The sequence below is a fragment of the Equus quagga genome, chromosome 7 (assembly GCF_021613505.1).
Source record: "Equus quagga isolate Etosha38 chromosome 7, UCLA_HA_Equagga_1.0, whole genome shotgun sequence".
NCBI classification, from domain to species: Eukaryota; Metazoa; Chordata; class Mammalia; order Perissodactyla; family Equidae; genus Equus; species Equus quagga.
In genome coordinates, this window is record NC_060273.1 from 130,764,364 (window position 1) to 130,836,452 (window position 72,089).

At 43.2% G+C, this 72,089-nt stretch overlaps 2 protein-coding genes across 3 annotated transcripts in view; one reads left to right on the forward strand and one right to left on the reverse strand.

Moving 5' to 3' along the window:
* Window positions 1-13,445: 13,445 nt before the first annotated feature.
* Window positions 13,446-46,605, forward strand: POC5 (POC5 centriolar protein). Of its 2 annotated transcripts, none has more exons than XM_046667143.1 (12): window positions 13,446-13,572; window positions 17,554-17,646; window positions 25,508-25,649; window positions 27,618-27,704; window positions 30,035-30,240; window positions 31,914-32,090; window positions 33,979-34,083; window positions 35,641-35,820; window positions 36,971-37,124; window positions 41,117-41,391; window positions 44,751-44,927; window positions 46,243-46,605. In XM_046667143.1, the coding sequence occupies exons 2-12, from the start codon at window positions 17,566-17,568 to the stop codon at window positions 46,384-46,386; spliced, it is 1,728 nt and encodes a 575-aa protein (XP_046523099.1). In that variant the 5' UTR covers window positions 13,446-13,572; window positions 17,554-17,565; the 3' UTR covers window positions 46,387-46,605. The 2 variants fall into 2 exon arrangements, with proteins under 2 accessions (XP_046523099.1, XP_046523100.1); XM_046667144.1 differs by having other exon boundaries at window positions 27,621-27,704.
* Window positions 46,606-48,302: 1,697 nt separating this feature from the next.
* ANKDD1B (ankyrin repeat and death domain containing 1B) overlaps window positions 48,303-72,089 on the reverse strand; it is a 55,033-nt gene continuing 31,246 nt past the window's right edge. Inside the window, 7 exon segments of the mRNA XM_046667818.1 lie at window positions 48,303-49,703; window positions 51,490-51,621; window positions 53,824-54,025; window positions 57,354-57,449; window positions 61,353-61,451; window positions 64,183-64,281; window positions 67,593-67,691. Of these exon segments, the coding sequence (XP_046523774.1) occupies window positions 49,642-49,703; window positions 51,490-51,621; window positions 53,824-54,025; window positions 57,354-57,449; window positions 61,353-61,451; window positions 64,183-64,281; window positions 67,593-67,691 (789 nt within the window). The 3' untranslated portion in view covers window positions 48,303-49,641.

A 72,089-nucleotide genomic window follows, 5' to 3' on the forward strand; every position in this document is an offset into this window, starting at 1 on the left:
AATACGTGAATTTTGTTATAAATTATACACTAAAAAGTTGATTTAAAGAAAGAATATTATTGAAAAGTGATGAATAAACAATATCTTTTTTACCAAATTTTTTTTAACTTCAATTTCAGTGATTCCATTCTCTGACCACCACCCCGTTCCTCCCCACTCACTTCATATATTACCAGTGCTACAATTCTTTGACCCAAGTGGGCCCTCCAACTTTTCACTCTCCTCACCGACTTCACTTTCTCCTTTTCTCCCCTAAGATTCCACGGTCCATCTTTAGAATCACTCCCTTAATCCCTCACCATTCTTGCCTTGCGGTTCAATTGGCAACACAGTATCCCAGACGAAATTGCTCTGCCTACTCCACACCCGCACCTAATCAGCTGAATGTGTTTGGAGAATATGACACAGCTAGGACCACTGGACTCATGTTAAATTCATGACCACAAACTCCAGGTGGCCCCTAGTGCTACCAACATTGCTCTAGTCAATCCTCTGCCCTACTCCTCTCAACAACTCCTTCTTATCTTCTCATGGATAGTCCCATGCCAAGGGTTCCCCATAATAAAGAGAGATTCTGTAACTAGAAGGGAAATGGGGTACTGGTCAGACAAAACAATAGTCTTCTCTTCTGCTTTTCTAAAAGATTAGTACTTTGCCAAATTTCTCTTTGATATCAAATTTAAGTGTTTCCTAGTAAAAACATTAAAATTCCTAGTTTTGAACATTAAAATTGTCTTCCTTATTTACAGAAAGCATGCTACTTATAGATGTAAATATTAAAATGACTTTACATTTACTCAGTTGTGGTTGCTTTATCTCATTTATTGGATTTTTAATCAGTTCCAGATTACAATTATTATATTGTATTCTTTCTTTCTTCCTTTCTTGTTTTCATATGAAAATTTACCCAGATTTATAACACAATAAAGTTTTTACAAGTTATCTCAAAATTGATGTCTAGAAAAAAGTGTATGTCCTCTTATTCCTTGTTTCTGTCAGGGTTTTACATAGCAAACAACAAAATCTACCTTTGCTGGCTTAAGTGGAAAAAGAATTAATTAAAAGTTAGCAGGTAGCTCACAGAAGCTCTGAGAGGGCTTGAGAACTAGGCTTGGATGCCAAGCAGTCAGGAACAATGTCCAATTACTCTGCAGGAGACGCGACAGCTCAAACAGTGCAGCTCACGCTGTTGATGCTCAGGAGTGAATGCCAGAAATTCTGGCACTGATGCCCCTGAACAGCCCAACACTACTGTTGTCATGCTTGCCAAATGACAAATTCTGCATGCCTCCTTTCTCCCATTGCGTGCTTCTGAATCAGTCACATGCAAGTGCATCTGATTGGTGGAAGCCAGGCCATACAGCTGCACCCTTGCTGCCAGGGAACCTGAGAAAGCCAGTTTTCTGTTTCAAGCTGGGGAAGTGGAACTCGTAAGACAGGACATTTTCCAAACATCAGACGAGTGTTCAAAGGGTGCTGGCAATCAGAAATGTCCACAATGACAAATGTCCACAATAAGCCCTAAAGAAAAGATTTCTGCTAGTGAGTGCCTCCTCTGTCTTACAGTTCCAGACAAATACTCAGAAAACCCACTAAACTGTGGCAGTGATGATATCCACCAAGTACTGCAGAGTGTGCAGCTTCAAGGGGGAATATGGTACTGATACCAGAAGAATGCAACTGTCCCTTATTTCACCATATCCCAAATTCAGAGGGACTTCAGCTACAATCCCCACTTTAAGACAATAATGGTATTTATATGCATGGAAAGCATTTTGCACAAATCATTCACCTGCACCAAAATTCAGTCATTTTATAACTCCAAAAATACTGTTTCTTGAGAATCAGATTAATGTCTTAATTTTTGATAGATAAGATAGTCTGACCATTTGAATTCCAAAGAATAATTGTGCCTTTTTCAGCTACTCTCATATTCTTCCTTTCAATATGGTCACTTCTATTCCCTTATATAAATGCAAAGATTTGCTCCTGTCTGCCAGAATACATATTTATTTCTCTCTGTGCATCTGTTGGCAGTGCAAATAAGAAAGCTTCTTTTTTTCACTTTTCCCTGTCAGCAGCAGGCATGTAAATCACATAAGTCTCTGAACCTCTTATTAAAATGCAGAAAATTGCGTTTATTTATCCCTTTTGTGTTAAATTATTTTCAAGCGTTTTCTTTGTAGAATCGCTACGTTGTTTTTCCTCAGACACCTGCCTTGGTGGCCATGCAGGCGTGGGTCACACTGCCACCTGGTGTGGCTGGGACAAACTCCTTCCATTCTGTGGAAGCTACAGGACCCTGCGTTGCTGAGTCAGGCCGCGGGCTGAACTCCGTCCTGGGGGACTCGCAGGCCCTCATAAAATGAGGCCTCCGTGAAACGAGGTTCCCATCAACAGCAAACACAAATCAGTTCATAGAGGATGGGGAAAGCTGGAAGTATTCAGCATGTTAAATTCAGCAAATGTTTATTTAGGGCCCAGTGCAGGGAAGGTCTGGGCTGGGTCCCACAAGTGACACACAAATAAGGATGGCACAACCCGTCCCCCAGAGGATCTAGCAAAATACAGCAGAAGACAATGTGAGCTAAGCACAGGAGGTGCACGAGGGGAAAGAGATCACAAGAAATAACATCAAAGCCAAACAAAACAGATTTCTTAGGGGAGTGGGGTTTGGGGTAGGCCTCAAAGGGGATTTGGGATTTTATGGGCAGAGATAGGGTACTGAGGAAGAAGAGGAAACATACATACCGAAAATAATAAAATAATAAACTAAAACCTCTAGCTTAAAAAAAGGACTCATTTTATTTTTACCTTATTATTTTATCACCAGCAAAGTGTACAAGAGAAAATTTAGAGTTTGCACAGTTACCTGTGATTAGAATTTTATTATTAGAAGGGTGAAAGATATTTAATTACCAATACCGACAATTAATTTTTGCTTTCCCTGAAAAGTAATTTTTAAATAATAGTGTTTGATAGCAATACTTCCATTAAGTTTTCTTCAAATTGCTTTTGCCCCCAAAAATCAGAGGACAAAAACCCTCCCATAAAACTTTTCCTTAATTTTATTGACAGGATTATTTATAGTTTAAAATAATTTAGATAAAATATTCATATTATCATATTCATACTATATTAATATATATTATATATTCACTGGCCATAAATGAATTAATAGCCATTCACTTTTAAAGCTTTTTTAAAAAAGATACTTGGATAATCTATGTGACTGTTGCTTCTTTGAAATTCAGCAAATCAACTTGATCTTCTCATTTATTCTCAAGGTAAAATTAATGCTTTCATACTGTATAGCTCCTGTCAACATCTTCAACTGTATTTTTAATTATTTGAATTATAGTCTAGACAGGGCTATCACGGTATTTTGCCATCTTGAATTTAAATTTTTATTTTACAGAAGAGCGTGTTCTTGGCATATGTTTTTCTTAAAATTCTGGGGTGTTTACATAAATTTTATAAATGTTCAGTGTCACAGAAATAAACCAGTGACTTGAATTTTCATTAGACTAGTCTTCAAATACTCACTCACTCATCTCACAAAAATAATGATTCATGTCAGTTAAATAATAACCAACACAAAATGCTCTTTAAATATAAAATTCTATCAACACATAACTTTTAAAAAGAACTTCTCATTTTTTTCATATTAACAGAAGCTATATATTTTTAAAAGATATGTGATAGAGTATGTAGTATTCACATTATGTATCTTATGTATCTTAATGGATAAAGATTACATTTGAAGAGCACTGGAAAATCTCATTTTTTAATATCATCTCTCTTCTGGTGTGTTTCTAGAATATACAAAGATATATAAATATACAAAGATATATAAATATACAAAGATATATATAAAGGTATACAAATATACCTTTAATTAATCTGGCTTTATGTGTTTGCTTTTTTCTTATTAATAAAAATTCTAGAGGGCAAATAACATTTTAAAAAATAATTCTTACACCTTAGAGATAACTATATAATACAGCATTATAATATGTAATAATGATTAATATTGTATCACAATTTCCCATATTTTATCAAACTAGGTTTTTATTGTGAATGTATTTCTGGTCCCACTGTTTAATTATACAGAATTTTGCAACAACTAATAGCAACATATATGTGAAATGGCCTAGCATATTATTCGATCCACAACAAGTAATCAGGTACTTTTGAGGTTGAGCCCCCCAGAATGTAAGGATCTGCCCTTTCTCTCTGAGGGGGAACTACATCTGTTATTAATATGGCATTTTACTATCTTGTCGGAAGAAGCTCAGCTCAAACTTAAATTGTTTACTCAAGATTCACACATGTGTGGGTGTGATTGGAGGTACATTATCAGTAGGAACCGAGTTACACTGACATAGCAGGGACGTGTACTCCAGCCAGGCGGGTGCTCTCTATGTCTTTTGACTCATGGAATCCTCACAAGAATGTGTGGAGGTAAAAAATATTATTGGCCCACTTTGCAGTTAAGACAAGTGAGACACACAGAGGTTAAGTCACTCGCGCAAGGTCACACAGCCTGTAAAGGGCAGAGTTAGGGTTCAAACCTGGGCAACCTGTCCCTGGGGCCTGTGAGCTTAACCACTACTCTATAATAACAAGGTCTGTTTCTAGAAAGGTCTTTCAAGGAGTGTTAAGGGAGTCCAGGCACAGAAAGACTTGCCAAGGACGAAGGGTCAATGTGAACAGAGAAGGGGAATTTTGAGTGCGCTCCTATTGCACTCTGGGTGTGACTTGTACCGAGGTTCTGGGAAATGGAGTCCTAAACGAGAACAAATTTAGGTAGCAGAGAATCCATTAGGGTAATGTAAGCTGTTGTACAAACAAATCTCAAATTTTCAGGAATTTATCACAGTAGAAATGTATTGTTTTAATTGTGGTAAACTACACATAACATACAATTTACCATTTTAACCCATCTTTAAATATACAGAACATGTCTTTTTTTGCCTGTAGAATCATCTAAGGTGGGTGTGCTGTTCCTTCCATCCTGTGTTCTGACATTGCCTGAGGTCTCAGAGCTGGCCGAAGGGGAAAGAGAGAAGAGAAAGGAGGCACACCCACTTCCTAAACTCCTTGGCCGGGAAATAAGACACGTCAGGTCGGCTCACATTGTGGTGAACTAGTTCTGTAGTTCCACTGGATGCAAAGGTGGAGTGGGGTCTTGGAAATTCTAAGATGCCCGGCCAGCTACTTCTACATAATACAATTCTGGTAGACAGCCAGCCATCTCTGCCGAAAGCTCCTTCACTAAATTCTCTCCAGTCACTGGCAACGCCAGGAAGAGCAACTTTGGAACCCGGGTAAAAAGCATAAGACAGAAGACGTAAAAGGACCCTCTGCACTTCAGTAGAGAACCTGTTGGTGCCACTGGGAAGTCTTTATCACCTCAGTGCCATCACCAGGGCAGGACCCCGGCAACTTTGCCAACAACACGGGCCAATACATTCAGCAGAGACATCAGCATCTTTCCCTTGGGCTGGTGCCCACAGTGGGGCCTCTAGCTGATGACTGAGAGAGCAGAGCCACATTTGGTGGGTGTGGGAGGTGAGGGCACCTTATAGGCACCAGCAGTGTCTCTGAGGGTATGTGAGGTCTCCGAGCAGGTCACCCGGGGATGGGGGATCCTGAGTGAGAAAGGAAGAAAATGGCAAGCACTTCATGGTACCTGGGGGGATGCTCTTTGGAATCATATGTGAGCTAGCCCCTCTGATTCACAGAAACCAGTCAAGGGTAAGGCTTTGTCATAAGGTTGGTGGGGACCAAACAAAAGAAATATTATAGTGACCTTGGCTTTACTCCAAGCCTGTGGTGGGCTTAAAAGTGCAATTCTGAAAAACCATTTCCCTGAGAGAAAGGGCAACATGAGTGACAAGAAAGTGCTTGGGAAGAATATGAACTTACGGCTCTGGGAGCGAAAGCTGCGGGCATGGGTCCCCGTAAGCCATGTCACAGCTTCAACTACAGCAGCTTTGAGGGGGAGAACAGACGTCTGTTAAAAGCTATTGGAAGAAAAAGATGCGACACAAGTTGGCTTTCAGGATCACACACCCTCCATGAGTAGGATGAATTAGGACCTGGTGAGACAGCAGAGGAGGTGAGAAGCTGAGCAACAGCAGGGCGGATGTGCTGGGGGCTGGCTATGCTGCAGGCAGCTGAAAAGAACAAGGACAGAGGGACCAGGATGAAGAGAGAATGAGACTTCCAAGGTGGATAGCTGTCAGGACAGGGCTCCACTGTCTTCAGTCTGGAAAAGTGTCTTTTGGGCTTAGCAGGGAAATGGACTTCAACCCCCAGAGAACCAGCTATGAAGATTCAAGTGTCAAGGGTAGAGTCACAGAGATGTCTGGTTGTGACAGGGTGGAGAAGGCTGAGCATAGAGCCAAAAAGAATGCTGCTCACAACTAGGATCAGGATCTGGATTGGCCTACGGCAAAGTGTGGACCCAGGACCAGAGCATTAGTACCATCTGGGAACTTGTCTGAAATGCAAATTTTTGGACCCCACCCCAAGCCTATTTAATCAGAAGCTGAGGGTGGAGCCCAGCAACCTGTGTTTTCATAAGCCATTCAGGTGATTTCAACACAGGCTAGGGTACTTAGGAGACCCAAGGGATGGGTGGGGGTGGGGATATATAGTGGAGATTAATATCAGATTTAAGATAGGCTCCAATTAGTAAACAATATGATGGAGCCCTGATCTGGGAATCTCAATCTCCTTTTATCTGTCCCCTCACAGATTCTGTGACACATGAAGACACATACAGAGGTTATATATAATGAGGCTGGTATTTCAACTCATGCAATGTCTTGTGTAAGACTGGCAAGAACAGATGCTCACAAGGGGTTGGGAGCATGGCAGCCCAAGATAGTATCTTAGAGCGGGGAACACAGATCTGTTTCACACTAATCTTGCCATGTTTACTCCTCTCCTGCCATCCCCCATCAATGCCCAAGGCATTCAACACGTTTTTCGAGCAGCCTTCTCTGAGTAAACATCCTATCCCCACTCCCACTATATCATCCTTTTTCTTTTTCATCAGCATTCAAGATAAATACACAATAAAATCTTTCTTATTCAGTGCTATTTCTCTTCTTTATTAAATATACTAGCATTGCAACACTATTGTTCTCTACTTTTTTTTTTATTGCTTGTGAACATTTCAGCCCTATTATAGACTTATAATTGAGTGGACACAGTTATAACATTTTCATTTTTCTGTAGAAAAATGCATTTCAACTTAGAGACAATAAATTTGCAATTGAACTTGGAATGTGTTCACAGATGGGAGGTAGGTTGATTGGCAGGACCTCTCACACACAAACTGAACAGAAAAAAATCTATTCAAATAGATGCGAGATCAAGAATCGAGGATACGAAACAAGGTCTACATTTCAAATCTGCTTTCAAATGCTGGATCTAGCTTCTCTTTCCTTCCCTCTATTAAAAAAAAAAAAAGAGGGAAGAAAAAAAGGAACGAGGGAGGGAGGGAGGGAGGGTAGAGCCATAATTTAGAATTGCATAGATTCTCCTCACAGAGCTGAATTACCCTGATCTGCAAACTCGACCTCAGAAGCCGTAAAGACCCGAGAATACAGCATCTGTGTGGTACTCAAAACATCAGTGGGACTCAGTGACATCATTCTCTGAAAAACTAATTAATCCTGCCTCTCACAGCTAGTCCTAGATGGTTTTATCAGAAGGAAATGCTAAGGGAAAGGAAGTTTTGATTTGGCTAGAGGACGCTAGCAGAGAGGTTCAGGGGAGAGTCTTTACAATTAGGAAGAATAGAAGGCTGACGATGAAGGCTAAGAAATGAACTCCCTTTCGCAGCAAAAGGGCCAGGGAGTGTGTGCAAAAAAATGCAACTGTGTGATCCAGGGATTCAAAACTTTCTGAACAAGCTCTCATGCCACTGCAGATGTCAGCCCCTGCATAGCACTGCAGCGCTGCCTCATCTGTAGACCGCGTGCCCATGACGCCTGCCACCACCCTGTGTCTCTGCTTATTGACAGTCTTTCTCCCTCTGCTCTGCCTCAGTTAAATGTGTCCAGAATCCCTCTTTTTGGCTCTCAGTGCATGGAGGGATTCTAAATAGACTGTGCAGTCCAGCTACAGAAGTTCCATTTGGGGCACGCATTGTGAGCCACTTGCCCAAAAATAATCTATCATGTTCTTTGCATACCTTCCTGCTGGAACTCAGATTTACCATCAAGTCATTTTTCTGACTTAGAAAAAACAGAGCATTGTTTCCAGGAGGCCAGTGTTCAGGGTTCACAGGGAGGGGAGACCCCGGAGCCTTGTGCCTCCTCGTCTGTGGAGATGAAATTACTACGTCAGCCACTTGTAACCTGGAGAAACAAAGTCCAGCCTTAGAGGATGTGACAAAGGCAGGGACATTGGAAGTGAGGAGTAGATGGGATGAAAAAGAAGGGAAGAAAATCTGTGAGTCTAGCAGTCTGGTGGAAAAATTGCCATGGGTCTGGTTGTAATGAATCAAGCCCTGAGGGAAAATCATGGTGGGCTCTGACCCTGAGATCTCTCCTCACCTCCACCCCTATACTTCTCCTCTGGACTTCAAGGAAAGCAAATACAGTTCTCTCTAGATCTAATTTTTTCCTTCATAAAATGAAAGTGATGGACTAAATTATGGTTGCTACCCCAGGACAAGAGTCATCAGTGTTAAAGATTCCTAGGGTGAGGAATGTCCTCCTATAGTCCTAGCTGAACAAATAATAAGGTAAGGAGATAGAAGGCCTTTGAGATGAGTCAAGGATGACCTTAAAGAGAAAGAGCTTTCAAGTCAGGCCCCTGACCCAGGTCTAGGAAAAATAACATGGGTTTCAACTCTTTCCACCAATAATAATAATCAAGAGATGCTCCCAACAGGTATCTAGAACCATCTTAGCTTCATGCCTGCATCTTGGAGAAGGTTTAACACCAGATCTTATGAATTCAAACTCTATGTTCACTCTGCCTCTTTTTTAAAAAGTTGCAAAATACATACATTGCTTCCCAACAACTTTATATATCCACCTATATAGACCTTGAAGTGATTATTAGAGTGATGGCTGAAACAGATTGACCCAAAAATACAGTGACTTAAAGGAAAAAAAGAAACAATTTGTTTCCATATATTACAGAACTGGCAAAGGAGTTCTATTCCATATGATCATTCAGCCCAACACAGTGGGAAGGAGAAGACTGAGAAAAACCATGCCTAAAGTCTTAAATCCCAGTTCAAGGAGCGCTACATTTCGCTACCACCAAAATCCCATTGCCTCACTGAACTGCAAGGTAGACTAGGAAATGTAATCCAACTAGGCAGCCACAGCTTCAAGAGGGAATCAGTTTTGATGACTGACAGATAGATGTCAATTGATAGATGGACAGGTAGATAGACTGACAGACTTAGGTTCAGGTTCAGATTTAGATTTGGGAGTTTCTATGATTTTCTCAACTTTAAAAAGATGAAGCTTAGGCTCATAAAGGATACAAAGCTTACCTAAGTTGTACACCTAGTACATGGTAAATTGGAAGACTCCAGCACAGATCTTCTGAGTTTAGGAAAGCTTTGAACGCCATGCAATACCATGGAAGGTTTCTGAGGGAGAAGTTATGCAATCCAATGCTATTTGAAGAAGATAATTTATCAGCAATGTGAAGAGTGAATTATAGAAAGAAATGAAGACATGCAACTAGAGAAACAGCCCAAATCAAATTCAACAACAGCTTAACCTAAAACAGTAGGATTTGAAGAAGAAGCTGGATATTGGAGCAGAGGTTCAGAATTTAGGGCGGGTGGAAAGGCCTCCTTATTGTCAAACTCCACACTGTAACCACTCTGCTAGCATTTCCTGGAGCCTCTCCTGGTTTTCCTCCCACTCCTCCAGCCCCTCCTTCTCAGTCTCCTTTGTTGGTTCCTCCATCGCTACTCAATCTCTAAACATTAGGGGACCCCAGGGTTCAGTTCTGAACTCTCTTCTCTAGTCAGTTTACTCTCTCTGCCCAGGTTGTCTCATCTAGTTCCTTAGCTTTAAATTGTATCTTCTCAGTTACCTCTTACCACGACAAATCTACATAACAAACCACCCCCAATCTACCCCAATTTATTTAGCTCATGACTCCGCAGGTTGGCTGGGTGTCTCTGCTGTTCTTGATTGGACTTACACACCTGTCTGGGTGTCACCTGGCTACAGACTGATCTAGGATGGCCTCAGCTGGGATGACCAGGCAACTCAAGTCTACTACATATGTCTTTCATCTTCCAACAGGCTAGTCCAGGCATGTTCCCATGGTGATAACAGAGGGCAAGAGCAAGTCAAGCCAATCACACAAGCACCTTTAAAGCCTCTGCCTCTGTCATGTTTGTTAACATCCCCTTGGCCACTAATGAGAGGGCATGGCAAAGCACACTGACACAGGGAGGGCTGAAGAATTGGAGCCATTTTTGGAATCCTCCACAATATTTATATACAAAGCCTCCCTGATTATGTATCTGGGCCCTGACCTCTTTTCTGAGCTCCACACATGTATGTCTAATGGCCCAATGGACCATCCACTTGGATGTCTCCAGCATTTCAAACAGCATATTTAAAATCGAACTTTTGATCTTTCCTTTCAAAACCTGCTCCTCTTCCAGTGTTTGCTCTCCTTCTCAGTAAATGATCTGCCGTCCACCCAGTTGCTCAAGCCACATGCCTGAAACCAGGAAGGCCTTCTTGACACTTCTCTCCTTCATCTCAAATATAATCCATGAGGTCCTATCAGCTCTCCCTCCAAAATACATCTCAAATCTGCCGTCTTCTCTCCTTCTCCCTTGTCACCTCCTTAGTTCAAGTTTGTTTTCATCTCTCTTCTGAACATCTAAAAACGTCCCACCGAACTTTAAATAAACTCTCAAGCACTTAACATAGTCAGGCTCCCACCTCCATCTGCACCCTCATTCTGTGCCCCTCTGCCCCTCACTGAGATTACTGGCTTTTATCCAGATTCAAGAGGCGCTTTCTTATCTCAAAGCCTTAGGCATTTTATTAGTTTCCTAGGGATGCTGTAACAAATTATCCCAAACTGCATGACTTAAAACAACAGAAATCTATTTATTCACAGTTCCGGAGGCCAGAAGGCCAAAATCAGGGCATCGGTAGGGCCATGCTCTCTTTGAAAGCTCTAGGGGAACATCTTTCCTGGCCTCCTCCAGCTTCCGGTGGTTGCCAGCAATCCTCAATGTCCCTTAGCTTAAAGATGCATCACTGCAATCTCCGTTTCTGTCTTCCCCCCGTATCTCTTTCTGTGTCTCAATTTCCCTCTCCTATAACACCAGTTATTGGATTAAAACACATCCTAATCCAGCATGACCTCATTTTAACCTGATTACGTTTGCAAGAACCCTATCTCCAAATAAGGTCACGTTCACAGGTACTGGGGGTTAGGACTTGAACACAGCTTTTTTGGAGGACACCATCCAACCAATAACAGCCATGCTGTTCCCAACAGAACATACTGAGTGATAAGAACATGGACTCTGGAGCCTAGACTGCCTCAGTTTGAATACTAGCTCTTATTAGCTGTATGATCCTAGGCAAGCCACATAACTCTCTGGGTTTCAGTTTTCATATCCATAAAACAAGGATGGAAATGTCATCTACATCAGAGGTAATCTCAGAATTGAATGAGTTAATGAGTACAGTGCCCATAACATAGTAAGCACTATATGTGGGTTCATTAGATAAAGTAAGTTCTTTACCCATTCATCCTTCAGGTCTCAGCTTAAATGTATTTTCTCAGAAAGTCATTTCTTGATTTCTGCTCACTTTAAACATAATTCATAATTATTTACTCATTTGTATTGGATTTTTGTTGTGTGATGTCTGTTTTTTCCCATTAGATTCTAAATTCCAGGAGGGCAGACTGTGTCTGTTTTGTTCACCACTCTATCCCCAGCAGCAACAAAAGGTTTTGTGTATGATGAATGTTAGATAAATATTTGTTGAATGAATGAATAATTATAAAGGGTTCAAGCTGGCAACTTAATCATTATGAGTTTGTGGAGGCTTCGTTCTCTTTCCTTCTCTCCGTCTCTCTCTCTCTCTCAGAAACTTGGGGAAAGAATCAGTTCTAAATTCCTAACAACCAGACCAGGTTTGGGCTCTTTCTCTCTGTAGCTTCACAGAAGAATGGAGATGGCTTACCCTATGGTTTTTACGAAAATCTGGCCCCCAAAAGGGAGAGGAGAAACATGGAGCCCAGTGGCAGGAGGGCACAGGGATAGTGCATCAGTAACAACTACAGTGTATGGGGTGACCACATGGCTATTCAATTAAAAAACAGATATTTGAACTAGCTATGAATTTGTATCTATGAGCAGGAATCTGTCCTTTATAATAAGCATGGGAACAAGCATAGCTTATGCCAAAGAAACTGTTGGCATTACTTCACTGTTTGTATAAGTCTGGCTCTGCCAATAGGTAAGTAGGTCAACCCAGGATATGCCATCGCTATCTACGGGAAAAGAAACGGGCATCTTCACCTCCAGGTAACACAGGGAGCCTGAAAACTCACCCAGATCTCACGACTTGTTTTCCAGATTGGGGGAATCCCTTTGCCACTTGGATCCTAATGTACCTCTAGCCTTTATCTGTTGCCAGTACAAGTTGAAAGACTAGTATCTTGGATATGTTTATGTGATAAGAATTTTAGATATAGCAAGTCATTTAATCTCCCTACAGCCCTTTTATGTGGGTAACATATTCCAAGGTGACAGCAAGTAGGTAGTAGAGCCGGGATATACTCATGATGATTCTAATTAGGTCGATACTCACTTCGCCAGAAGGGCCTGACTTTCAGCCCGACACATTTGACCTCAGTAGTAAAAACCCTCACTAGTAAAACATTAGTCCAGCAGTTTCTTAAAGCGTGGTCCGCAGATCGCTGCATCAGAATCACTGGCTGTGTTTGTTAAATATTCGGATTCCCCGGCCCTGCCAAAGACGGAAGGAATCAGCAGAGACAGATCAGGAACCCGCGCTTTTAAAAAGCACTCCTAGTGACTCTGTTGCAGGACACCTGCGGCCGCAGACGATTCCTACGCACGAGGACCACAGGCACAGACTCTGGGCACTACCGAAAGACAAGCGCACACAGCACAGGATCACTCCAGGCCTGCTCGGCGGCGTCTAAGCAAACCCGCGCCCACAGCCGGCTCTTACCCTGCAACCGCAGAGCCGCACGGAGCACGCGCTCCCGACGCTGGGCGGGGCTCCCTGAGGCCCCGCCCTCTCAGAGCCTGCCGGCGCCGGGGGCGGGGCTCTGTTTACGTCACCTAATTCCGGCTTCTCTGCGCCGGGTCCAAGACCCCGCCCCCTGCCTCGAACCAATCAAACGGCAGGTTGCTGAAGCTCGGGACCAATGCGCAGGGCCGTCCTTAGCTCCTCGCTGCGGTTTGAAACTGTCAGGTGGCTGCTAAGGTAGCCGCTGCCCTCCCTCTTGCGTGAGCGGCGGGCGACGAGGAGACGCCGGGGGACGTGTCCCGGCTTGGAGAGCGCGGTGGGTGGCGGCGCCCCGGTGGAGTGGGCTTTAAAGCGCCGCAGCTCCGGGGCTCGTAGGGCCGGGCCGGGGCGTCTTCCCGGGACGCGGGCCCCTGAGCTGTTGTGCGGGCGCGGGGCCGGGAGGTTCCCCCCGGGCGTCCGGGAGGAGGGAGAGGCGTGCCTGGAGTGTGTTGGGTGACTGTCGCCGTCGGTTCTGGCCTTTTAAAACGCAGGGGGGAAGTAACCATGGCTAGCGCTTTATTGTTTTCAAGTAAGACTTTGATTGAAACGGGTGGGTAGGACGGTGATCGGAGAGAACTTCCACGCCTTTGCTTACTCGCAGCTGCTTTCCCCTCTCTTTTGGTCCCGTCGTGGGGCGGGCTGGCGATCCCTCCTGGCCTGTCCCACCTAGCCTGTCCCCTCCTGGCCTGTGCCTCCCGTCCTGTCCCACTTGGCCTGTCCCCTCCTGTCCTGTCCCACCTGGCCTGCCCCTGCTGGCCTGCACCTCCTGGCCTGTCCCCTCCTGGGCATCCCTCCTGGCCTGTCCCCTCCTGGCCTGCCCCTGGGGCAGTGAAGGCGCAGGACGTCCCCGGCTCCCCTCGCCCGCTAGTTCATTCTGTCTCTCCCTCCTGCGTGCCCATTGATTTCGGGGACCTCTCTTTCCCTGCAGCCAGGTAGTTACCAAGACATGATTTGATTTCCCTGGCAACAGAGAAGCACTCAGAACTTTTATCTCGTGGTTTCTGGTCTCTTGGGTTAGAGAATACTGTACTGAAGAGTTCGTGAGCTGATGTACATCCACCACCCGTCAAAGCAGGCTTCATTTTTCTCCTTCGTTTCTGAACCCAGAAACAGGAGGGAAAATGCTGCTGTTGTACAATTTCACACAAACTGTCATACCTTGTTGGCATCAAAGCGGGTAGATGGAAGATGTATGGCATATTTTCCAAAAATGTACAATATTGTACAATTAGTACAAGTACAGACTGTTTGGTGTCTGCAGTATCTGTATTCAGAAACTCTTTTTGAGGTCTGACCATACTTTTCAGCTCATTTGTATTTTGAGTAATAAGCACCACCCCGCCCCCCTCCTACTGCCTACCCAGTCTGCAAACATCCTAAAGGAGTAGGTGAATGAAAATAGAAATGGACCAGTTACCACAGTGGTGCATTTGAAGTCCGTGAAGCAGCCATTCCTTGCTGCAGATGTATGTGCTTTTTTTATCCTCCCTAATTGGCTTAACTAAAGACAGTCATGCTGAGATTTGCTTATCGTGTGTACACGCAGCAGTACGCATTGAATAAAGTTGAAGTATCCTTTCCATAAGCTAGCCCCAACCTATGTTTCTGTTCTGATACTGCACTTTTCCCTGTGTCTGCCCTTTCTACTTCAATTTCCACATCTCTCGTTTATTTTTCAGCCCACTGTGATTGAGACCTGCTCCACTTTCCACTGAAATTGTTCAGGCAAATGTCATAGCAACTTCCCAATTGCCAAATTCAGGGGACTCTGTTTAGTTCTCATCTTCCATCGGCATGTGGCTCTGACTGCTCCCTTCTCCTAGCTTTCCTGATGCTGTTCTTTTCGCTAGTTCTGCCATCTGACTTCCTTTTCTGTATTCCTTGCTGGCTCTTTTCTTCCCCTTTATATATCATTGGTTCTGGTTCTAACCCTCTTCTCACTGTGGTAGTGGTCCTTAACTTTATTAGTGTTGTAGTCCCCTCTGAACACATATTGGAAGCTAAGGATCCTCTTCCTAGAAAAATACACGTGCATTTATTCTAAAAATGTTACACATAGTTTGGGTATATGGACCTCAGAATAAGAATCTTTCTTACACTCCTTTTGTAAGTGATCTTATCCGCTCCCTTTTTTCAGCATTTCCCATTATGCTGATTCCTCAAACTATGGTTCCACCCAAAAGCTCCAATACAGGGCTCTCTCACTGCTTAACCCAGGAGACACCATTCACATTGTAGCCATTGTGAATGGCAGTCCTTGGAGTGGTGCACAGCTTGATGTGTGTGTCCATGCACTACGTACCTGCAGCTTCACCTCCAGGCCTCACAGGCTCCTCACACCCAAATCGTCTGATGTTGAACCCATTGTCCTTCCTCCCAACCTGCTCATCTTCCTACATTCCTTGCCATGGTGAGTGGCACTATCGTCCATCTCATCACCCAGGGTGGAAATCTGGAAGCCATCAACAGTTCCTCCCTTTAACCTCTTAACTGATTATTGATCATAATCTCTTATTTCTGCTGCCAGAACACAACTGTCTCAGTCATACCATCAATCCACTTCGCAGTGCTGCCCCCTGCATTCAGGTCCTCACTTCTCTCCTGCATTACTGCCAGAGGGAACGTTCATCTCTCAGGCTGCTGCAGTTGGCTCTCAATTGATAGCTCTTGGGGATCCCACTTCTCTAATCCATCCTGAAAGCTTCCAGAGTGATCTTTCTAAAAGGCAAACCTGATCATGTTGTCACTTGGTTAAGACATTTTAATAACTTCTCTAGAATAAGACCAAACTTTTTTTTTTTAACACTTAGAGGCATATAGTTTTATTTATAACAGCATTATTGAGAATAGCCAAAACTGAAAACAGTTCAAATATGCATGAAAAAATAGGCTGGATGAATAAATTACAGTATGTTAATGCAGTGGAATACCTAACAGCAAAACAAAAACAAGCAAGCCTGCAGCTACACACAGCAACAACATAGACGAGCTTTGCAAACATACTGTTGGGCAAAGGAAGTTAGGCATAAAGTAATGCACGATTTCTAAAGGTAAAAACAGGCAAAACATTTTCTAGTGTTAGATGTCAAGGTAATGGTGATCTTAGCCATGGAGGATGGAGGCAGCGTTTGGGACGCGGCATGAGAAGGCCTTCTGGGGCTGGTAATGTTATATTTTTTGACCTGGGTGGTTATGTGGATGTCACACTGTCACACTGTTTACATGACATGACCATGATCTTCCATGATCTGGCTGCTCCTGATTCGCCTGTTTCATCCTTAGCCAGGCCTTGCTTTGCGCCTTTTGCTTCAACCTGACACACTACTTATGTTCCTGACGTACGTGTCTGTGCTTCTGTCTCTGCTTGTGCTGCTCTGCTCTCTGGCATAGCCTCAGATCCTTTATCTGCCTTCCAGGTCTCAGCACCCAGGTCATCTTCTCTACTAAAGCTTTCTCCAGCTCCATTCCCACTTCTTCACACCCTTGTGATCCCAACCCATGAAAATGGCTACTCCTACCTCCCTGCTTTGTACCTCTGTTGTTTTAGGGTCTAACAGTACTTTTTCACCGGTCATTTATATTATATACGTGTCTGGCCCTCTCTACAGACTGTAGGGTCCTAGAGGACAAGGACTTCTTCATCTTACAGTTCTCCCCAATGTCTTACGTGTAACTGGTGTTCAGATGGTTTGAATAGTCATGACTTGTCTTTTAAATAATTTATTTACTTGTTACTAAAAGTGCTTTTAATTTTTTTTTTTTTGGCTAAAACTTTCAACAATTTTTCTATGCACGTATTAGAATCTCTTGTTCTCTATAGGCTTGCTTTTCTTAGAATAATACTCCCCAAAGGTAAGTTTCCCAAGCTGGGAATTTGCACAGATTGTTCCTTCCCTCTTGGTTCAGTATCTACAGGAAAGTGCCCAGCACCCAGCTTGGCACACACTGTTGAAGAACAAAGATCACAATCTGTTATTCTGAACAAGCCCCATTGCAGATTTTCCTGAGGAGCCTCCACTTTTCTTTAACCTTCTGTGTTTTTTTCTCATCTCCTTCACTACCTTACAAACTCACTGATGGTGCGGATTGAGTCTTAACTCTTCTTGCCCAGTGATTTCATCTGTGGATGCTCAGTGTGTTGAGTGATTGTTGTTTCCAGGTTAGGATGTGGTTACACTTATGTATATATCTAGAAAACATTTTATTTTCCTATAAATATCAAGGAAAAAAACCTAAAGTTGCTTCTACTCTTTTATAGTGTTTGTGCAGAATGTCATCAGATGAGAAAGGCTCACTTCCAGTTGTGCCAAATGACCCCGACCCAGGCAGTTCTGTTTCTTCAGATCTTCAGGTAGGAAGACATGTCTAAGTTTGTTGTGACTTGTGTGTTTTAAACAAGTGATAATATGAGAGAAAATGAAGAGTACATTTTTCATTCACTCAAGCCATTTACATTAATATTTATAATGTGTATGTAATATATATCAACTTATCGTAATATCAAACTTTAGGAATCATTTTAAAAACCTTGGGAAATACCTTACATTGTTTTAACCTTTCAGAAAATAATCGTGAACTCTTCAAACACTCTTGTACAAAGGCTTCAAGCAACACAATGAAAGGAGAAGCTGAAAATCTCAGGAAACTCTTTTTCTTGAAAAGAGTTGTAGCTATCTCTTCGTAGCCATCTCTTATGAATGTTGCTTTCACTTTAATGCAAATTAGTACAATATCAAAACCTCCAAAGTTCTGGGGCCCCAGATGCCCTAGTGTTCTGCTCAAGGTTCTAGTGCCTGTTGCCACAACATTCGGCACATTCTGCTGCCCAGGACCTGGACAGTGACAGATAAATTGACTATAGAAGGTGTAGTTTTTACATGAACTGTTTTAAATCTGTTTTATTTATAAGTTTTTGTCATCACAAATATGGATTCAGATTTCTAGAGTAGATTTTAATTGAGAAGATACTGACGTGGTATATCTTGAGTTTTATAGTTATATCACTTAAGAGGGAAAAAGTTGGACGTGATGTTTATGCCTAAGTAGAGTAACTTGTTATTGGCACTGTATATGAGAAAAGCTTTAGGAAAATATTTTATGAAACGGATGTGTTCCTTTAATTGAAATTACAGATTTAGAAATTGGGAAGCTATTGGAAAAATATCTGTGAAGATTTGCTAGGATAAAAGTACAGTCATGCGTTGCTTAGCGACGGGGATACATTCTGAGAAATGCGTTTGTAGGCGATTTTGTCGTTGTGTGACCATGATAGAATGTACTCTCACAAACCTAAATGGTACAGCCTACTACACACCTAGGCTGTATGGTACTAATCTTATGGGACCACTGGCATGTATACAGCCTGTCGTTGACTGAAACCTGTTGTACAGCACATGACTGTAGTCTGGAATTGTGGCAGAGATGTTTCATCCTGGTCTTCCCTTTGGATGGTACCTCTCCCGCTTAGAGCTCTTTTTAGGTGACAGTGCTTTCCTACACACTTCATCTCTGCCTTGTCCAATCTTCCTCATGAGAGAACTGATCAACTCATTTATACTTATGATACTGTGATTTATAGGAAGAAATACATATTTGGTCTTCATCCCTGTTTCTGGCACATAGCTCCTAAAACTATTGGAATTGTCCAAGTGATAAGAGTGATAAAAGGTCTTGTTAAGTTAATAAGGTGACTTTTGGACCTAAGGATGGGGGCTGGCTGTCAGAGGAGCCAACCCCGTGAATGGAGGGTTGGAACTTTCAGTCTCACCCCTGACCTCTGAGGAGGGGAGGGGCTGGAGATTGAGTTCAATCACCAGTGGCCAATGACTTATCAATTGTGTCTATGTAATTGGGCCTCCATAAAAACCCAAAGTGAGAGTTCAAAGAACTTCTAGGTTAGTGACCGTGTGGAGGTGCTGGGCGAGTGGTGTGCTAGGAGAGGGCGTGGAAGCTCCATGCCCCTTCCCCATGCCTTGCCCTGTGCATCTCTTCCAGCTGGCTGTTCCTGAGTTAGATCCTTTTGTAATTAAGTGATGATCTAGTAAACACAATGTTTCTCTTAGTTCTGTGTCCTGCTCTAGCAAATAATCAGCCCAAGGAGAGGGGGTCGTGGGAACCTCCGATTTATAGCCAGTCAGTCAGAAGCACAGGTGACAACTTGGACTTGCACTTGGCATCTGGAGTTGGAAGCGGGGTCAGTCCTGTGGGACTGAGCCCTTGACCTGTGGGATCTGATGCTGTCTCCGGTGAATAGTGTCAGAATTGAGTTGGACTGTAGGACGCCCAGCCAGTGTCTGAGAATTGCTTGTTGATTGTGGGGGGAAAAAACCCACACAGTGTAATTTTGGGGTCTAGAACCCTTTAATACTAGATTGTAAACATCCTATAAGACCTCAAGTTTTCATTTTGTCAGGAGACAAAGCTTTACATCAGAAGAATAAATCTTTCAAGTAGAATTTAAGAGGGAGGGGTAAGAATCTTCTAGACATGCCAGAAATCATTTTGTCTTATTGGTTCCTTGTTTAGAGTGTCAGTCCAACAGAGATTCTGTTTATTAGTGACCCTCAATTTACCACCCTACTGTTTCTTGACTACAGTTGAAAACCTGCCCATATTACATTACTGGAAACGTTTCATAATATAAATACCGCAAATAATATATACTTTTACATATACAGTAAATATGTAAAACTAAACATTTGATACAAAAGCCCCTCATAAATCAATGTTCCTCTTAAGGGAGTTTTCATTACTGTCTCAGTTATGTGAATGCTCCATAAAACTGTCAATTATAAATGCTGAAGGATGGGCAGCATCCATGGTGCCTTTCACTGATAACTTCCTCTCAGCACAACTCCAAACTGTCGGCCAGTTGCCCTGGCCTCCCTTGCTATGTATGGGTTCAGCTATGTTTTACGATCACATCAGCCCAGCTATTGGGGGTGAGGGTGCAAAATTGCAAGTTTTTGTTTCTATTCTAGGATCTTGTTTGCCTTAAGACAGGCTGTCTTTGACAGTTAAATAAGACAATATTACTTATTTTGATCATTAACTAAAAATCACCCATTTGAGGGCCGGCCTGGTGGTATAGTGGTTAAGTTTCCACACTCCACTTTGGTGGCCAGGGGTTCACGGGTTCGGATCCTGGGCGCAGAACTAGCACTGCTCGTCAAGCCACGCTATGGCAGCATCCCACATAAAATAGAGGAAGATTGGCAACAGATGTTAGCTCAGGGCCAATCTTCCTCACTCCCCCCCCCGCAAAAAAACGCCCTTTTGGCCTATATCTACATATATGAAACTAAAATCATTGTTTAAATAACTGATTTTTAAAATCTTTCCTTAAAATGTATATATATATACATTGTATACTAGTATTATATACCTAGTTATCACCCCTTTAACTCATAGTAATTGTTGTGGGAACTTTGAAATATATATTCGCATCTTTTTTCCTTTTCAGAAGTCAGACTAGGGAAGCTACAGTAAAACCGCTGACCTCTACTTCCCCTCCATTCCTACAGGGACACTTTATTTCTGTGGTACTAACTGAGCCAAGCTGACTTGGCTAACTATAGTTGTAATTGCCACCAGAGGAGAAGCGAAGGAGGATAAAGTTGCTAAAGAGTTGATTGACCTCAAAATACAAATAAAAGATAGCCACTATATTAGTCTTCTGCTGTCATAACAAAATACCATAGACGGGGTGGCTTAATCAACAGAAATTTATTTTCTTTCAGTTCTGGATGTGAGAAGTACCAGATCAAGGTCTGACAGGGTTGGTGTCTGGTGAGCACTCTCTTCCTGCCTTGCAGATGGCCACCTTCTCGTGGCCTTTCCTCAGTGCACGTGCGCAGGGCGAGAGCGAGCGCACTCTCCGTTGTCTCTTCTTATAAGGATACTAATCCTGTTGGATCATGGCCCTAATCTTATGACCTCATTTAACCTTTTCATTTAATCACTTCCTTAGAGGCCCAATCTCCAAATACAGCCACACTGGGGGTTAGGGCTTCAACATAGGAATTTTGGGGGAACACAAACATTCAGTCCATAACAGCCACACTCTTACATGTTCTGTGCCAAAATCAAGTTTGCTTTGGCTCTTTGGGAAGTATAAGAGGGTGATGTTTTGACTGCTTTAGCAGGAACCAAATAAGAGTGGTTTAAGTGAGTGACAAAGTTTTTTTTCTGTCTCATAAAAATCTGAGTTGGTACATAGTCTTGTGGCCATCTGAGGACCCAGTCTCTTCTCTGTTGCTCTGCCATGCCCTAGGGTGCTGACCATGATTGCATTGTCAGGTTTTGGCTTACTGCCACCTCTAGCCCATGGGAGGAGCTGACTAGGAAACAAGCAGCTTCCTTTTTAAGGACTTGTACACATCATTTCCATTCAGATCCCATAGACCAGGTCTCTTGGCTGCACCTGCTGCAAGGGAGGCTGAGAAATGTCGCTGGGTGGCCATTTGCCCCGGTCAAACCCTGGAGTTTTATTAACTTAAAGAAATAAAGGAAATAGATGCTGCTGGACTCTTAGCCGTCTCTACCATAGGTAGTTATTGTACTTGAAATTGTATACATTTTGCTAGTTAGCTTATTAGGACTGACTCATACATTCAGGTTTATAGGAACCAGTGAAATATCTTGTGTATGGCCTCAATTTATCAGACTATTTGGGAATTTCCTTTTATTGTAAAAACTGGAAAACTGATATGGTTCAGGAAGTGTATTTTTAAAATTAAAACATATTTAAATCTCTTTAAAGAATTACAGTCATTTTTGTCAACATAAAAATTAAATGTATCTCTGATATTCTAAATGATTTTTTTCTAATAAGAGCCTTCTACCTCAGTGGTAACCATTATGTGAAATACTAACTTTTATTTTCTATCAGGAAATGTAAGTTTAAAACCCAGACATGTTTATTGTTGTGAAGGGTACATCACTGACAAAGGAGTTGCCTGTAGCAACATGAAAGGGAGTCTGATGATTGAGCTGTCTAAAGGTTCTCTCTGTGGAATATCTCTCTGTGTTTCTCTTCTGTCATTAGCCTTAATATGTGTAAAAGTCTGTATTTGCTATAACTAACATTTACAGTATATAAGTAATCTATGTTAAACATATGAAGGTTGAAACTGAAACCAAGTCACTCTTTTACATTTAATTATGCTAAAGACAAGCAGTTTTCAAAGATCTACAAGCATAAACCCTTTTTTCAAACAATTTTACTTCAAATTCCAGTATAAAAAGATTAAAGCAGTACTATGTTGTGTAAATTTATTTCATAAATTCAAATTTGTGACATTTACTTCTCACAAAGGCAGTTAGCAAAAAGGATGAAGCCGCCTTGATAAACGTGCATGTGCAGTTGGGGGGTGATGGAAGAGCAGTGCAGGTATTTATAAGGCTAGATGTCCAATTTGCTTCTGTATTTGGCTTGGATTACATAATATCAGGAAAATTCTGATTCTCAACATAAGTAGTTGAAAATGGTAGCTTTTTAATAGCATATCTTATCTTCAGTTTAAGTGGCCCAAAGCATAAAAAAGAATAGATAGAAAATTTTTGATTCACTGTTGAATCACCAACAAAATCAATCGCATTTTCAAACTCTTTATCGTAGATGTAAAATTCACACAAGATGCTCTCAAAAGACTCAAACGTGGAATAAGTGCTAAAGCTCTGTACTGTGATAAGCATGTGACATAGCACAAAGTCGTTTGCTATTGCACAGCTCATCACTCTTGTGTCCTAAGGAGGTACTGGCCCCAGCAGATGTGCATGAGTTTGAGTGGTTTGTAGTTTATGTGGCCCACATGTGTTATAGTTGTCTGCTCACTTGTACAGTTTATATGAGCAGATGTGTACAGGTGTGAACTTAAAACAAAAAATAAACTTGTGCAGAGCTACATCCCTCCAATCTATGACATGGTTATAAAAATTTGACATATGTACATCGATAGCAGGAACAGTTTTATTCCAACCAACACAAAATTTAAGAGAATGACATCAGCATCATGGCAGAGTGAGCTTATCACTTAGACTTTCCCCACTAAGATGCAATGGAAAGGACATTCATAAACCAACAGAGGACATTCACATAACACAATAGACATCTGAGAGACCCACACAGCCATACATCTGAAGGTGCAGGAGCTGGACCCTTGGGAGGAAGTAGAAGGAGGTAAGGGGATCTCATCTCCCTCCCCAACAGCAATCTAGGGCACAGAACTGCACGTGGCTCTGTGAGATGAGTGGGGACAGGCAGCTCTCTTCAGGAACACCTTCACTCTCCAAGCTGCCTCCCAGCCATGGGAAAGCCCCACACAGAGGAGGCCAAGGAATTGCAGGGGTGTCTTCATCAAGCCAGCTCCCCAGGAGATCAGCTAGCAAGAGCATAGCGGGAACGCCCCCAGGATTGCACACATGAAACAACGCGCCCCTCCACACACCCCGCACGCCAGCTCGGCCAGAGCAAGGGATCCCCACCAGAGCTCATGCACATACATTTGTAAAGCAGCAGCAGGGAGTGGGCAATAGCAGATGTGCTGTGTCACCATAGATTCCAAAGGACAGGCACAGACACCAGGGATCATGGTGGGCTCAAATACATAGTTCATTCCCCCCTGCCCCCACCATGGTGGCAGGTGGAATCTGTGACCAGATACTTCCACCATGTGAAGGCATAAATCCATGCCACGAAATAGTATGAAAATGTGTTTTAATACTCCAGACCAGAAGGAAAAATGACAAGCACCTAGAAATCAATCCTGAAGGCACAGCAATTTACAATCTAAATGACAGAGAATTCAAAATAGCCATCATAAAAAAACTCAATGAGTTACAAGAAAATTCAGGAATGCAGTTCAATGAAATTAGGAACAAAATTAATGAATGGAGGGAATTCTTTACAAAAGAGATTGAAACTAAAGAAAAACCCATCAGAAATGTTGGAGATGAAAAACACAATGAATGAGATAAAGAAAAATCTGGAGTCCCTAAATAACAGAGCTGATATTATGGAGGACAGAATTAGCAGCTTTGAGGACAGAAATATAGAAATGCTTCAGATGGAAGAGGAGAGACAACTAAGACCAAAAAGAAATGAAGAAATTCTCTGAGAAATATCCAACTCAGTAGGAAATGCAACATAAGGATCATGGGTATTCCAGAGGGAGAAGAGAAGGAGAAAGGAACAGAGAGCTTGTTCAAAGAAATAATAGCTGAGAACTTCCCAAACCTTAGAAAAGAGCTAGATTTACAAGTAAAAGAAGCTAACAGAACTGCCAATTATATCAATGTAAAAAGGCCTTCTCCAAGGCATATTTAGTAAAACTGGCAAAAAATGACAGGGAAAAAATATTAAGGGCAGCAATGCAGAAGAAAATAACATACAAAGGAACCCCTATCAGGCTTTCAACGGATTTCTCAGCAGAAACCTTGCAGGCTAGAGGAGAGTGGAACGATATGTTCAAAATTCTGAAAGACAAAACTTTCAGCCAAGAATACTCTATCCAGTGAAACTATCCGTCAGATATTATGGAGAAATAAAAACTTCCCCAGATAAACAAAAGCTGAGGGAGTTCATTACCACAAGATCCCCCCCCCCCACCCCCGCTACAAGAAATGACCAAGAAGGCCCTCGTATCTGAAAAAAGAAAAGGGTTTACAAAGCCTTGAGCTTTATCTTTAATGTTATAATTGTTTGCTAACCTGTCCTGATAGAGAGCTGCAATTTTCTCATTTTGTCTGCCTGTTTATCTACCTTTCACCCCTAGGCCTGCCTGTTGTGCAGTCTTTGAACCACAGTACAGAAGCTCAGAGCAGGGGCTGGTGTCTCTGCCCGCCTGCAGGCAGCTGCCCATGGAGGGAGGGCTCTTCTGTGCCGCAGGTGCTGGTTGGCTTTAGGGAACGACTCTGGGTGATCTTTGTGTTACCTTTGTTAAGTCCACATGCTGAAGGAATCTGGATACCAAGGCACCATCCCTAGAAGAGATTGGGGTTGGATTTTTTTTTAAGAATTTTACTTACCACAACAGAGTAAGTAAATGATGATGAATGAAAAACATAAATCACAAGTCCGCATCCCCACTACCTGGGAACACTGCTGTGAGAACTGAAGTGGAGGACATCTTTGGCTCTGCCTCTGTGGTTCTTTTGCCTGAGTGCTCATTGTGACAGTGATGTAATACATGTTTATTATTGGCTTCTCGTAGGAGGAGTATGAAGAACTGCTTCGCTATGCTATAGTGACTCCAAATATTGAATCAAGTGTTTCACAGCCGTCTCATTCTAAGGGAGAAGTGGTGCCAGATGGTAGAATTCCTCCTGTAATTGATGGTATTCTCGATAATCAAGGTTATGTATATTTTTCAAGATATCTCTTAATTTAAGATGTTATTGAGCTTATCAATTCTGTTGACTTATGATTGTGGAAATCTTCTCCAGTGATTCTTTCCAGTCAATGGTGTGTATTGCTATCATCTGGGGGGAGTTTTTACATTTTATTTTGTTTATTCTTGGCTCTTATATGACAGCTGAATTTTTATTTGAACTTAGTTTGACTATTACTTTTATGAAAAGTGATAAAGCAATCTTGTAGCAACAGCATGTCTCTTAGTGGAGTTGTACCTCTGTACTTGTTCCAGTGGTTATCTGCCAGGATTATCTTGGAAATGAAATGCCAAAGCCCCCAGATGAAAGATGGCCCATGGGTAGTCCTTAGAACCCCGTAACTTTATGAACCATGTGCTCGGCCTTTGGCAGTGGTATTTATATGGGCGTGGAGGACCATTGGGATGATCACCACAAAGGTGAATCCATCTTTGGACCATTTCAGTGACAGAATTGAGAACTAATACAAACCGAGATGTATGTTGATAGATGAGTGAAAAGTGGAGAAAGGAGGATAAAGCTCCTTTTACCTGTTTGTTCCTTATTCAGTAAAGTATAAGATCTCAAACAGCTCACTCTAAATAAGTATTCTTTCAAAGGACACAGAAAGCCCTCCTAAAATAGGCAATTATTAATGATAGGCATAACTCCAAGGATTCCTCCTTGAAGGCCCATGACAAAGCCTACTCAGAGTGAGCAAGCTCCTGGGTTTCTGGTAAGCCATAGTCCTAGTGTCTGTGGTCCCTCTCCCTCTGTAGACATGGAGTTTTCATTGCTCCTCAATGTTCAGCCTGCTGCACTGGATCGACAAATAGGACCAGAACCTTAAAATATGTATATTTATTCTACCACTGAAATATTCCCTCACTGAGTATTTTCTACCCAAATTTTATTGATCTTCAAGAGATATGACCCTTGGATTTGTTTGTTCTACATCAGTGATCTTGACCATGTTTTGATTACACCAGTACATCAACATGCAGTTCCTGCTGAGCAAACCCAGAGTGCTGCCTGCCCTCTTACAAGTGTAGTCAGGCCGTGAGTGTGTTAGCCCTCCACCCCTGCCCTGAAGGTGGTCCCTGACAGCTTGCTTCCTTTTCCCTTGGCTACAGTACTGCTGTACTGTTGTTCCCACTGACTCCGCACCAGAATTCCTTCCTGGCCCCACCTTTCCAGCCTTCAAGGTAACCACTTGGGATCTAAGACCCCTGCTCTTTTCTAACATGTAAGGTATTTATTTGTTTATGTTCTGCCTTTTCCAAAAAGGATTTGAGATCTAAGCCTACAATATGCAGTGAATTTAGATATCTTGATTCACATGTAGGCTTGGTTAGAATGGACCATGTAAATTTATCATCACATTCTCTTTATTCTTGGGGTTGCCATTGCTTAGGATGAGTAGGGTGTGTCGAAGTTGGCAAAGTAAGTATAAGCCTCTGACACACCATTCTTGTGAGGTCTTTCCTAGTTTCCTTTTCACCACCATATATTGACTAAAGTTCCTGAGGTGAAAGTAGGGAAGTCCCTGTTTTGGGGGAACCAGTGTCACTTTAGTTTGACTGCAGCTAATGAAAGGCATCAGACCCCTGGAAATATCCAAAGGTGTGAGATAGCATAGTGTTGTCTAAGTTCTGATGTCGTTCGTCCACTTCTTCTGTTAGTGTGAACTGAACGCTGTAGTGGACTGAATTCTCTTTCATCCGTATTTGTTGAGTGAAATTGAGCTTGCTAATGAGACGATAAGCCCTTTTCTAGTCTCAGATTTTTTTCTTGCTTCTCGTTCTTCATCTTAGTTTTCCTGTGTCCCCAGCATGTTGTTTTTGCTTGCTCTAAACTCTTACTTGTGTACTGCTACTTCTTTGAATTAGGAATGTATGATTAGGCATTTAAGAGGAGTTTGGTTTAATTCATAAAAAATTTCTTTCTTTTCAGCAGGAAATAGCTCTGTAGTAAGAGAAACGAGGATGGAAGTTGGAAAAGGATGTGACTTCAATATATCAAATCATTCAAAAACAGATGGTATGACTTTACCTTAGCTTGTTTTTATTCAAAGTCTAAGATGTTACTGAGCTTATTCAGGCTGTTGGCTTCTGATGGCGAGCATCTCCTCCAGGGGTTCTTCTCGGTCAGTGGCGTGGATCACTGTCACCTGGGGACTTTTCACACCTTCTTGTTATTCTTGGCTCTTATAGGACAGCTGGAGTTTTATTTGAACTTTCTTTGACTATTATAAAAAGTCAAAGTTAAAACAACACTGTAGCAAATGCATGTCTCTTAGTGGAGTCGCGCCTCTGTACCTGTTCCAGTGGTTGTATGCCAAGATGACCTTCAAAACGAGATGCCCAAGCCTAGCATTTTGCAGTCTGATGAACATTGTCTATGTAGTAAGAGGAATAATTTCAGCATATTACTTATTGGCAATATTTAAAATGCTATTGTTTCTAATTTATTAAGAATATTTAAAATAGTACAATTAAGACTAATACAAATTAATGTATTGTAGTGTGTAGCATCCTTAAAACTGCTAGGTTAGAGAGCAAATATTTTAAAAGATTTAATGGGATGTCAGATAATTTGGCCAATTTAAATTTTTTCATAAAACAATGCCTTGTTTCCCAACTTTCAGGCATTTGTGTACCAACTTAATGGTTTTTGTCCTATCTTTAATACTACCTGTTCTATCAAGGAAAATTTCTACCTGTCATTACTGATTATAGCATAAAATTAATATACACTTATTACAAATAGAAAGCAATGGTAAAAGTAAATGCAGTTATTTTTGTATTTTATATGTAAAATATAAAGTTATATATATATATAAAGTGTATTTATATATAATTTAAATGAAGTTATTAAATTTTGGTTAAATGCTGTTGGTGGTGGTGTGTTCTGCTTTCCTTGTTGAAAGGAGAGATTACCAAGGGTTACAGTTCTTGAAAGCACGCTAGCCCCAGACTGGAACTTCTTTGACGTGGAACGCCTTTCTTACTGTGTGATTCTCTGTCATTTAGTGTGCGGGCCATTTCAGCCACCACGTAAGACATGCCACTCTCCTTTAGCTTCCTCCCTTGTAAATGAAAATCTTGGGCAGTGTAGTTTCTGAAGGGCCTTCCAAGTTTTCAGTGATATGATTCTATTTTTTTAAGGTGAATGTATATTTTTAAAAAATATAGAGCCTATTGCTTTTCCATGAGTGTAGGTCTAGTTGGTAAAATCTATAAAAGAGAATAATATTCGTGTACTTTGTCATTCTGCCTTATTCTTTGGGTTCTTTGACCATCTTCAGAACGTGGAGATAGTGTTTCATAGTGTGAGCAGCCTGAGCAGTTTGTTGATAGATTTGTTATGCAAAATACATATATTTGAGAATGATTTTCCCTTTTGCAAAGAATTCTTAAAAGATCTACTTTCAAGTAACAAGTCCTATAGTAGATTTATCTTTGATTCATTCAGTGAGGAAGAGAGGAAAGCCCTTCAATCTTGGTTATCAGGACACTTGTAACAAAAGTGAGACACATGACAAATGATGATTTATAGTCTCTATTCCAACATACATGTCATAAAATAGTAACTCTTCCTATTTTGTACTTTTTAAAGATAGATCCCAGTTCTCTTTCTGGCCGTGGGTCTCCCCCATCCCCTTTCCCACCCATCTTCGCGTCCCCAGGCACAGGGGCAGGGCTGGGAGTTAGGTATATGTGTACACACATAGAGAGAGAGGTATATATTTCTCACCGAGGTGTTCAAGGCTAACAGGGTGCCTTACAACTGAGTATCTGAGAAACTAAATTGCTGATCTCTTCCTACTTATAGTATTGCTTTTTAGCAGTGTTAAAACTCCTCCCCGTGTTTTACATAAGGTAATAGTGACCTATATACAACCATCTGACCTTGGTCAATTACTTAACTGTTTATGAACCTCAGTTTCCTTAACAGTAAAATGGAGAGGATAATAGCTGTTTCTTAGGGTAGCATGGATTATAAGAGCTAATCTGTATGAAGTTTTTATTACAGGAACATAGAAAGCACCTAGTAAATGTTGATATGATGAAGTGGGTGTTAATACTTTCAGCTCAGGCTGGACCTGGCTGCACAGAGCATTGTTATTTGGGATAGAGGTCATTTGTGGGAGGAGAGAGGTGTGGGAGTCATCTCATGCTGGTCAGTCCTACATCAGTGACAATATTGAAATGAAAAATAGCCAGATTAAGTACACTGAAAGGTCATTTCTCTGCATTTTTCTCAGCCTCCATAGGTAGCTGATATCTTCTAGCCTTCTAATATGACTCCTTACTGATTTGGGTTCTTTTCAATTTGGTTTGACCGCTGCTGCTTTTCTTTTATTGTAGGATTGTCACCAGTGTCATCACCAAGGAAGCCTTCTCACCCGGTCATGGATTTTTTCAGTTCTAATCTTTTAGGCGATTCTTCCTCACCACGGTCTATTTCTAGTCCTGCAGATGTCCATGAAATAGTTGTGAGCGATTTTCTTATTTCAGATGAAAATCTCGAGAAGATGGAAAATGTACTTGATCTTTGGAGTTCAGGTCTTAAGGTATTACGGTTGTTCAGTTACACTTGTTTAATATGTAGTGTAACAGTTTTGCTCTCGATTCCACCATTTATTCTTCTTTTCTTTTAATTAAAAGGTTAAAAAACACAAAAATCTTTGGTTTCCCAAGATCAGTCCAGCATCTTAAATCTGTGCTTCTCCTTCTTTAATGTCCGTACGAATCGCCTGGGGGTCCTGTTAACTTGCGGCTCCTTAGTCAGTTGTTTGGGCCAGGGTCCGAGGTGCTGCACTTGCAACAAGCTCCCAGGTGATGCTACTGGTTCAGAGACACACTTTGAATAGCAAGACTTTAAATAGTTGCTGGAACAGCTCTGCGTCTTCCACTGAATTTCTCAGGTGTTTTGAAAGGCTCGGCGTGTGTGAGTGAGACACCTGTTGACCCTTTACAATGTCACAGCTGTGACAAATGGAAATGTCTCCTTTTATATGAAACTTAAGAGCCAATTTTTTTTTTTTTTTTTAAAGATTTTATTTTTTTCCTTTTTCTCCCCAAAGCCCCCCAGTACATAGTTGTACGTTCTTTGTTGTGGGTCTTTCTAGTTGTGGCATGTGGGACGCTGCCTCAGCGTGGTTTAATGAGCAGTGCCATGTCCGCACCCAGGATTCGAACCAACGAAACACTGGGCCGCCTGCAGCGGAGCGCGCGAACTTAACCACTCGGCCACGGGGCCAGCCCCTTAAGAGCCAATTTTAATAACGTGTATTCATTTTATAGGCACTCTAACAGCAACCACAATATATACCTGATAAATTTATAAAAATTGATTTTTAGTTTGGTGATATTAGTGGCCTCTAAGTAAAACAAAGAATTATGGATATGGCAAGTTTTTTGCTATTTAAAGAAATAATGGAGAAAATGAAAGTTTTTCTCAAACATAGTTTGAGAAGACTAAGCTCAATATTCACATACATGGAGAAATTATGGTCATGAGATTTCTGTGACATTTATATTTCTCTGTTATTTGGAATCTTAAATTCTAGAAGTAATCTTTTAGTATAATTTCTGTCATTTTCTCCCCATGACCAGGCTTCATATTCTAATCATGGCATGAGTTCGTTGGAGTGGTGTCCCACCAGCCATTTAAATTCTAACTGTATTGTTGTCCGATTTTTTTTTATACCATGATTATTTGGTCCTTTTATTTATACCAGGCAGTAGGGTAAAGCGGGATCAGACATGGCAGTTGGTTGTCAGGTGACGGCTATGAGAGGGGTTTGGGGGAAGAAAGCGTCGGCTCCCATGTGTCCCAGTGTCCCCTCTGTCTGTATGGCTCCCAGTCCTGTGGTGCAGCCGAGGCCTTAGCCCTGCATTTCTTTTTTCCCTGATCCATCTTAAGATGGCCATTTATGTCCTTGAATAAACAAAGGACCTGTTTATTGGTAGATGAGACCTGAATTTTTTTTTAATGACAACAAGATTACATACAAAGTAACTTAAAATAGGAAACAATCCATGTCCTTAGTACCGTCAGTGAGCCCGAAGAGCCATGACTGTCCAACTGCAGACGTTTTCATTAGTGTGTTCTGAGTTTTTGAATAGCTGTTATGTTGATTGCTTCTTCTGTTTTTTTCTGTAATGTTTCTTAATTTAGTGTAATTTTTGGAAGCAGTATTAAGGAACAAATTACTTAATTGTCAGTATACTTATCTTTCAGACAAACATCCTATCTGAACTAAGTAAATGGAGACTTAATTTCATTGACTGGCACCGAATGGAAATGAAAAAAGAGAAAGAAAAACATGCAGCACATTTGAAACAACTGTGCAGCCAGATCAACAGCTTGAGGGAGCTGCAGAAGGCTTATGAAGTCTCCATTGGGAGAAAAGACGAGGTCTTCTTCATTCGCTTTCCTTTTAACTGAGAGTCAGTAAATGTCTTGCTAGGTGATAAATGCCGGGAACTAATGATTATTTAGGTCATAACAAGATGTAAAGGAAAAATCTCTTCAGAAACTGGTAGAAAAACAGATGCATAGAAATAAGATTTATTCTTCCTATAAAGCATGCCAGGTTCATGTCATTTTATCTTTGCCGTCAGCTTTGGTGTTCTTGAAGTTTTAACAGTGCATGCTAAGTATGGAACTCTAGTTTTTTCTTCCTAATTTTTTCTTTTCTTCCTAACTGCCCTTAAGAGAGTCAGGAGACCAGCCCCATGGCGTAGTGGCTGAGTTCACACGCTCTGCTTCAGCAGTCTGGGGTTCACAGGTTCAGATCCCGGGCGCAAACCTGCACACCACTCATCAAGCCATGCTATGGCGGTGTTCCACATACAAAATAGAGGAAGATTGGCACAGATGTTAGCTCAGTGACAATCTTCCTCAAACAAAAAGAAGAAGATTGTCAACAGATGTTACCTAAGGGCCAATCTTCCTCATCAAAAAAAGAAAGAGAGAGAGAGAACATCAGGGAGCCAGCATTACCCACATTTTAAACTATCCTTTTAGGGGTTATTTACGTATCTCACATTCTGTTTGTGATATGTCTTTCTTCACTTTAATGATAAACACAGAGAGCACCTTTTATTTCACTTTCTGTTAGCCTCTTAAGAACTTGGGAGTAACGTTCAAGTCTGTGCTAATTTGTGCCTCCCGACAGCACCCTGAACAAAGCAGATGGGCAGCCAGGAGGATAGTGGCTTTCAGAGCAGAGGGACTCAGAGCAGACACCTCAGCTCCTCGTCTGCAGACACTGTGCTCACCGCTTTCATGAACTAGATAAAGATGATGTTTTTAAGAGTATACACTTCTTTTGGTGTTGCAGTGTGGAATATAAAATTGAACATTTTACATGGTTTACTTTTTTGAAACAATAGATATTAATGTTAGCCATTTTCTCTATTACCCTCAAAACAGTCCTAAGGTTTTTAAATACTTTAAATTTAATTTTTTTATTTCAAAGTGTCACACAGAAAAAGAGTGTACACCTCTGTCCAGTTTTTGAACACGAATAAACTGTACAGCAATGTGCCACCCTGCAGCTTAAGAAATAGAATGTACCAGTCTCTGAGAATGGGTGCCCTTTTCCACTTTTGAATTTATTTAACGAAGGACCAGAATAAATGTCTCAGTAAATGTGCCCAATTTACTAAGTCTCTTTTTGATGTGGCCGTTTTAGATAGATATTTCAGTTAGTCACTTCTTTCTAAGAGAGAATATTATCTTAGGATTTAAAAGCTTTCGTAGATTCTTTTTTAAAAAAGAGCAAGAATAATATCACTGAGGAAGTACACCAAAGTATAACCATTGTTTTCTTTTACGAGTTTGTTGAATCCAGAAAATCATTAAACAGTTGTTGAGAAACTTCTAATCAAGGTGCTAGAAGTATTGAGGGACTAGAAAGACATTTAACACCTGGTCCCTGCCCTCAAGTCTAGTAAATAAAGACTTTCTGTATGTGTGGGAAAACTTTCAAATGTGTAGTTGTTTGTCTTGAATTAAATGTCAATGACCGTATTAATTTTCATACACATAAACTTTTTTTGGTGATTACCAAGACACAACGAGAATTGTTTCCTCTCTTGTTCCCCTTCGTTCATTGATGTGTAGTGCATCCGAGTTGAGGAGAGTTTGGTCTTTTTAAAGATAAGACTGAGATGAGGCTGGATGAATATAGTAGCAATCCACTGGTATTCTCTCCAGCATTTTTTGATATGTGAGGAAATACCTTTACCAATTGCTGTTCTTGTAACATCACAATAATTGGGTTAATTGCTGTTTACAGGTGATTTCTAGCTTGTCTCATGCCTTAGGCAGGCAAAAGGAAAGGATAGAATTGATGAGAACGTTCTTCCACTGGCGAATTGGCCACGTCAAATCTCGACAGGACGTAAGTGCAAAATGAAAAGACTGACAAGATATGAGACCTCCGCACTAAGAGGATTTAGGATCGCGGATTAGAACCCTTGTTAAAGTCAAAGAAAGATTTGTTTTCTAATAAGTCAAAATAAATTTACAATTTAACGTTGCTTTTATTTCAAAGGATTTTGGTATAATTTGGGAAAAAAATACCTCTTATATTTTATAGACCTATTGGTATATCATTCCTACTTCATAGTAGGTTAATAAGGATTGTACCTAAATTACAAATGTCCTGGTAATGGAACCACTTGAACAGATTTGACCCCAGACGTGATTATGTGGAGAAAGAATTTATAATCTTTAATATATCATGTACTTCCTATATTGTTTCTACTTCTAAAATGCCTGAAACATCCTCTTTGTAAAGAGACAGTACTGTATTTATACACTATAAAATTGTGTAAAGGTTTGTTGCATAGACTTACCTTGGAATGAAAATCAAAGAAAGCTGTGTATAGCTTTTTAAAAATTATCCTCAGTTTGCATATAATTTAAACTTGAACATCTTTTATTTTGATTAAATAAGAGCTGAATCAGTATATCAGAGTAAATAGAAACTGAGAGAGAATAATAAATTACTGTCTGCAAAGTGGAACAGTATGATAGTATGCACACGTCTCACACGAAGACAGAGTATAGGGACTTGAATGCAGGGCATGGATGTGCACTTGTTTTCACGCGATGCTCGTGTGAGCCGTGGAGTGATCTCTGTGCGTTTAGTTCCAAGAGATTAATATTTTAGGAAAAGGCTGTTAGTATCGTGGAATAGGATTTCTCCTCTAAGAATACTTCCATTTCTTTATTAATCCCAGTAGATTAAATCTACATTGATCATATTGAAAAGAGCTATTTAAAATGAGTATTAGCATGTTTTGATACCATATGATATGATGAGAATATATTATGTTTAAATGGTAGCTGACACTTTTTTGAATAGCTTTTCAAAATTGAAAATTGGAATGACTTCTTCTAAAGAATTTAAATTTCTTGATAAAAGAGTAGTATATGTTCCTATTTGGATCTGTTTGGCACTAGATATGATGGCAAAGTATGTAAGTTAAATTAATCTTACTTGTGATGGTGGCCACCTAGCCAAAGAGAAAGCCGTGGCCACCACTGTTTCCGCCTTCCAGCCGCTCTCCGCTGCTCTCCTGGTCCTGCTTTCAGCTAAAAGATCATGCAAATTCATAACTAAGATGGCAAGTGGCAGGTTACTCATTTCCTTTCATTTGGTTTTTTGTTTTTCCCCTAACTTGATTAGTTGCATAAAGCAATGATGTAATGGATAAGAGCTTAGGCTCCGGAGGGAGGCAAGGCTGGCTTTTCCCTTCCTACTCATGTCACCTGGGCAGGTTCCTTCCCTCTCTAGGCTTCTTCTCCTGTCTGCAGATGACAATAATATGATTACGTAGGATTAAATGATAATGTATGTACACTGTTTACCACAGTGATATGTTTATTATAATTACAACCAGTATATTTACCAGTTCACTGTGTTTCTGAGGTTGTATGTTACCTTCACTAGGTTTATGAAGGTAAACTAGCTGACCAGTACTTCCAGAGAACTCTCCTGAAGAAAGTCTGGAGAGGCTGGCACTCCACAGTGCAGAAGCAGTGGAAGGATGTGGTGGAACGAGCTTGCCAGGCGAGAGCTGAAGAAGTTTGTGTCCAGATTTCCAATGATTATGAAACCAAAGTTGCCGTGGTAAGCTTTTTTTTTTATTTTCACTGTTTTAATAAAAATTAAAAAGATGGGTAGCATGGTTCAGTATTAGTTTATGGTTAGAAAGAGTAACCCATTTCTCTAATTCCATGTACTGCAATGTAGCCTCGAATGACACTGCTGGGAAAGAATAAGGGTCATAAGCCAGGTTCGCAGACTGTTTATTCCTTTAAACAGCTGTACCTCTAGACTCCAGACTCATGTTGGTTCTCGTGTCTGCGTTCTCTTGGAAATATAAAGCACACACAGATCCTTCCACCTCTAAGAAAGCATTCCTTCTTATGCTTCTGCTTTTGATCTTTAGCCAGAAATAAAGACCAAAAACACAAATGTTTATCCTCATGTTACTTTGAATAAACTATGTTCTTATAAGATTGATATAAAGCAGTTGTATATAAACTAAAATTATTCTCCCATTGACTGTTAATCATATAATCAACATTGTTTCCATGGGAAAACATTGAAGACCCCAAATGAAATGAAAACCGTATTGAAGAAGGCAGTAGGCCTCTTGAAATCAAATATTAAAAGTAAAAAATAGATATATTTCATCATTATAACACTAAGTTCTTAATGTTACAGATAAGTTTCATTATACAAATAAGTGTCTGCAATTCAAAATGACATGCAGAAAATGGAGTCCCTTTAGATTTGGTCTCTGGGAAAGCGTGTTGCACCTAATGTCACTTTGCATTTTAAATTCTATAGATAACGTTTAGTTAAAAAGAAATCTGTTAATATTGCAGGCAATTAGTTATTTTTTTCTGAAGGGGTGAGGGCTATCTGTGGCTCTTAATGTATTTTATTTAATACTCTACATTAAAGTTTTATGGTAAGAAATGACATATCTTTTTGTATAATTAAAACATCAGCAGCCTTCAGTGGGACTGTATAAAATTCCCCTTATTTGAACCTTGACTTTATGATTAGGAAAATGATTTGTTGATGGAGACCATGCAGGTAAGATGCACCTTTTAAAATTGAGACCCATAGCAGAAGAGACATATGGTAAAGTATTTTTAGTATTTCACATAAAAATAGCTTCACAGTATAAGTCTATTTTTTACAATAAATGATATTCTTCCTTGTGTCTTAAATCTTTTCCTTTTGTAAAAAATTCTCCTTATTTTAGTTATCTGGTGCTTTGGAAAATGCAAAAGCTGAGATCCAAAGAATGCAGCAAGAAAAAGAGCAGTTTGAAGATTCCATGAAGAAAGCTTTCATGAGGGGTGTGTGTGCATTAAATCTGGAAGCCATGACTATATTTCAAAACAGAAGTGATCCAGGTTCGTCTTTTGCTGAAGATTCTCTGCCTGCTTTCAGAAAGGATTTGCGATTTCAGTGATTGGCATGTTCTGCAGGGCTAATTTGCTGCAGTGGCTATGTCTTATCCAGGCACTGTATTTTTGATTTCATGGTGTCTTATCCAATTTTAAATCTGCCATGAAAATTCACTCAGTCATGCTTACTTATGGTATCTTAGATCTGATTAAGTAAACTGTCAACTCTGAAGTATTTAGGCTCAATGTTAAAATAATGCTTTGAATGCATAACATTATTTTAAGGCTCTTTTAGCTAATAATTTTAATGTCTTTAAGGACAAAATTTCTATTTTTGTTTTTTCCTAAGTAGCCAAATTCCTTGCACTATTTTGTTGGTTAAATATTTCTTACCTAGTCATGCTTTCCCATTTTTAAAAATTGCATGTCTTCCAGTTTAAGAGAAGCCGCAACTAAAACTCACTTTCAACAGATACAGCTATAGGCCTATAGGAGGCAAGTAAAATAATGTTATTTCAAGAAAAGCCCCAGTTTTGGCGGGAGTCTGAGTGTTTTGTGCTGGAGTGTCGTTGGCCTGGCTTAGAAGAGCACATGACTAGAATCCTTTGCCACCAATTTACAACGAGGCCTATTTTCCTCATTGGGTTTTTAGTTTTCTTTCTCTGAACAAAGTAGATAATATAAACCTTCCTTACTGCTTCATAGGCAGTTCTTGTGGGAATGCCGTGAAAGCACTTTAAAATTTTAAAATTTAGAATTGAAAGCACTTTAAAAGACAAAAGGTACTTTAACACGTAAGTTGATAGTCTTGATGGAATTATTGCAGTCTTAATAGAAGTCAGCCTCCCAACATGAGCATTTTTGCCATATTCCCCTGTACCAATCCTCTTTGAGACTCACAGTTTATTTATGGATGAGACAATTTCATTTTGTAATGTAATTAACATGATTTCAATCCAGTAGAGTAACCTCTCTGTGCTTGTGCCTTCGTTTTAAAGCATCAATAGACATTTATTATGCGTGTTGTGGATGATAGTGAGTTTAAAGCAAATGGTTTTCTCTCTGAAGCAGCCATAGTATGTGGCCCACATGCAAATTAGAAGTTTAGAGTCACAGAATCTCAAGGGGAATAGTTTATCTTGCTAATACCCAAAGGAGTACTTGATTTCTCCAATAAATGGTCTTTTAATTGAGTATCAATGCTGAAAACAAGTTCACCACCTCCAATGATAGGGTAATCTGCTTTTGGTTCTAATTATTAGCAAATTGTAAGTATTAAATTAAAGAATTTAATTATCTACTTATAAGAGATACTGGGTTTCGGGCCAGCCCAGTGGCACAGCAGTTAAATTCGCACGTTCCGCTTCATGGCCCAGGGGTCACCAGTTTGGATCCTGGTGTGGACCTACACACCTCTTGTCAAGCCATGCTGTGGAGGCATCCCACATATAGAGTAGGGGAAGACAGGCATGGATCGTAGCTCAGGGCCAGTCTTCCTCAGCAAAGAAGGCAGGAGGATTGGCAGCAGATGTTAGCTCAGGGCTAATCTTCCTCAAAAAAAAAAAAACGTAAAAAAGCAAGTTATAAAAAAGAGATACTGGGTTTCACAAGTAAAGTGACAAATTATTAGCATTAGAACTTCCTGCACTCAACTACAAGAAACGTTTTTCTCATAATCTATCTAAAGAAGGTTATGAACTGACTTAGGACAGAGTGTTTTACCATCATCAATTTACCATCTTAAATTTTAAATTCAAATATAGCTATATCTCCTACAGGCAAATATCCATAACAGGATTTGGAGAAAATGGATTCTGATAATTACATAACATGATTTGTTTTGTCCTGTTGCTTTTTAAGTCTGTTGTCATCTGCAGCTAATGCCAGGTTCTGGGGCCCCAGCTGTGTCCGGTGGCCTTGTGCTTTGTTTATCATAACAAGAGAGGATGAAGATGACAGGAATAGTCAGACACACACCAGCAGAGGTATTGGTGGAGCTACCCAAGGCAGAAGTTCAGTGTCGACTAATGCTGGATTTGCTCTGTGATATTTAGGTTTTGTGGCATTTTAGTAACAGCTATTTAAAAAATTTTTTTAGGGGCCAGCCCGGTGGTGCTAGCGGTTAAGTGCACACGTGCTGCTTTGGCAGCCCAGGATTCGCTGGTTCTGATCCCGGGTGCAGACATGGTGCTGCTTGGCAAGCCATGCTGTGGTAGGCATCCCACAAAGTAGAGGAGGATGGGCACGGAGGTTAGCTCAGGGCCAGTCTTCCTCAGCAAAAAGAGGAGGACTGGCAGCGGATGTTAGCTCAGGGCTAATCTTCCTCAAAAACACACACGCACAAAAAATTTTTAATTCTCACAAGAAAAAAGCCACTTCTGACCACCTTTCTTCCCTTAAAACAATTGTTTTTTTATGAATTTTTTAATAATGCAATGTTCCTAACGTACCTGTCTTATTAGAGCAGAGTAAATATTTGATTTTCTTATTTGTCCTGATTCTTTATAGTGCATCTCATATTGTACAGTATCCTAAACCTTACAGACTATAAATTAGAAGTTTCTATGAAGAAGGCAAAATGTGATGATAGAAATGGCCTCTAAAATGATACCTGCCAATTTTTAAAGCAATTTTAGAAACAGTAGAAAATGCTTTACAACTGAAAAAATATATCCCGGGTGAAGCTAGAATAATTATTAAACTTAGAGTTATCTGACAAACAGGAACTGCATACTTCAGCCCGCATTGGTCAGAGTGGGTCCCGTTTCTCTGCCAGGGAACCCTGTGGCCAGACCTGACCTTTATGCTGCTTCCACATCAGATAAGTCTGCCACCCACCTAAAAGAATCAGTCAGACTCACTTTCTATCAAGAACATGTTAAAGCTCAGTGTATGTGTGTTGCTTTGTTTTCAAAGCAAATTTGTTGCAAATTTTAGTTTTCAAAGGAGTATTTAATATTAAATCCCTTTCATCAAAGGATTTCAAAAGACCAATGCGTTATAATCCTCATTAAACTTGTTAATGAGGTGACTTTTACTCTATTTTATATGAAGATAGTCTAAGAAAAGGTCTTAGCCACAAGCCCAGATTTCTGGGTAGAAAGAGGACACATGGAAAACCATGTGAACACAGGGCTGCACCGTGCCCTCTTCAGATGTCGGGAGCGTCCATCTCAGTGACCGATTTCAAACCCTTCCCCCACTGTTTGGTACCACAGGGATACAATCTTAAGTGGAAATATTAACCAAATTCTCATACTAGGGGGAAAATAGCTAAAATTTGAAGAAACCCTTTGTCCAACTTCTGAAAGCTGCCGTTATTCTCCCCTTTGATCTAAGGTTAAGGTTCAGTTTTAAGAAAAGGTTACTATGTGGAGTGTCACTAAAATCAGTTAAGTGTGTGAGTATGTTCTTAAGTCATGACTTATCTAATCTACCTGCAAGAACTCATTTCTTTTACAATGTCTAAAGTAAAGATCTTAGAGTTAACTTGTTGATCTATTACTATTTGCTGAAAAATCACAATTAAAATACATTTTTTTTGTTAGGATAGGAGCAATAGATGGAAATGAGAGGATATAGTGATATCAGAAAATCATTCTAAAGCTTTAGATACCAGGCCGTTTATCAGGAGAGTTATGTGAAATACTGCAAAAGGACATAAATGCTTAGGCTGTTGTGACCATGTTATTGTGATGGCAACACGCTTGACTCAGCTGAGGTCCCAGCTGCGTCCACAATTTATCTTTTACGTTAAGAGCAAATTATTCATTAGCTTGCACATGTTGGAGGAAGTGGTCTGAAGTCTTTAGTGGTTACTGCTGACATTAACCAGTTCATACTGACAAACTGTGGTAACTGAACATTGTATCCAATGTGTGACAGATTTCTACATTTTTGTTAGGACTAAGTTTTACTATCATGTCTTCTCATTATTTGGAGGATAAAAGTAATCTTAACTTGGAAGACTTTTAATGGAATTAATTTGTGATTTCTAGGGATGGACTTCGCAAATAATAGAAAGGAGGAGTATGGCCCTGGTGTTCAAGAAACGGAATCTTCTGCTCATTTGGATGCTTCGGCTCCCCGCGTGCCCTCAGCAGTTGCCCTGCCACAGCAGCCACCCCCAGCGGCCGGGGCAGCAGCCAGCGCGGCGGCCTTTCCCTCTGCCTCTTCCCTGACGTCTGCCCGGGCTGCCGCCTCCTCCATTCACCTTCCTGTTTCTGCTCCTCTGGGCGCTGGATCTGCAGCTCCTGCTGCACCGGAAGAAATGGTTAGTGCAGTGAAAGCAGGAGCCGTGTTGGGAAGAGGGGTCCCAACTTGCTTATATGTTGGATATTTTGAACTCAGAACGTATTTTCTCATGGCGAAAAAAGTATATATGGTATTTAGGCCAAGCCACAGAAAATATTTAATACACCAAGTGGCTAAAACATTAATTTGTAATGAAAATAATGCCTGAAAGTTCTATTACAGTAGTAATAATTAAAACAAAAATAAGGAAGTTTTCCATTTTACATTTTTAAAAAACTATTCAGGAAAAATAGATTTAATTTGAGAAAGAGTTGATGACAGCCTTTTTTGTTTTAATTTTGAAGGAAGCTCGTGGGTGTTTTCAAAGGCTTAGGAGTTGAGTGGCTCTGTGTATTTTCTATTCCACTATGCCTTTCCCTTTGCCTGGCTGCAGATGTGTCAGTAACGTGACACTGTAGTGGCTGCGTCTTGACTGGGTTGGTTCTCGGCTTCAGTTCCTAAGTGGAATCCGGGTAGGAGTAGTTTCTCCTGAGTCACCATTAGAGAAGAGCGTGGTGGGAGAGGACTGAACGGGGTGGAGCGTGTTTGTGTGAGAACTTGCTCGGTGGCATAATCGAGCTGTTCCTGTGGTCAGAGTTACAGACAAGGCGCATCGCGGTTCTGAGTCCTCAGCGCCCGCAGTGGAACCTGTGTTCTTCCACCCGTGTTTCTCCAGGGAGAAGGGCGATTACCGGACTCAGCCCCGTGGGGCTTTTTTTTTAAACGCTACCCTTCCTCCCTCTTCTGGCTTGGCTCTGGCACAGTGGCACATGTAGTTCTGGAAAGGGCCTGAGAGGATTCTGATTTGCTTGTTGCCCTCTCCTCCCCACCCAAGCCACATACATGAGAGGAAAGCAGATGGCAGAGCAGGTTTTCCATCTTAGGATTCCCCTGGCAGGCCATCAGAAGGTGCCGTTACTCTAGACAGCTCGCCAGCTAAGGGAGGCGCTGTGTCAGCCAGACAATGGGTCATCCGTGGTAGTCCAGCTGACATGAATTTCTGCCTTTTGGGAACTACTCAGTTTGGGGAAAAATAGGTTGAGATCTGCTATTTATCATGTTTGCTCTTGATTCAAAGAGGTTAAAAACAAATATGGCTGTTAAGAAAATTTGAGTGCATGAGGGAGTTTTGACTTAGAAATAAGACACTAAAATTCAACCCTGACATGTTCAGCTGTGTTTATTTTTCATGATTATACATTTTGAAATGTAATTCTATACCAATGAGCAAACACTGTTTATTTAAATTTCTGGTTTGTCATTCAAGTTACATATTCACACAACACACATAGAGGCAGATTTTTCAACATTCCCTTCTTAAAATATGCCTACACCATTTGTACGTCTACATTGATACGTAAATCTGAAAATGCACAGGGAGAGATAAAGGAATGGGTGTGCTCGCCACCCTTTTGTTACTAACTTTTGGAAACAGTTTGATCACCTGAGATAATTTGAAGTCTTTGAAACCTGAAAAACCAACATTGTGTAGACAACCCTTCTTCCCCCGACCCCTCCAGCCACATCCTGCTTCTTCAGAAACAGAAGCACGTTCAGCCGCACTCACACGCTACGGCCTTCAGGGCTGCGAGAGCCGAGCCCACCAGGGCATCAGTCTGTGCATGTAATGCTGGCCTCTTCCTTGCTTACATAATTACAGGGCTCACATTCACCTCAAATACGTCTTCCTGTTTTTAAGAAGAACCATAATAGCAGAAGTAGGAACCAAGACTTTAGTTGGGTAACTCACCTAAGGTGAAACCATCATTGTTGGGAACAAGAAAAGAAGAGAGATTTGTGATCGGGCCTGCTTGTCTTTCTCTTCATTTTAATCACAGAGGCTGCCTGTGAACATTCAAACCTTGTCCAGTCGTCTCGGTATTTCCCGTACCTAAAGGAGGCGTGTGTAGAAAGTCAACTGCAGAGAACTGGGGAACGAATAACTAGAGGAGGATTACCGTTCTAGTGAAATTCTTTCCTTTCCGCAGACATCCTCAGTGTGTTAAACAAAACAGCAGAATCTCATGGTGGAAAACATTTTCCAAAAAATGCATTAGGCAGTTATACAAGCAAATATACTACAGTTCACAAGGTTACACAATAGATGGCACTTTACTCCTTTTTTAACTCCAGTTGGAATGACTGAGGGTTTCAGTTGGATTTTTAAGCTGTTTAGTGAAGTTTCTTTTCTGACGTCCCTCTTCATCTGAATGCCGAGTGAAGGATCCCCTTTAGAAATGAGGAAACTGAGGCTTAGAGAGAGTGAGCTCCTGGCCTGTGGCCCCAGTTAGTCACAGAAGTGGCCCTCCGGCCTCAGAGCCCTGCACACCTAACCAGTAATCCGCATCATCTTCACGCCAAATGTTAAGATACAGATACTGGGGTGTTTAAATAATGTCGGCTCCCTTTTTTTCCTTCTTCCTTTTGGTTTTTGCCCAGCTAATGTAATTAATTGACAGTGAAATAAAATGAGTACACATCTGCATTACTTCTGATGTAAATAGAATCCTTCTGGAGTACATCCAGCAGTCAGCAACAAAAGCTGTAAAAGCTAAACTTACCTTCTGCTAGGATCAGCCCATTTTTTGCAATATATTCTATAGAAATAACTCTAAGAAAAGGGGAATCCTTTTTTACAAAACTTGCTATATATAATAAGAAAAGAACTGAGACAGATAAACTGTAGTTTGTTGGTATAAAAGCTTCTGATTAAAAATTATAGCAGGACTGTATTCATGAAAAAGTGATAAGAAAAAAGGCAGAACACAAAAACATATGTAATGATAATATTAATTATGCATCAGGATCCAGAGAGTTCATAAAACAGACTAATGGTTGCTAAGGTGAGGGCTGCTGGAGGTAGGGAGATGGGGTGACCGATGGGTCTCCTGAGGGAGGCCTTTGTGGTGCTGGAACAGTGCAGTGACAGTCCCAGGAATCCTCACGTGTGATCCGGTGACAGGTCCACACCCAGGCCCTACACCAGTGTCAGCCTCCTGGTTTTCATGTCCTAATTACACCGTGATTATGTAACGGGGTGAGGAACGCCTGGACCCCTCTGTGCTCTCTCTGCAACTTCCTGTGAGTCTGTACTTCAGAAGAAAAAGTCTTTTAAAAGTTCATAAAATCCTATAAAATTTACATGCCAAGATTAAAGGGGTGTTTGAGGGTGCTTGGTTTTGCTTTTTGTCCTATTGTTTTAAATTTATTTTTTCCATGTTAAAGTTGGTTGACTATACAGTTCTCTTAAGTGCCTGTGCGTTTTCTTCGTAAGTTGCAGAACCAAAGTGCTGTAAATGTTGCCGAGAATTTCCTGCCACGGGTCTCTCTGTTTTTCAGCCCGTGCCCAGGGTGGTGACCTCCGCGCAGCAGAAAGCTGGAAGGACCATTACAGCCCGCATCACGGGGAGATGTGGTTTCGCTGCAAAAAGTCGAGTTAGTAGCAACTTAGCCATAATGGGAGTTTCTCCTCCTGTGAGCTCAGTTGTTGTGGAAAAACATCATCCCGTCACAGTGGTGAGTCCACATTTGATGACCTTTTGTGAAAAAATCTTTTTCCCGAGTGTGTGTAGACTAATAAACACTTACCCGACGTGTTGAGAGGATCCAAATCGGTGGCACCCGTACCGGTACGGCTCTCTCACACGCGGCCCCCGCGTGCTCTCAGTCCGCCCTTCCTCTGCTGGGAAATTAACTTCAGAAGCGTTTGTTTCTTCTCAAGAGGGTAAAAATTATCAAATCTGAAAAGTACTCTACCATGTTGGTGGTCAAAAGGGTAAAATATATCAATGATTTCTCATTAATTTAAAAAAGACACAAAAACTGTTTGCTCATTAATTAGCATGCATGTTCATGTAGCAGAGTTTCGATTACAAGAAAGACTTCCCTACTTTTATAGTTTTTAAATTTTGCTCCTTTTTTCGATGCACTTGTCAGCATATTTCTAGTTTGGGAAAAATTCAGATTGCAATAAATTTATGTGATATAAAGGAAAGTGCATGAAATTTAAGCAAAAATTAAAAAGCCCGAGTTAGTACCTCAGTTTTGCTACTTTTTGCTTTGTGATCATACACAAATCAAGTAAAATATTTGAGCCTCTGTTTTCTCTTGTGTAAAACGGGAGTGATAAGGTCCTTAGCTCCAGGGTCACTGTCAGGACTCAGGATTAGGTGAGGTAGTGTGAAAATTAAGTGAGATATATAAACGCACTTTGTAAATTTGTAAAAACATAAGCAAATTTAACTTGATAAAAATTAAGAGAAGGGTACGCAAGATACTTCTGTGTTATTTCTTAGAACCACCTGTTAATCAACAATTATCTCAAAAAGTTTAATTTTTAAAAATTACAAGAACACATCCCCAAAGAGAAACAAGGGTTGGTTTTATTTTTTTATTGAAGTATAGTTGACAAGCAGCAAGGATTGATTTTAAAAGAGAATACCTTCCCTGTAAAGTCTCACTGTTAGACAGCATTCCTGTCTACTTCATATGTCCAAGTATTAGCAAAAAAGATATATGGAATGACTTTAAGTCCTTTTCTTCCTGGGCAGTAGATGGTTCCTAGATGATTACATCAAGGGGCGCTGGATGGAAAAGTTCAGCCTCAGGTGAAGTGGAAGGCTGAGCTGGAGACACGGCGTCCAGAGGAGGACGTGGGTGCGGGTCCTTAGGGAAAAGGACTGTGTCTTGCTTAGCAGCGACTTCACCCGACTTGTCATTTGTATCTCCTGGATGCTTAACAGATGTTTTTTGGGTGAAGTTATAGATGATGGAATAATATTTAATATGTGTAGTTTTATGGGATTATTAAGGCAGATTTTTATCTTTTCAGCAAACCATTCCTCAAGCCACTGCAGCAAAATATCCCCGGACGATTCATCCTGAAGGTGGCGCCTCGGCTTCCAGGCCTCTCGGAGCCAGATCCGCCCACAGCCAGCCTCTCAGCAGCATCCCCTCCATCAAGGTCGTCGACTGAAACGAGTGTGCTCGCGGCGAGCTCTTCCAGTTCCTCCGCTCATACCGAGGATTACAGTCTTTCGTTTTTAAATTCTCCGTATTCTTAGAACATCATGTTCATCTTTTCAAAATTACAAAAGACTTTTCCATCCTTTGTAACTATATGTAGGATTATTTTAATGTTATTTTTTTATTTAAGCAATTAAGTAAAATTTTTTAAATTAAAAAAGAGACTAGACTTTATTATTTTAATGGGTTCAGCCTGCCACTGATTACATCATCAAAGTATATAAATCCTGTTTCCTCTATGTTATTTCCAGAGCAGTCACTCCCGATGTTACCAAATACACTTTAAGAGAGAACTTTACTAGAAATTATCAAAACTCATAGAAACTAAGGTATTTTTATTTTAAAATTAAAAAAGACAAAAACCAAGAGTAATAGTGATATTTTATCACAAAGTTTTTTGTGACTTTATTGTATTAGTTATCATTTTTCCAGGACTCTAGGAATTAAAAATTAGGGAGAAATGGCAACACCTATGTATATTTTTTAATGTGAAAAGGGAAAAAAAGTTTAGTGACACAAAAACAGAGTTACAGAAACATCAAAAGGAAATTTCCTATTAAAGTGTGATCCTGTTTCTTTTCTGTCTTGGCTTTCTTGAGACTGCAGCGCTGAGCCCGTGCTGTTCTCTGAGCATCCAAGGGTTGTCCTGTGGCGGGAGCCCGGGGCGGCTCAGCAGCCTTCCAGGCCTGGGCCGAGGCTTCTCGGTGGCTGGCCTGTAGAAAGAAACCATGAGGGCAAAACTGACTTAGGAGAACAAGGTCAGGCTTCGAATGATTGTATGCTGCCTGAATGGGTTACTTAGATGAATCTCAGGACCCTCGTCTGTGAAACAGTGAGATCGACCCACCCTCTGCTCATAGGCCACATGAAAATAAGCAGACTCTGAAGGATCTGTCTACGTCTCTCTCTTTTTTTTTTAATCTTTATTTTTTTTCTTCTCCCCAAAGCCCTCCAGTGAGTAGTTGTATATTCTAGTTGTAGGTCCTTCTGGTTGTGCTGTGTGGGATGCCACCTCAGCGTGGCCTGATGAGCGGTACCGTGTCCATGGCGGGATCCAAACCATCAAAACCCCGGGCTATCGAAGCGGAGCGTGTGCACGTAACCACTCTGCCACGGGCCGGCCCCAGATCTGTCTACATCTTTAACAGAAGTGGTGGACTTCATCGTCTGAAGCCACTTCCAATTTGCACATGACCTAGCTCCGTGCTTGAACTTTATTATGGGAAATAGTTCTTCTTACTGCCTCGCATTGTTTTGTTAACAGGACATCAGAGAATAAATATGAGATAGGCAAATACGTATCCCGTTTTCTCAATGGGCACACCAAGGCTTTTCTGAATTATAGAAGTGTCTGGCCATGTCTTAAAGAGTACTAGAACCTTCTTACAGAGCACACGTTCTGAGTTCTGGCCCTGCTACCACTGTGGCAAACAGCCCCTCGTGGGTTTCAACAAGGAACACCAATAGCACTGCTTCCCTATCCATCCGAGAGCATGACGAGGACCACGGGCTGCCCTCGGAGCCCGCTCATACGCAGCAGGAATGAAGACCCCACTGGGTGAACAGGTCAGTCCTTCCTTTCTCCCCTGGATGAACTGCCCTGAAACGCACTGGTCATCCCATCTCTTGGAAGAGAGTACCCTCCAGGTCAAGTGATCGGTGTACTTGATACCAGGTGGCCAATTTGGTAATTCCCCCTGATCTTGGCTCTCCCTCCTTCCCCATCTCACTCCCTTTCTCCCCCACTCCTGCTTCCTTGGAGTTGCACTCCTGAAAAAAGCAGTTGCTCATAAACTTTGGTCTCAGGCTCTGCTTTTTGAGGAAGCTAGATGACAACTAGGAATGGTTTTCAATACCCAAGCCATGACCACGGGCTAACTAAAGTGACCATTATGAATATTGTGATTAAGAATATTGTAGGCATCTTTTTAAGCCTTATCTAAGCTCTAGAAATTACATATTGTCCAAAGCACCAAGTAATTAGCTTAACTTAAATCCAACAATTAAAACACTTCATACAGTAAGAATATGTATTCACATTTGTTTATTTTTGCATAAAGAGGTTACCTAGACTTGAGGGGGGAGGAATAGCAAGGTCAGTGGAAACTGGCCATTCTGAAGAAAAATGGGGACAAGACTTCTCACTGAATACCTTTCTAAAGACTTATGGAATCATTTGAACATATTTCCTGTCTCAAACCTTCAGAACATTTAGTGGGCCATTTACAACCAGCATGAGACAAAGATGTAGACATAAATTCATGATAGAATAACTGGACTGAAATTGTTCATGATTTTATTTCTGGCCTTAGAGACTTAGGCAGAATTTGAGAATGGAGAGCCTTAAATCATAATGAATAGATACACATAAACTGCTATACCGTGATACTTGATTTCATATGTCATAACTTTTTCAGATTACAAACATAATAATGCATGTTCATTGTGGGAAAAAATTGGAAAGTACCACTAAGGAAAAAATAAAAGTACCAAAAATAAAAATCGCCTGTAATTATGTCACCAAGAGACAAGAAACATTGGTGGATACACTTCCGGTCTTTTCTAAGTAACACATTACACATGTGGTATTTAAAGCCAACAGCGACTATAAATTTCCAAAGCCAGTTTCTGTTACAAAAGAAATAACTACCAGTTAACGATTTCAATACTGTGCGCATGAAGTTAGGCATTTCAGGGGCACGCTCCGTTCATCCCCACCTCAACGCTGTGGAAGAGAGAGATGTTTCTCCCAACGTATAGAGAAAGAAACTGAAGATCTGGGAATGTGAACGTTAGCCCACCCAAAGGCTCACAGCTAATAGGGCAAAACCATGATTCAAGACCAGGCCTGTCTATTCTAAAACCCCGGCTTTCTCCGTAGACCATGCTGCTGCTCTCACCATCAGATTATTTGAAAACATGATACACTAAATCCGAGATTATGCCACCACATAGGTTGCATCAAATGACAGAAATGGGAAAATCATATACAATTTGCCTTAAGCAAAAACCGAAAAAGTTCTGACTTTTCATGTCAGTGGTCGGAAAGTAGAGTATGGTTTTTTCATCTGTTCGAGGATCATGTCACCACTGTCTTCAGAGTTGAGAGGAAAGTCAGTCCCACTGCTAGAAGAACTTATGGCATGGAATTTAAAAGGACTGAATGCTGAGTGGAAAATCATTTAAATACGGTTTCTTCGGACATTTATGAAACTGCACATTTCTTGGGCCTCGAGTCAGCTTCGCTTTTGAATTGACGGATCTTTTCTGGAATAAACAGGTTAACGTTTATCATTAATAGCTACCATTTATCAAGCACTTGCCACATGCCAGGCACCATTCCTCACTTAGTCCCACAACGGCCCTTTGACACAGACACCTTCCTAGTTAATACACGAGAACACTGGCACCGTGAGGTCACAGGACCTGCTGAGGATCACACCGCCCTCAGCGCTGGAGGTCAGAGACAAGCCCACGCAGTCTTGCTCCGAGCACGTGCCCTCACCTCTCAGTGGACTGCCTCCTGGTCCTCCCAGAGAGTCCCTATGGATACTCTGTCAGAGGAATGAACCGACTGAAAGTTAAGGGAACAACCCCAGTGCTATGAGGATAATGCCATGGAAGGCAGGCGTCATCCATGCACTAGTCCTTGTGCCAACCACTGCGGAAACTGAATATGGGGTCAGCGGTCTGATTCATCCATTTATGTCCTCAGCTTCAGGTAAAACTGCATCAGAGAAAATAATGGCAGATGTCCCTACATTTCGCTTGAATGGTTATTATTACATGACAGTTATAATGCCACTTAATTTATTGATAAATTTTCAAAGCATCTTCCCTGACAAGATGGGCTTTGGCAGAGTGATTTTTAGCAATAACCTCAGCTGGCAAAGTAATAGCCTGTCCGTTCTTTTCTCTCAACCTAGAGATAACATATTCAAATACACTAACTTGCAGTTTCCCAACAGGGGAAAAATGGCATTTTGAGCAAGACAATCTTTAGTTGTAAAGAACTATCCCATAACCTTATGAGATGGTTTAGCATTCCTGCCCCCCTCCCACCTTCCCCACACCCCCACCCTGGCCCACACAGACACAAACAAAAACACAGTCATGCACCGAATAATGACAGTGGTCCCGTAAGAATAGTCACATAGAGCCTAGTACCATATAGCCTGGATGTCTTGTAGTCTGTACCTTCTAGGTTTGTGCCTGTACCGTAGGGGAGGAAGAAATTTTCCTCTACCCTTCTGGATTCTTCTGGCTGCTCTAAGAATTAAATTGATATGAGGCAGATTAACAGAAGAAAAACAAAAGTTTAGTAACATGTATACTTGAGAGAAACCCAGGAAAACCAAGCTCACCAAAATAGCCATAGCCCTCACCTTAAATACCGTCCTCAGCTAAAGACAAAAGAAGATGTTGGGGGCGGGGAGAGTCGGGGACTTCAAAGGGAAGGAAGGCAGTTCACAGGTAGGTGAAAAGGAGCAAACATTTGGAAAACAAGTGTTTGTTTGGCCACAGAAACAGAAGAACACAGACGGGAGCCCACAAACAGGCTCTTCTCGCTTCCTCCCTGTCTGCACCTGGTTCCCATGATGCTAAGGTGATGGCTTGCTTCCTGACACAGGGTTTTTTATCTGAATTCTTTTAGGCAGTTAAGGCGGAGGCAACAAGAGAAACTGTCTGAGTCTTCTGTTTCTTAAAAATAATCAGCCTAAAATAATCCTCATGTTAAAGAGACACATTTTGGGGTGGCAAATTTTGTTCCCCTTCAATACACTCTGTGATGTTTGCACAATGACAAAACGGCCTAACAGTATCCCCATCGCTAAGCGACACATGACTGTACTCCTCTACTTTTCAAACCCCCAGCAGGAGGATGAAAATGGGACCAGTATCGACACTCACCAATGGAGAAGCTGCAGACTCTGTATGAACCACAGCTAACGCCAAGCCGGGACTGCTGCTGGTCAACAGCAGTAACATTTCTATGGACTTCCCCACCATTTTAAGGGAGCAGGAGTTTCCAACTGCTGGAACTGCAACTCACCAGCCAGCTCTGGGAAGCCCGCTCGTACCAGCTCTTCGTACAGGTGCTTGACTGGCGCGGCCTGGGTCAGCAGGGCCCCGTGCAGCCAGATGAGCAGAGCCCGGTAGCCGTGTTCACGGAAGCTTTCCTTTCCTGTGCCAAACACAAAAGGTCAGAGGTGAAACACCACATGCTGGGGTCTCCTTCCTGTGACCTTGATTCTAGCTGAATGTTCTCTATCACTGCGGTCACAAGTTCCTTCCTCTTCTGATGGCTGTTGGCTAAAAAGCCGAGGGGACGAAAGCCCTTCCGGTTCCCCTCCCAGGTGCCTCTGTAGCGTGACCAGAGTTTGGATTCGCTCCAGCACTTGCCGCGCACCTACTATGTTTGACGCAACCAAGGGGCTGGATAAGGGACTCAACAGCCGCGCCCCTGCTGGGCGGTGTGGGACAATCTTGACGAAACGTGGAGCTTTGCTTCAGTGTTCAGGTAGCACTGCCGGAGCCCAGCACTCCTCGCCGTGCACACTTCCCCAGGGATCTGCTCCGAGGCAGCCGTCTGGGCTGAGGATCTGCAGTCTAAGGAGCTCCCGGTGCCACTGCCGCCACCGCCTGGCAACCACACTCTGAGCAGCAAGCACGTCCCGTGCTGCCACTCCAGTTTCCAGAGGAAGTCCGCATCCATGGGCCAGGATCCCTCTCGGGGTAAATACTCACTGGATACCTAAGCTCTGAGAGATGGTGTGGGGCTATGGAGACAGGAAGCCGTCGTCACCCCCGGAAGGAGCTCCCAGTGACAAACGCAGGACAGGCCCCTGGCTCTATCGCGTGTGTGCAGGAGCAGACAGGTGCCAGGAGAAGCTGGGTCTGAGCTCCAGGGAAGAAGGTGCTGGGCTGACTGTCACAGGGGCGGGAGCTTCAGGGAGAGCGAACTGCACCTATACAGACCGCACTCCTAGGTGAGCCGTGTGCCTTCCCAACTTTGCCCTTGCCAAACCACTGTTTCTTACATGCCATCATCAGTGTGTCACTCCTTTGCTCAAAAGCCCACAGACTCCCCAGTGCCGGTAGCATTACCAGGTGACAATATAACTGGATTGTGAATGTTCCCATTATCATGCCAACTAGATGATAAACTCCATCATACGGAGCTGACGTCCCCCTCACGGCACAGCTGAACACACTGCACATGCGTCACGCTGGACTGAGCCACTTGAAAATGCCCCTGTCCTGCTGGCAAGTACTCTGAAGGTGTGCCGGATTTCCAAGTCATTTCTTCAGGTCCAGAGGGACTTCCAGAAGGCAACTCAGTTTTCATAAAGACATCACAGAACACCATATGCCTCGTTAGCAACAAAGGAGAAATCTTAACAATAAAGAAGAAATCTTTTCAGAAACTGTAGCCAATATGCAACATTTTCAAAGCATTAGCTTCCATTTTTTCACATTCAAATGTATCCTTAGCGTTAGCAATAAAACGTTCCATGATTTACTCGCCCGTGGCAAGGAGCACATGCTCGCGGGCTGCGTTTCTGCCAGCTATGACTCCCAGCATCAATAATTTGAAGCAACCCCTGAGAGAAGGACTCATTCTCATCTCACGATACCCAGGCAAGGAAAGTGCTCGGAATAGAAAGTTTTGCCAAGAAGAATTTGCTTCTTTGTTTTGAAAGCTAATAAGTTGATTAATGCCAAACAAACTTTCTATATTCTCTAGGTTTTGGCCAAATCATAAAAAAGCAAAGCTAAGGACTCCAGCTGACCGACCTCACTAACAGAGCCGGGTCTGGCGCAAGTGTTTCCATGGCTTGGCACCCTCTAACAGAGAGGCTGGAGCCCACATGCTTCTCATGGGACAGCCGGTCTTGACCAAGGCCACGTCCTACGAGAACCCTTTGCCCCAGACCTGGTTTAAGGGATTCCTGGTGGAGTGGAAGCCCTAAATGGTGCGCCTTTGGTTAGGGAATAAACCCATTCGCTCCAGGACAGTCTCGAGGAACACCAGAAATCAGGTTGGCTTCTCAGTGACAAGCCAACTGTGAAATCCTTGCTTCCTTGGTGCCCATTCAGTTGGGAACCTGAATTTCCTTCCAGGCTAAAGGCCACTTTTCAATATGGCTCCATGAAAGCAATCATCATTTGCAAACTTCAGTTACTGCAGCTTCTCGTGAGTATTCGCCATCCGCAGTCTCCAGTCACATTTGCGACCCTAAGCTAAGTGTCCCCTTCCTGGGCCCTTGAGGGCTGATGCTCATCGTGAGCTCAGGGCACTTACTTGGAAGACCTGCCTGCCACCAGGAAGGCAGCTGCTCCTAACGCTGACGCCGCCTGCCCACATCACCCAGGCAGCGCTCACCTGACCACTGCTCCTCGATGGCTCTGATCTGCTCATCCGTAAAGTTCCACGAACGGGCCAGCCTCTGCCACTCGCCGGCCTTCAGCTGACGGTAAGCCAGGTTCCAGAGGAGCCTGCGAATGTGCCTGGTCTCCACACTGTGATCTTGCTTGAAGGTCAGAGGAAAGCTGACGGATGGGTCCCGGCTGCTCTCGCCATGCTCCTAAATCGAAAGGAAGTGTAGCAGATGATTTCAGGCATTTTCTGCTTATTGCCTTATTTCAGAGTGTATATATTTATATTTAAATATAAATTATAAATATATTTTATATATATTTATATAAATATAAATTATAAAAAATAAATATAAAAATATTTTTTTTCCAGATATAACTGGCAAGGAGGCAACCAAGACTATGTTTTAAGGTCACCTGTCACTGGGTCATTTTTTGTCATTCAAGATGGAGACAAATGTCTGAGATAAAAAGCTTGAGCACTGTTGGTCTGACTCAGGCAATAGGAGGGGTTTTGCCCAGCTGTGCCCCAGGCTTCTATCGCAGCCTCCTGACTGACAGTTCCCCACCCCAAAAGAAACAGGGGCCGCCTTGGCTAAGGAAACGTCACAACAGCAAATGTCTTTAACAGTCTGACTCTCAACCCACATCCCCTTCTTCCGGGTGTGCGATGTTCTCATAGCGAGCTTTCAGTGGGGCTCAGACTGAGTTACTCTCAGTAAGACTCCACAGCTGGTCCCTCCCTTCATCCTGCTCTTTGGCAAGTGCGAGGGGTGTAAGTATGAGCCTAACTGTGGGGGCCCAGGGAGGACAGGAGTCCATATCATGTTGTTTTAAGCCACTGCAGCTGGGCCTACCCCAACAGCACCGTGCCTGGATTGATATCTTGTGTTTAGATTTTTCAAAGATGCCTTTTGTCCCTTCTGCAGAACCCACCAGAGTCCTGCAGAATCCAACCAAGAAAACTGGAGAAAACCTCCAAGTGGAAGCAGACGTCCCAATTTCCTAGAGCTGCACCTGCCACACGCATGCCGTCAGGGCTGCAGACTGTCCTCCTCCAGGAGGCTGCAAACCAGCTGAGGACATGCAGACGCACAGCCCACCAGGTTAGGGACTTCCCGTCAGTTCTCTCCCTTCTTCCAGAGTGACTTCTGTTTTTGTCTTTCATTTCAATAAAAGTGAATCTTAATGAAAGATACTCTGAACAGCAAGACGAGAGTCAATGCTGGGGCAGGAAGTGGACTAAAAAGTGTATGGGGACCTGGTTTTCAAAACCTATGAGGACACGGTGGGGCTTGCCCCTCAGCCTCCATCATGGGTCAGCCTGAACCCTTCACAGCATCAGCAATCTCCTCTGGGCAGGTCTACAAACTCCTGGGGAGCTAGGACAAGGAGAAGGGCAGGCCTTTCTCTAGTATCTGGACTTTGTGGTCAGAACTGGGATAGGACAGGGAGGTGTGAATTACCCATAATCCTTTCAGAGACTGTACAATGCACAGTCTTCACTCCAGCCTCAGCTTTCCTCCCACAGGGCCTAGCTCCTAGGGACTCCCAAAAGGGGTAAGGTGGAGGGTGGGGGACCCAATAAATTTGGGAGCCATGTGCATTTCACTTTTTCCTTTCCCCCTCATTCTATCGCCCGAAACAATGATGAATCCAACAAGATCCAACCCCGATACCACGAGGCAAAGGGAAGAGTGCAAAGAGCCCCTGCAGTCACCAGGGCTCTACAGCATGTTTATTTCTTTGAGAAATTTGCACGCTTTGTGCATTGCGGGGTTGGGCTGGGTGGTGCTTCAGGCTTCCAGAGGAATGGGCCAGGGATTCCGAAAGCCCAGGTCTTTTTCAACAGTCAGTGGAGCGTGAATAGCTCGTCTGCCAAAGCACTGAACTATTTGCAGGAGTAACAGGAACCAGAACCGGTGAAAATTAAAATAGCATAAGCCGGATTTTAGGAAGCTCTCATTTGCCTCCGAACCATTGAATTTAATGATGGATGACTGGGTAGTTAGGCAGATGGGTAAATAGATAGAAGAGAGGAAATTTCAATCACTCTTTAATCTTTTTATTAGGAACTATTTTATATTAGGTCAGGATAATAACTTAGAATAAACTTAATAACAGAGAATTTTAAATAATAAATTATAACAAATGCATTTGGTAAAAAAACAAATTTTTAAGGATATATGTTAAAAAACAAGTATTCCTCCCACCCTAGACCCCAGGTTCCCAGTTGACACCAGGGTTAACAACTCGTACCATTTCTGGGGTCTACTCCAGCTATATTTAGGTATGATATATGATTTTCAAAGTTCATCTAACTCTCACATCTTAAGGATTTGTTAGGAAAGAGGCTTACTCATTTGGTGGAAAAGTAATTTATTCTCACCTAGGGAAGAGAACCTAAAAATGCTAATAGGGATTAAAAATAAGAACCAATGAATATTTCTATTTTTAAAGAAAATGTAAAAAGAACAATTTAAAGAACAAAAGAAAAGGTGGAACTTGGGAAAGTTATCATCAATAAAATACAGTGATGATCTAAGAAAATGAGAATGAGGCTAAGACAAAGAGGAAGAGAAACAGGAGAAGGACCAGCAGAAATCAGAGGAGGAGGGAGAGAGATTAAACAGAGAAGTCTAATTGTCACAGAAATGTTGTCTTCTTTGTTTCACAGGCAAATAAGAGAAGTTTGAGGAGGATGGTGTGGCTTTTAAAATGACCCATGTATAGCAGGAGCACTGGGCCAGTTGAACAGGATTGTGAGCAAGGAGGCAAATCGGAGCCTTTTGCCTTCAGGATTTAAGGGAAATGTCCACGGATTGGCAAATTGGACAGCAATCCAGGCTGGAGGCTCCCCAGGGATAGGCTAGAGGGATCAGGACTCAAATTCTGGCCATTGAGCCTAGGATGGCAACACCACACACGAGAGGTGGAGAGTGAGGCTGGTAGTGAAATCCCTGCCCAAGGGCACAGACCCGAATCTGTGGGATTCAGCGAAGGGCGGTCTACTGAGAAGCTGCAGGGTGGCAGCCGTCAGATGAAGGAATAACGAAAGAAGGCAGAAAGAATGTCTTGGAGAGAAGCTGTTTGTGTTCTCAAGATAAATAAGGTTTTCGTGACTCTCACAGAACACCTGAGTGCTGGAGAGGGCGCGTAGGGGTGTGTTGAAAATTGCAGACCCAGAAATAGGAACTTCCCTACCACTCATTAGAATGTGGGTCTGGGAACTTCCAGAAGGGACCATGGCCAAGACTCCATGATAGGTCACAGCCAGGAGCCAGCCATTCAGGGCACGCACGCGAGGCCCATTAGAGCCAACGTGGCCTGGGCTGCTTGGCCCAGGTGAGCTCTCCACACTTCAGTCCTACTGCTGACAAGGCAAAGGAAGAGGAGGAGGAGAGGCAGCTGTTCATCCCAGGAACGGGGCAGCCAGGCCAGAGGGACAGCTAGAAAGACTTACACAGCCCCGCGCTGCCCTCTAAGAAGACAAGGGTGTAGAAGAGGTCCTGCCGAGCCGGAATCGTCCTTGCTTACCTCTCTCCAGGCGTAATATCTCTCCGCTTTAATGAGCATGTCCACAACAAGGCTGTGGTTGCTCCTGGAGGCCACGGCCAGGGCCGTCTTCCCTTGCTAAAAGTTACAAATGAAAGTGTCAGATGGTATGGTTAGGCACTCTAGCTTTGGAACGGGGGTCTGGGCTCCAATCTTGATCCTGCTGCTTCCTTGCAGGGTGACCTTGGGCCAGTCCTTAGCTTCTCTGGGTCTCAATGACTACCCCACAGTGCAGCGGAAAGGGGTAAATGTGAGGAGGTACATGAAGCCCTAGGACTCTGCAGGGCCCATGGTAACTGTCCACGATGCTAGATACCGACAGTGTCAGGTGCCGTGTCAACTGGGCAGGGGCAAAGGACCCACCATCAACAGGAGATGTTCACACACGCTCTACCAATGAGAACCCAAACTTTCCTCCAAGAACCCCAGGGCCTGCCGGGCTCACTGCCCTGGGAGTGCTCCGCAGATAAACAACACGATCATACATTTTCCTCCTCCAAAGGCTCACTCCACCTGTGGCAGAGGCTTCAGTCAGTGCCCCCCACCCCCACACCACCAACAGCCTTTTCTTCCTCTCTCCTTTAGGAAGAGACCTTCTGATTTCAGCTGGGCACTTGACCACCCGAACATTTCCCAGCCTCCCTCGCACTTAGGTATGTGACCTAAGTCTGGCCAATGTATGTAAATGGAGGCGGCACATGCAAGTTCTGGGAAGTATCTCTACAGAGAGAAGGAATGTCCTCCTTCCTTCCCTTCTCCTCCTGAGTGGAGTGGGGCATGACGGCGGGAGCTTGAACCAGGAAGTGGAAGCCATGTGTCAAGGAGGGTAGAGTAACAAGACAGAAAAGGGCTAGAACTTACTAAGAATAATATCAATCATGACAACACTACTAATTCATAGCACAGAATTCAGCTCACTGGACTCCTATCTAGGATTTTTTCCTCTTATATGACACTGCCTCTACCCAAGGGTGAGGGGTTGAAATCTTAACCAAATGGAATGAGCAACAACAGTTGTTCTGGACATCATTTTGGGCATGAGCTGCCTGGAGCCCAGATGGTACCTTATACAAATTTCAAAAAGGTGTGCCTTTCTCAAGACAGACAGTGCTCAAAGCCAGGACACACAGCCTTGCAAGAAGCATCCCCTAGATTTTATGCAGCGCACAATCTAGACATTTCTTGCTGAGCAAGAGATCATGGTTCTCATTTCTTTTAAAAATGACCCATGAAGAATTTGCTCAGGGATCTTAAAGATAACGAAAATGAATGGTCAGAAATTCCAATCTTAGGAACCCATGTTCCTATGCTTAGGGATCCAGAAATTATCCCAGTAATTCTCTCCCGTGGCTGAGTATCTCCAACAAGTGCAACTTGCACCAACCTGAACGATCTGGCTGTCAGGCCAGGAGCTGAGACCCAGGTGGGTCTGAAAATTAGGGCTGAAAGGAGTCAACTTCTAATCAAAAGAGACAGTAATGAAATTAGGAAGAACTGCATTTTGCAGGCATTTAGCAAGCCTTTAATTGTATGCTCTCTAAATTCTGGCTGGTAAAGCCATTTGAATCACCATAATCAGCCTATTTTGGGAAGACAGCATTCTGAGAGCCTGAGTTTTCGAGCTCATAGGAAAACCTTGCGAAGAGCGTGCGCTGCGTGAAGACCCAAATACTCCCGCCTGCGGGTGGGCGGCCCTCGGGAAGGGCACCTGGGGGCCATGCCTCCGGCTCAGAGGGCAGGTTTCTGGGAAAGTCAAATTTACACCAAACCTTGACTCTTTTTCCCCATCCAGATCTTAATTCAGTCTTAGAGAGAGTCACTTACCTTTGGTAAAAATTGTAGGAGTGGGTAGAAAAGGTAGTTTTTATGCATTAATTAAGTATGTACTGCATGCCAACTATGTGCCAGACCCGGAGAAGAAAGAGGGAGAGGAAGACGGGAAATCCTGGAAAACCAAATGGTGAGGCCCAGTAAACTGTGGGGTTTTGTTTCGAAAACAGTCAAGTTGTAGCGTTGACAGTGTTTACTGGAATATCCATCCACTAGCACCGAGGGGCCCAGTATGAATCCCTGCTCAATGATATGGATTCTCTACCCACAAGACTGCCCTGGAGGTGTTGTTAATGAAAAAGTAGAGTAAAGTACAAAAAGAAACCATGGGAAAATGCTAACGCTAAATGTTCAGGGGCGTTAACGAGCCACGACCGCTGGAAGCGGTGGGATTCCAGCTGAGTGATGGAATGATGAGCCGGGGTGTTTTCTTTCCTTACGCTTTTCTAAGTTTTCCAAATTGTCCACAGTGGGCTGGTATTAGCTTTATCATCATTTTTCAAAAAGTTACTTAAAAAACTGACACACAGAGAAAACAAAAATAATGTATCACACTTCAGATCCCACAAACGTTAACGCGTGTGACTCTGAAACAGAGGAGGCTTGCGCTGGGAATAGGGGACATGCCCAGCGGATGGATGGTGTGGGTGAAGACAAGGTAGGGAAAAACTGCCAGCTCTGGAAGCAGTCACCTCCGCCGACCACTGTAGGAAAGTGCTGGACAACCAAGCAGCCAGTGGCCTTGGCTTTGAAGCCAGGCTGTACCTCTTACTGGTGTGTGACCGTGATGTCATCAAATCTTTCAAATCTTCTCTTGAAAACTGGGATAATTTTGTCCACTTCGGAGAGGAGACATGAGGACTGAAATAAGACAGTGTGTGAGCCCTAAGAGGGCTGCGCACAGCCACATCCTGCTTTCACTCCTCTCGGGAAAGCGGGACCCTAACGACGCCGTCCCACAGCCCTCAAAGCTGAGCCTGCGTCACTGCATCGCTTGAAAGAAACGAAGCTGTATTTCCTTAAAAACAAGTCTACACAGCAGCCAAAAGGTGGAAGCACCCCAAGTGTCCGTCCCCAATGTGGCGTATACATACAATGGAATACCTCTCAGCCTTGAAAAGGAAGGAAATCCCAACATGCCACAACGTGGATGAACCTTGAGGACATTATGCTCAGTGAAATGAGCCAGGCACAAAAGGACAACTACGTATGACTCCACTTACATGAGGTCCCCAGAGCCGTCCGATTCACAGAGACAGAAAGTAGAATGGTGGTTGCCAGGGGCTGGGGGAGGAGGAAATGAGTAGTTGTTGTTTAGAGTTTCAGTTTTGTGAGATGAGAAAGCTCTGGAGACTGGTTGCCTAACAACGTGAATGCTTAACACTGCTGAACAGCATGCTTAAAAATGGTTAAGGCGGTACAGCTTATATTATGCGTATTTTGCAATTAAAAATTTTTAAATAAACTTAAAAAACAAGTTTCGACACGTGTAAGTTTATTCACCGCAGCTCTGTCTATAATAGCAAAAGCTCAGGGCAACTTATATGCCCATCAGTTGAGGGCTAAGCATATTATGACATGTCCATACCACAGTCTTTTATGCAGCTGGATAAAAAGAATGGAGAACCTCTCCATGGACTAACATGGAACCATGTCCACTTTCTATTGGAAAGCGAAAAACGCTAAGCATAGGACAATGTGAATAGGTACGCCACCATTGTATAAAAGGACAGAGGAATGGAATAAGAGCGTCATATATTTACGCTTGCTTGCATATGCATAAAGAAACTCTAGAAAGAAGAAATTTCTAATAATGGATACATATAGAAGGGTACTGTGGGAACCAGACAAACAGGGACAAGGGTGCATGGGAAATTATTGCTATAAAACCTTTACTAATTATATGTTTTTATTTTTGGACCATGGGAATCCATAATCTTTTCAAAAATTTAATGAATAGTTTGAATTTTTAAAACACATTATTTTATTATTCAGAGAGAATTCCTACCGACATCTCTCAATCAAAGTCGGGATGTTTCCTGACTGCGGAGGGAGGTTTCTCCAGTTTGCGTGCATTTCCCACAAGGCTCACAGCCGACAGGGAGGGCGCGGCCACCACGCCAGCTGGCCAGCACGAGGCCGTGGAAGTACCTTATCAATGGCCTTCAGGTCGCAGCTGGCCTGCAGCAGGGCTTCCACCAGCTCCACATGCCCAAGGTCAGCCGCCACGTGCAAAGGAGTCTGCCGCCTCTGTCGAGAGAAATTTCAAAAACGTAAGCCAAGAACGTGAAGGAGGGAAAAAAGCTTGCACAGAAAAAAGGCAAAGGGAAAGTTGCAGTGTCCAATATGGCACAAGGGACAACAGAGAAGATCACGTACTTTTGCACAGGTTCAGGGGATGTTCACTGCAGTGTTGTTCATAACTGTGAAAAAGTGAAAGGGAGCCACATGTTTAACAAGGAGACGCAGATAAACTGTGGTATATGCACACATGGAATCAGTAGGCAAGCATTAAAAATGATTTTTTAAAAAAGATTTCAGTTTGAGGTACCTAGTCAAGCTCACCCGGACTGGAAGGGTGGCTGCCAGGGGCCGGAGGAGGGAACAGGGAGCTATTGTCTAATGAGTCTGCAGTCTCAGCTCGGGAAGATGCAAGAGTCCTGGAGAGGATGGTGGTGTTGGGTGCTCAACAATTTGAAGGTATTTAATGCCACTGAACTGTACACTTAAAAATGGATAAAATAGGGCCGGCCCCATGGCCCAGCGGTTAAGTTCGCGCACTCAGCTTCGGCAGCCTGGGGTTTCGCCAGTTCGGATCCCAGGCATGGACATGGCACTGCTCATCAGGCCATGCTAAGGTGGTGTCCCACATAGCACAACCAGAGGCACTCACAACTAGAATATACAGCTGTGTACCGGGGGCTTTGGGGAGAAGAAGAAAAAAAATGGATAAAATGGTAAATTTTATGTTAGATGTATTTTACCACAATAAGAAATTATTTCAAGGATTATTTTTAAAAACAAAAAAATGCTTATGATATAACATTAAAAACCTGAGGAAACAACACTATATGTAGCTGAGCTCAATTTATACATAAATATTTATATAGAAAGAGAAGGAAATACATCATGACGTAAAGAATGATAATGTCTTGAGCGAGGGATTAGAGGTTATTTTTATTGCCTCTTGATTCTTTTCTCTATTTTGTAAATTTCCTACATTATAAAGTATAAAAGAGTGGAAGACTTCTAATTTCTTTCTGGAATAATCATTTTCGTATCAAGAGGATGAGAGTGTTTCCAAAGCAGCATAAAAACACAAGACAATCACCCATCTTAACCCCCCACCTAAAGGAATGCTGATGTGAAGACATTTCTAAAATATTAGGACAGAAAGGAACGTCGGTTATGATCTAGCCCAACCCCTAAACCAGAGAGAGCAAGCAACTTCCCCAGGGCCACACAGCTGGGCAATAGCATCTGGCCCAGTGCTCTTCCTGCCCGAGCATAGGGCCAACCCGCTTGGAGTATTAGCAGAATTAATATCCAAAAGTTATTAAAGACTCCGGTTTGGGTGACAATGTGCCCCTCTGGGGGCTCATCATCCAAGACGTCGCACTTACGCAACAAACCTATCAAAGGTCTACACTGACACAGAACAGACACAAGAGTAATTCATCAGATACCAACAAAATCTCGTCCTGACAACGCCGCTATAAGTCTAGAAGGCAGGCAACGCACCAGAATATTAATAAGAGTTATCTTTCTCTGGGGAGCTCACAAACAAATGGGAAGTGTTTAGGTTATTTATGTTTTCTTATTTTTTGTACATTCCTGGTCTAACAAACAATGGAAATGATAAAATCTAGTCCTATAACCAGATGGCATCCTAACAAACCCTCCTTCTGTGGAATGGATCGCCAATTCTGGTGAAACCAAAATCGCATGGAGCAAAGATTCTGCCCATTAGGACAGATCTGGGGCAGTAACAGTTGAACATGTAAGTATATTTAATAACGAGAGGGGTCTTCCCCCAAACTTCTGGGATAGTAGAAGACGGGGAGGAAGGTCCTGGGGGAAGGACGTGTCAGAAGTGGGACAAGTCTCCACTCAGCTCGGGGCACAAATGAGCTCACGGGCTGGAGCTGGAGGAGACAGCAGGGGGCTGGGTCAGTGTGCTGGGCTCACCATGGAAACTGCGGGCTACCCACTGGGTTAGCACAGGCACGCCCACTGCACTCTCTCACCTGGGGGCACACCCGAGGCTCCTGGGAAGGAGACACTCTCCTTCCTGGGAGGAGTCCAGGGGTCTCATCATCCTCAGGACTCTGAAAGTAGGCTCCTCTCACAAGAGTTTCTCTTCCCACTCCCGACAGCTCCTGGAAGAGGGCGGCTCAGCCCAGCCCAGGCAGCAGGCCCCTTAAGACAGCGCCCTCCCCATCCTCTTTAGTCTTCCACCTCAGCATTTCAATGTCCAGCCAGTGATGGATTCCTCTTATGGGGCATTTGATTCTGCTCCAGTGGATTGATTCATGGTGATATATTTATTCCAAGAGGTCTCTTTTTGCCTTTGTGCAAAAGGAAGACACATCTGCTGTCTCTCATATAGAAACAAAGCTTCCTTCTTATGGCGAAGGGCTCCTGGCCAATAACAAGATTTCACATGCGGAAGTCGCCTTTGATTTAAAGAGCCTCTGGCAATTTACCTCTGAGCTACTGTTTATCCATCAGAAGTGCAGGGCCTGTTAAATGTGAACAGTTTAATAACGCGCTGGCTGAACTCCAGCTGCCTGCTTGAAAACGACAAAGTATGCGTGTGCAAGTGGGAGTGGGGTTACAGAAGAAAAAGGATGAAAAAGAATGTGCATATTCCTCCCAGGAAATTTTAGGGCAGCTTGAACTGGACCAAAACAACCCTAAACCCGCACTGAGCTGAAACAGAAGACAACGGCGCCTCCGCGCTCTGACTCGCCTGGCGTACCTGATCTAAGGCGTCCGTGTCATGCCTCGCGCTTAGTAAGCTGTTCACCACTGTGACGTGGTTGTTGAGAACCGCCAAGTGAAGAGGGGACTCCTTAGGCTGCAGAGAGAAATGACAATTTCAAATCCAGAAGATTCTGGCTTCACCATTCAGATCAAAAAGCGACTCATTTCAGCAGATGTTTCCTGATAATTTACCAAGGACCGAGACTGCCTGGCAGGCGCAGGCCCAGAGCAGTGCTTGGCAATCACTCCATCCCAAGGCTGGGCAGCTACCTGCTCCCCAGCAGTCATCCATCCTAGAACCATGCATGAGCACCTACGATGGGCCAGGCTCTTTTCAGGATGCTGGGGATTCAGCAGTGAACATGGCCCATCCCCAGGAATCCTCCAATTTAGAGGGGTAGGCAAATATCATTTTTTTTCAATGACAAAATAAATATAGAATTACAAATTGTGACAAGCGCTTTGGAGGAAAAGTAGAGAGTGGTATGAGAGCACACATTGGGGTGGGCAGAGGGTTGACCTTCGTGGAGGCCAGAAAGGGCTGTCCTGAAGAATTGACATTTGAGCTCAAATATGAAGGATAAGAAAATATTCAAAACTCTTAATTGCAGGACTTCTCAGAGCCTTCAAAGAGTTGACATGCAGTGGGAATAGCTACAAGGAGGAAAAAGCATTCACATTCAGCATGTCCTGAACTGACATACCCCAGAGCTCTTTCTCTGTAGAGCACATTGTGGGACTGATGCCCCACTCCCCAGGGGCACCATGCTCGAGCTCGCCCTCCCACCCACAGAGCCCAGCTACAGAGTACTCATTCACCAAGGCCTTGCAGCCTGCCCTGCTTTCCTCCTTGTCTGAGGCGAGAACATCTGTCTTCCAGCCACAGCCCACACTCTCGCCCACCTCCAGCGTGGGCTTCCTGCCCAGCCCTGCCAGGCTGCAGGGCCCACGATCACACACAGCCTCCTGCTGCCCCACTCCCACCCGCTGCCGCTGGCCCATGGAGCACGAGGGAAGACATGTCTCCACGGGTAGAGAAGGCAGCTGAGAGGGAAAAGAAGGAGGGGAGAACCCAGTCAAGGCAGGAGAGAGAGGGAGATAAGGGGCATCCTGTGGGGAGGAGATGGGGAGAGGCACAGGTGTGAAAGAGCAAGGGTGGAGACCAGTGCGACATGCGAACAGTGGGGAGCAGAGAGCAAAGTGAGTGGGGAGAAGGAAGGCAGATGTGAGGGAGGGCAGGTGATGAGGACGGGGGGCAGCTGTGCTCCAGTGGATGGTGATGTCAGAGTGGGTGACGAGGACAGGGTACAGCCATGCTCCAGTGGATGTATGACATCAGAGTGGGTGACAAGGACAGGGTACAGCCATGCTCCAGTGGATGGATGACATCAGAGTGGGTGACGAGGACAGGGGGCAGCCATGCTCCAGTGGATGGATGACGTCAGAGTGGGTGACGAGGACGGGGGGCAGCCGTGCTCCAGTGGATGGATGATGTCAGAGTGGGTGACAAGGACAGGGTACAGCCATGCTTCAGTGGGATGGATGACATCAGAGTGGGTGACAAGGACAGGGTACAGGGTGCTCCAGTGGGATGGATGATATCCGAGTGGGTGACGAGGATGGGGTACTGGGGTGCATCAGTGGATGGATGATGTCAGAGTGGGTGACGAGGATGGGGTACAGGGTGCTCCAGTGGGATGGATGATATCAGAGTGGGTGACGAGGACAGAGTACAGGGTGCTCCAGTGGGATGGATGATGTCAGAGTGGGTGATGAGGATAGGTTGCAGCAGTGCTCCCTTGGGATGGATGATATCAGAGTGGGTGACGAGGACGGAGTACAGGGTGCTCCAGTGGGATGGATGACATTAGAGTGGATGATGAGGACGGGGTACAGGGTGCTCCAGTGGATGGATGATGTCAGAGTGGGTGACGAGGATAGGTTGCAGCAGTGCTCCCTTGGGATGGATGATGTCAGAGTGGGTGATGAGGACAGGGTACAGGGTGCTCCAGTGGATGGATGATGTCAGAGTGGGTGACGAGGACAGGGTACCGGGTGCTCCAGTGGATGGATGATGTCAGAGTGGGTGACGAGGACAGGGTACTGGGTGCTCCAGTGGATGGATGACATTAATAAGCAGCAGTGATGCACATCCCACGTATTCTTATGGCAGTATTCACTCCTCGGTCCCTCCCCATAGCGTACACTCTGATTTAAGCACTAGGCTAACAGTGCTTCATTCACACTAACCCCAGCAGTCAGGTCTTTGATTCCCCACTTTATATATGACACAGAGAGATTAACTAACTTCCACAAGGCATCAGAGCTAGGAAGCAGCAGAGACAGGATATGAACCCAGATCTTCCTGGCTCCAACGTCGGCACCAGGCTCCTTCCCAGGAGACAGAGGTAGATGGATGGAAGAGATGTAGTGAGTTGGCCAGGGTGTCCCCAGCACACAGAGGAAGAGAGGAGGAGAAGGAGGACACGTGGCTGGGTGAGCAGGACGGTCGGAGGCCGAGCCAGGGAGGCGGAGGCAGGCAGGGCTGGAGGGGCAGCGGGAAGGGAAGGACTTCTGTGCAGCCTCTTCTGCTCAGGAAGAACTTTCTCTCTTGAGGCACTAAGCACAAAAAAAGACAAAGCACCCCATGTTCCAGGGAAGTGGGCAGTGTCCTTCCTGCGGGGACCACCGGCCGTGCTGGGGCCCAGCCCCTCCTGAGAAACAGGAAGCACCCTTGGACGAACCAGGCAAGTTCAGAGCCAATTTCCCCAAGGCCCTTCTCCAAAAACTACCAGCCCTGGTTCAAAACACATCCCTTCTCTTGAGTTAATACAATGAATAGTAATGGGTAAGCAAGACCAGAGGAAATATTCTCACAGGAGAAACGAAAACAGAGTGGAAAACACAGGAATGTTTCCCATCTAACTCCAGCACAGAGGGCCTTTGTTAATTCTACCAAAGCCAGTTCAAACTTCAGAAAGCCTAAATCAGCATAAAGGACTGACTTTCAAAAGAAAAACAAGATCGCTCAGTGAAGAGGGAAAAAATTATCCATCTCCTTCGCACTGACAGCAGCTTCATCATTTTCCCAGACGGATAAATTTAATGAAAGAATAATGGCATCTCTAGACCCTTGAGAAAGTTTTCACGCAGCAAATATCAATATTTAAAACACAAAGATTTCATTCTGTTCAGGAACTTCAATGACTTTCTAAAATTCATCCCTCGGATTTTATTTCTCAAGATTAAGACAGTCTCCAACAGAAGTCCGTCAGCCTTCCCCGAGAAAATTCCTCCTTTGTGAACACCTCATCCCCGCCCATGTCTGCCTATCTGCCAGGAGCATCTCCCACCCAGCCAGCCTCCAGAGCTGGATCAGAGCCCCTGTGATGGGAACAGACTCACTTCCACCTTAGGGTGCAGATCAACATGCTCACTGAGAAGAAAGCTGACAAGGGAGGCGTGGCCCTTCCGTGTTGCTGTCTGCAAGGCAGTGATGTTGAGCTGCAAGAGACAGGTGGAGAGGGCAGGGGGGATCCCCATTAGAATCCGGCATACTTTCTGGTGTTCATCACAGGGTAACCAATCAACACAATGAAACAGATGACTATTTAAAAAAGAAAATCCAACGTGTTTCCAATATTTTGGGAGGCTTTTTCTTATTCTGTCTCCCATAAAAGAGGCAGAGTCCTAAGTAACACAAGCCCCAGGCAAATGTGAGATAAATTCCCATTTCCCTTCTCTGGAAGGACAGAGTGGACTAGGGCTGTCTTCTCCCTATACACCCTGCAAAGCCCCTCCTTGCACCAAAATAGCTGGCTTGGTATGGGCCCCAAGAAATGCCTCCTGACCAGCAGCTCTCCCCTTTGCAGGCTGGGCTTCAAGGCTTAGCAATGCTGCCTGCGTGCAGTGCTCCCTCACGGTCCTTCCCTCAACTCCTTTAGCACCTCCCCTTGCGTCTGTACCAGCTGCCTCCTCCGCCTCCTGTGCTCAAGGGTCCTCACTTAGTGTCCATACTAGATGGCAAACTGCTTTCCATCAGGGCCTGCTCTTGACCATCCCGCCATCCTCCAAAAGGCCCAGCACGGTGCCTTGCAATAATACAAGGTTGATGAATAGTTACAGATTGATTAATTGTAAGATTGCTACAAAGTATTTTCAGATCCTCCAAACAGGGATGCTGTGGGATATTATGTTTTCCTAAAATGGCTACATAAGTATCTGCCACACCACATGTTCTTCTGTAAGATGACCCTGCCACTCCCCCATCAGGCAGTGGGGTTTATTGCTTCACTCCCTTGAATCTGAGCGGACCCTGTAACTGCTTTGGTCAAGAGAATGTGGCAAAAGTGACAGTGTGCCGGTTCCAGGTGTGGCCACTAACTGGCCTAGCAGCTTCTGCTCCCTACCTCATGGAAGCCAGCTGCCATGCTGTGTGAAGGCCAAGGCACACGGAAACACCACAGGTTGATGCTCTGGTCAAGAGCTGACAGCTGGCCTCACCTGCCAGGCACGTGAGTAGGCCATTGTGGATGTCCGCCTCAGCTAAGCCATCAAATGACTGAAGTCCTGGCCGACATCTGGCTGCAGCCACATAACAGACCCAAAGTAAGAAGCTTCCACCAGAGCCCAGTCAACCCTCAGAGCTACGAAAGGCAATGACATGTGGTTTTAAGGCCCTGTGCTTCAGGTTGGTGTGTTATGAAGCAATAGATAAGTGGGACAGATGCGAACAGGAAGGATACACACTCTGAGTGACCGGATCTGGCTTGGGCTGGTAAGAAATGCCTACGTGGCCTCACATGAGGGCCCCTCAAGCACGAGCCTGACTGTCTTCCTCTGAAAACGACACAACCACCTGCATTCGTTTTCTATTGCTGCTAATAACAAACTGCCACAAACTTAGTGGCTTAAACAATACAAACATATTATCTGACAATGCTGGAGAAGTTTGAAATGGGTCTTGTTGGGCTAAAATAAAGGCCTTTCTGGAGCCTTCAGGAGAATCCCTTTCTTTGCCTTTTCCAGCTTGTAGATGCCGCCCACATCCCCTGGCTCACACAGCCCCTTCCTCCATCTTCCAAGCCGGCAATGGTGCACCGAGTCCTCACACGCCATCCCTCTGACCTGCTCGGCTCGCCTGCCTCCCTCTTCTGCTTTAAAGGCCCCTTGTGATGGCGTCAGGCTTTCCCGGAAAATCCGGGATAGCCTCATTTTATGGTCAGATGATGAGCAACCTCCATTCCCCTTTGCCCTGTAACAGGACGTATTCACAGGCTCCAAGGGTTAGCATGTGGACATCTTTGGGGGCCATTACTCTGCCTACCACACCATCCTACCTCTTTCTCTCAAACCACAGCAATACTGGGAGAATAAATGGGCTAGTAAATGTGTACTGTAATCATAAGTGTCATCTTATTCATTCTACACAAAAATTATTGAGCACTCATGTGCCAGACACTATGTTAGATAATGGGGGACAGGACTAGGCTGACAAGATCTCTGATATGACAGACCAGTGGAGGTGGACAATCACGGGATCTATTGATTGGTAGACTGGCAGATCGATAAATCAGTAGACTTAGGATAAATCTATTTATTAGATTCTAGATGTTATTAGAATAACACCAGATAGTGATAAGCGCTACAATGAGAAGTAAAAGAACATGACCGGCTGGCCACTTCCTAGCGAGTGAGCAAGAAAGGCTTCTCAGATAGGGTGACATTTAGACCGAGATCAGAATGGTAAGAAGTGCCCCCAAGGGGAAGATCTGAAGTGGAAACAAGCCGTGAAGAACTCGAAGCCAGGAACCCAAAAGTAGGAAGGGCTGTGGGAGTCCGTGGCATTTTACCCATGAGAACCATGGGCACAGTGTGTCAGGCCTACAGACTTTTTAAGAGCCAAAGAAGTATTTGAAATCTTAAAAATAAAATTGGTTCCAAGACACCAAAAGAAAATCCCAAATTGAAAGTGAATAAATATTTAATGGACATATTCATACTTCATTGATTGTTAAACGTAATATTCAGAAAATATTCATTACATTCGTAAACCATTGGTAGGTTAAATTTTTTCACCTGCCTCAAATTCCCGAGTATTCAGGGTTCTAAGAAATCAGAGTCAATCATAAATTAGGGGAATTTATCATATCCAAATAATTGTACAAGCACAAATTAAAGTCTTTAAAAATAATTTACAGCAGGGAAAAAATGTATTTAATGTGGAATGTGGGAGCATTTAAATACATCTGATTAGACGTGAGGGTGGGGCCCCCAGAAATGAGTTCTCAGGGTCCAGAAAAGTGTCCCCCGGCCCCGGCAGTGAGGAGGGCCCTGAGGAGAGCCGGGCACCCAGACTCGGCAGCCAGCCACGCAGCACAGACAAGGAAGCCGCGCCCCCACGAAATCCATCATCTCACTCCCATGCCCTCCACAGAAAGGACTGGACCCTTCACGCCCTCCCCTTGTGGGAGAGGACATGAAAGCAATCTCCTGGAGACCAAGACTAAGCAATGTCACAGATGAAGCCTGCCAAGGTCAGAGTAATCGCCTGCAGATGTGAAAGCAAAATGAGTCTGAGGCGTCCCTGCAGCAATGTGCATCTGCACTGCTGGCTTCATGCTTCACCGTTTCCCGGGGGTCTTGGCTGGGCTGGGCGGAGACAGGTGTGGACAGCTGAGGCTGTTGATCCAGGGAGCGTGCTAATGAACGTAGGGGGAAGACTCAAGATGACATAAAAGCTGAAAAATGGACTTCGGACAATTTCCAGGCTGCCTAGGTGAGGCCGAGGCTGTAAGGATGTGGACAAGGCGGGGCCTGCAGTCTCAGTCGGTAGGGAGACGTGAGCACGTGCAAGCCATTACACAGCACGATCCCTCTGAGGGCCAGCAACTGCCTACAGGAGAGAGGGAGGGCACAGAGCAAGAGAGGGAGCCAAAGGCCAGAGCCCCAGGGGAGCTTGCTAAGAGGGAGGCCTTTCCGGTGACTGAGGGTGGCTGCAGACCGGGGGTAGGAGGCACCTGAGCAAGGCCTGAAAAACAGCACAGCTCTCCACAGCCTGAACGTCATCTCCTGGGCCCCAGGAGCTCTTAACTTGGCCTTCCTTTATGGCATAAGTAACCTGCAGCATCGGTGGGAATCACCTCGCACTATCTTCATTTTCCACTTTCTCACAATCTTGTCCAGGTATGTACATTTTATACACCAAAACCATATGTGCAAACATGTTTTTTCAATTAGTGTTCTATCATGCATGTTTTCTATATTGCAATATATTTACTATTTATCATTAATATTCTTTTATGGCTACAAAATTTTCCAAAAGCAACAGGTGCACCGAGCTTGCCCTCAGCCCTCCTGACCATTCGCTGCACTTACGGATGTACCCGATTCTCGCCTGCTGGAGGGGCCTTTAACATCTGTCTTACTGCAGGCAGCTCTTTCCCCCTCTGTGATTACTCCCTTAACTTCCTAACACGGGTGCAAGGAAAGTGACAAACTGCTTTCAAAGGTCATACAAACGGACATTCCTGCCAGTCGAGCACAGGGGAGAAAACATCACCCATTTGGGATTTTATTCTTGATTCTAGTGTTTCCTCTTCTGAAGAGGAATTGTGTACACTGTGCTGATATGGCGAGATCTCCAAGACATACTGGCAGTTAAAGCAACAACAGGTGCAGAGCAGGGTATGTATAAATAGCCACCATTTCTGTGGGCTGAGTATGTACAGGTGCATCGTTTAGTCACATTTTCCACGTGACTGCCTGGAAAATTCCTGCAAGATTAAAGAAACTATTAATCATGTGAGGTCTGGGGAGGTGAAATTGAGATGCAGAGTTGGAAAAAGACACTTTCATCATACACCCTTTGGTACTATTCAAGTTTTCTGGTTTTTTCACTAT

Bases quoted from the DNA above. Each gene is read 5' to 3' on its own strand.
- POC5 (XM_046667143.1), top strand. From the start codon at position 17,566: ATGTCATCAGATGAGAAAGGCTCACTTCCAGTTGTGCCAAATGACCCC. The intron at 27,705-30,034 runs GTATGACTTTAC...CTTTTATTGTAG, and splicing joins AAATCATTCAAAAACAGATG to GATTGTCACCAGTGTCATCA. The intron at 32,091-33,978 runs GTCTTCTTCATT...TGCTGTTTACAG, and splicing joins CCATTGGGAGAAAAGACGAG to GTGATTTCTAGCTTGTCTCA.